Source organism: Adiantum capillus-veneris, chromosome 24, assembly GCF_014529385.1.
Source record: "Adiantum capillus-veneris isolate H3 chromosome 24, ASM1452938v2, whole genome shotgun sequence".
Taxonomy (NCBI): Eukaryota; Viridiplantae; Streptophyta; class Polypodiopsida; order Polypodiales; family Pteridaceae; genus Adiantum; species Adiantum capillus-veneris.
This window is the reverse complement of record NC_140954.1, coordinates 18,647,870-18,719,958: the sequence shown is the minus strand read 5'-3', so window position 1 is coordinate 18,719,958 and position 72,089 is coordinate 18,647,870. Positions and strand designations below refer to the sequence as shown.

The 72,089-nt window shown below is 43.0% G+C and overlaps 1 protein-coding gene and 1 pseudogene across 1 annotated transcript; both read left to right on the top strand.

Moving 5' to 3' along the window:
* The first annotated feature begins 26,212 nt into the window (after nt 1-26,212).
* Nucleotides 26,213-29,304, top strand: LOC147426032 (uncharacterized). Its single transcript, XM_086498743.1, has 3 exons — nt 26,213-26,462; nt 26,531-26,638; nt 29,198-29,304. The coding sequence occupies exons 1-3, from the start codon at nt 26,213-26,215 to the stop codon at nt 29,302-29,304; spliced, it is 465 nt and encodes a 154-aa protein (XP_086354869.1).
* A 32,839-nt stretch (nt 29,305-62,143) lies between these two features.
* On the top strand, nt 62,144-64,486 carry LOC147426031 (nuclear poly(A) polymerase 4 pseudogene; annotated as a pseudogene).
* The last annotated feature ends 7,603 nt before the right edge of the window (nt 64,487-72,089 follow it).

Here is a 72,089-nt window from a genome sequence, read left to right as displayed (position 1 = left end):
ACACTACACGCATGAGTACACACACATAGTCACATACACATTAACAATGCACACACACGGTACACACGGAAGCAGAAAAGAAGCAACAAAGACGGATGAGGACGCATTGAAAAGCACACCAAGATCACGCGATGACAACCACAATTTGAAGAAAGGCGTCGAAGGCATGCCCCAACCGGCACCGAAGTTGACGAGCGTGCTAGATCATGGCACCAGTAAAGCCTGCAATCCACCGACATCTCGTCCATGACGCATCTCTGTAGTAAACATCCGTAGGGTAATCCATTTTTCTTTTTCAATCCAAAACCTTGTAAGAAAAATCAATTCTATATTCCACCTCTCTGTAGGTGATGGTCACAAAGGCTCACCTAGGAGAGTATCATTTATTGTTCCTCCCAAAACAAAGCGCCATTCAACCATCCGGGACCCGTATGCCTGCTTTGTCTCTCCAGCTTAGGGCCCTAATCTATTCAGTTTATGTTAAACTAACGCAACCTGCAAAAATCGAAGAGCACTAAGAGGTCACTATCGAGGAGTCAGCACTTGAGAAGGAATCCATGCACACACACTGACTCCAAGGGTCGCTACACACAAGAGTAGGACCTTCATACACGTGAATTTTCCCTAGAGGATGCACTATAGGCTCTCTCTCTCTCTCGCTCTATCTCTATCACCACGGCCTCCATCTCGCCAAAAAAAAGGTTTCTCTAAATACCACCTTGAATCAAGTTTTCCCTCACGTCCCGAGGGGGTTTCATCATCTACGTCTACGTCTTCGTCCTTCTCTCTCTCTCTCTCTCTCTCTCTCTCTCTCTCTCTCTCTCTCTCTCTCTCTCTCTCTCTCTCTCTCTCTCTCTCTCTCTCTCTCTCTATCTATATGTGTGTGTGTGTGTGTGTGTGTGTGTGTGTGTGGTGTGCTGTAATTAGTGTTATTTGCATTGCTGGTGTCCACATCCTAGCCACTAAAAGCTAGGTGGTGCCCCCAATTCACTCTCCGTGAGGAGTTTGGCATGCACGGTCCTAGTGTAGAGCCCGCTGGGGTCCATTTTGTGCTTGCGCTTGTCATTTGGTGCCCCCATGTAGGAGGGCTTCTCGAAACACTTCAGCTTACAATGCTAAAAGTAATGCACATTGTCGACCATGGACGAGTGACTGAGGGAATTCTCCAATTAAAGAACGGAAGAGGAAGAAATTGAAGAAGCACGAATAGCTTTCATCAAAGTGCTCCTGCCGGAATACACCGTCGTCAACATCCAAGAAGTAATTTTTCCATCTAGCAGCTCTCATTCTAGTCGTAAATCAAGAGCCACCAGAGGGAGGGCAGCAGGCTGCTCTCATTATCGTCACCTACTGCACTCTATCAATGAGTGACATCGATGGAAGTAAAGGAGATGCATAAATCCTCTACATCGATGTCCACCATGGAGAAATCATCCATATTAAGGAAGGAAAGAGGTTAGTGATGCCTCTCTTTCCCAAGGAATCTGAAAATAAAAGTGTAGCCTCAACTCCTAAGTGGCCCAAAGGGGCTCCTCGTGCCAAGGGAAAAGGAGGGCTAGGCCAATCCTAAATCACGTGACCCCCAAGGAAGGAGAAACAACTGGCCATGCAAGTGCTTCGAGTTCGGAAAGCAGAATAGTGCCTAGTTTTCCAAAAAGAAGGTCATTTGAAGCAAAGTGGCAAAAGGTCGCCTATCGATTCATGGAGTGCATGCGAGTGCTGCCGTTCACTTTGAGAACCCCAAAGCAGAGATGATAAGGAGGTTTCCATGCCCTAGAGTGGAGTGGTTTGGCTATTGTCCTTGCTATTTGGGATCACAGGTAGAGAGACTTCCTCCTCTCCCCGTACAACCCATCCTAAATTAAAGAAATTGTCTACTACCATGGGTGAAACCCAATGGGTCAGAGATGAGCTACAATTAAATGGTGTGGAATTCATGCAACAAGCTGATTATAGTAACTAGTTGCAATTGTTGCTAGCTAAAAGGTTAGGAGTGGTCAAACAAGTCGCCATCACTCCATACGTGATGTGCAATGAAGAGAAGCGGGAACCTATGAAGGGCGATGACCTCTTGTGGATGTCCTGACTTGTCAACACCATAATGGTAAGGGTATAAGTGAGTACTCTACACTCTGTGCATCGTGGATAATGGACCAATTGCTTTTTTGTTTAGGTTTCTACAACACATGCACTTACATATATATGTAGATAGGAAGATCTTTTATCAGCAAAAGATTGTGTATCAGTTTGGTGTTGCGGTGGTAGGAGAGATCTTTAGCTCTCCAAACCCCGTTATCCTTCTCATGTTGGACTACCATCACTCCTTTAATGTTTCAATTATCATCATGTTTTGATCTATCCACCCAACCTTATAAGAAAAAAACTAAGTCATTTGTAGATAAGGAAAAAAGAAAAAAGAATTTGAAATTTGTGTTTTGCAATGGCAAACGTTTCCTTCTCGACCTTCACGGGTAAGGTGGGGGAAGATGCTTTGGATTTCCTATATAATCTTGAAATAGAATGTGTCATCTTTGGAAGGGATGATGATGCTTCCCGTCTACGTATTTTTTCATTGTTAATGAAAGTGGAAGCAAGATCATGGTACAACGCCTTGGTGCAAGCCACCAAGGAGAGGTGGGACCTGCTAAGAGCAGCATTTCTAAAACACTTTGGAGAAGGCACCACATCGGAGAAATTGTGGCAATTGCTGATGGAGTGGAGGAAAGGAAGTATGACTAAATATGCAGCATACAAATCAAAGTTTGTGGATCTATGCGGACGATGGGTTGCATCGCTGAGGGAGTGCGAAGGGGCACCCGATTTCCTTAAAAAAAGACCGGTTTTTGGCAGGTCTATGGCCAATTTTTAAAGAGAAGGTGAAGGGAAGGTTTCCTGCTACATATGAGGTAGCAATTGAAGTAGCCCGCCTTAAGATAATAAAGTGCGTCTACATTCAGAACTACCGAGGAAGAGGAACCGGTTAGGGCCCGACCACACATAGTTGCACTTGTAGCAACCGTCCAGAGGAATCAGCCATAAGAATCGGATGAAGATCAACAAGACCTGCTCAACCAAATCATTAACCAGTTAGAGAATCTTTGAATACATCTGGTGCAGCAAGTGCATGCACCTGCCAAAAATCCAGAGCAAGGAAGAAGGCAGCGAAGACAAAATCAGTACGACCATTGTTACAACTATGAAGAGGACGGCCATGGCATTGATGGGGGCTTTTCACAAGCCAAGCTCCCATACCCCTCTTCTCTCGTCCTCACCCCATGAAAACCCCCTCTTAGGGAGGGAGTGATAAAAGACATTGGAAAAAGTAAGAAAAAATAAAGTATGATTATGTAAATATATGAGAAAGGTAAAATAGGCCACCTCATGCCTGCGGGGCAGCCCATCCCCACCTTGCCTCCTTTTTCTTCACTGTTTCCCCGCCACGTGTCCCTTTTCCTCTCCTCCACTCAAAAGGTCAACCCCCTCTCTCTTCCCCTTGTCCTTTCTCCTTTCTCTCTCCCCTCAAGCTACCCCACCTCTCACCAATAATGCATTCTAACTCACCAATAATGCACCCTAACTCACATGAAACTTACCCTATCTTCCAAAATAGTATACCCCACCCCCCCCTTGCTCTCTCCTATCATATCCCATGACCCAAATACCCCCCCCTCTCTCTAAAGGGCGCCATGTCTCTTGTCTTGTAGCTAAATAACCTCCCCCACACTCACACACACTCAGTTTCACTAAAAAAAGGTGCCCACAGACCCATCCCCACCCGGTGGTTACCTGATTTTTCTTGTGTTCACACACATCTGCACACAGATTCACCTCTGAACACACTCCTCTCTCTCCCCTCTTGTAATTACTTTATTCTCCATGTCACCTCTCACTTTTTTTCATCAACCCATCTCTCTATCTTAGTCTCTCTCTCATGAGACTGCTGTTCTGGCACATATACACACAGCCAGACAAGTGGGGCCCACAGTCACATGGCCTATGTAGATAATGATTTCTTCATTTCTAAATTCTAGAATTTCTGCCCCCCCTCCTCCCCTATATAAAGAGGGGTCACCATCACACAAAAACACACAACATCACCAAAGAACACACTATGCACTGTGTGTGCCTAGTGCAGACACACACACACCCACACCATCACCATCACCATCACCGCAATCACCATGCTTGTTTTGAGCATGACCTCTACACCCTTGGCTATGGAAGATGAAGGGCAACTAAATGAAGGATGATGGCCATAATCCTCGTGCGAGTCTTCGCCATCAACTCCCACCTATCCACCATGTGCTCTACCACTCTCTCCCTTCTCATTCCCCTACCCTATGCTCCCCATTTCATCGCCTAATTCTCTAAATAAAGCTTAAGGTTTTGTGAGTATGTTTTCTTGCAATGTTTTGCCCATGTGAGGTGTGCGGAATCGCCACCTAGTCTTGTGTTTTGGAGTGAGCTTGTGTATGTGTGAAGGGTGTGCGGATTCGCCATCCTTTTGTGGTGCCTAAGTACTAAGCCGCTATACCTCCTCCCTCTCTCTCTCTCTCTCTCTCTCTCTCTCTCTCACTTGATCTCATTCCCTTTCCTCTTCATCATTACTTCCAAGCATCCATCTCTCTTGGATGAAAAATTTGTTATGGTGGTGTGTTGTTTGCGTCCTAGCCGCTGAAGCTAGGTGGTGCCCCCTGTTTGCTTTACCATGACAGGCTCGAGGCGCGCCATTTGGTCCCCGGTGTTTTAGAGGCCGTCGGGGTTCGGAGTTTGCTTTGCTCCTGTCATTTGGTGCCCCCACTGAGGATCTTTTCATGAAACCCTTCAGTTTACAAGACTAAAACCCTTAAACTATTGTGAATGGATGAATGGCTAGCAGGATTTGCTAATTGGACGACAGAAGAAGAAGAGCTCCAAGCACAACTAGACAAACTCCGCATCTCCATCGAAGCTCGAGTGCCAGGCGTAACGGTAATCGATTTGCAGTGGGAGAGTCAACCAACACGCCAAACCCAGTGGATATACATAGGCCAAGTGCCAAGAAGAAGAAGGAGAAGGTCGAAACCATGTCCGCAACCTACAACCAACCCACAACAACAAAATGGAAGGAGCTCTACACAATAGAGAATCAACACTATTCTACTTTGAGAATCGGGTAACTCAAGTCACCGAGGTAATTATCACAGTCAGTTTTCAAGTCGCACCTGATGCTGCAGCACAGATAACGGAAGCATTGGCTCACACTCTCACTAGAGAAACTAGGGATCTACTGAGTTTGTTTCAGGAAAGAACACCACCCTCTCCCACAAGCTTGGACAGTGACTAAGCACCTCTAAGCTTCACATGAATCAGTACAACCTACCTCAAGACAGATCACACATACCAACACGTGTACGCTCAATCAAGGTAATACTGGATTTGAAGGTTCACTACTAGCATGTCATTGACACCATGCCAAGTGGGGAGCGGTTTTTGGAGGTTCTGGCATCAGATCAACCATTTGTCTTACCTTTGGTACAAGGCAATGTACCGTTTGAAGTTTTAATCTATGTCCTAGTATAAGAGGGTATACACGCCTCCTTGTAAAGAAGAAAAAAACTTTTGCAAGTTAAGCAGTGTGTCTTTCTAGCTCTCTCTCAGTAATCATGGCAAGTGTAGCATTTCCAACATTTAAAGGAAAGAAGGGGGAGGATTTGGTAACAGACTTCCTAGATGACTTTGAAGTAGCATGTGTAGTGAGCAACAAAGATACGGATGAGTCCCGGGTTAGAATCTTTAAGCATCTCATAAAGCTAGAAGCTAGATCATGGTACAATGCACTTCCACAAGCAACCAAGGATGACTGGGAACCCTTAAAAACCTCTTTTAAGAGGCGCTTTGGGGGAGGTACCACTTCAGAAAATTTGTGGGACAAGCTGAGAGACTTGAAGCAGGAGGGTCTTTTAGAATATGCCACCTATGAGTCCAAATTTGTGGATTTGTGGGAACGGTGGGTTGAGTCACTGGCTAGGGGAGAAGCTGCACCCGATTTTCTAAAAAAAGACCGGTTCACGCATGGCTTATGGCCGCTTCTCAAGGAGAAGGTGAAAGGTAGATTCCCGGCTACGTACGAGTTAGCAATTGAGATTGCTCGCCTTAAAGACAAGAAGCTGCGAATGAAAGCCAAAGAAACCGAGTCAACAAAATCAGGAACATCGCATCGACCAGCAACTACGACAACCACCATTCCACCACCACCACCGGCTCTTGGGGTAAGAGATGACCAACAAGATATGTTGGCCCATATTACTGACCAACTGCAGAATTTGTCTGTCCACTTAATACAACAAGGGAGGAGTCAAGAAAGAGATCAAGACCCTGGAAGATCACGACGACAAAACAGGGAGTATCATTGCTACAACTGCGGAGAAGACGGTCACGGTATGTACTACTGTCCCAAACCACGACAAAACTATAATAGAGGAGGTAGGAGGAACCAATTGTCACCCCCTAGAGAAAGAACACCCCCACCCCGAGCACCACCCCTACCAACACAAATTCTACGTCCACCCCAGACACCACTACAAGCATCCATCCCACCTCTTCCACCAGCCCCACCACCTGATCTTCCTGTAAACATAGAGAAAGGAAAAGCCATAGTAGTGGATCCACCCCTATCAAAGGAGAGGGACAAGGGTAAGGAGAAGGTAACCTTTTTAGAACCACTTGAAGCCATGACTGTGAAAGAGCTAGGAGGGAGAAAGCTACACAATCAGATGATGAGAGAAGCATGAGAGGAGAAACTAGCAAGAGGCCATCCAGGCCACGACGGAAATTGGGCATCACCGACTTCCAGCTAGGGGAAAGTTCTAAGCCCTATTATCTAACATTGGATGTGGCAGAGCAAGGACCGAAGATTACATGGCCACAGCTGCTACATCTTGCACCAAAAGTAAGGCGACAATGGTCTAAAATGGTAAGTACAAGACGCTCCAAAACAAAGGTAGCCGGAGCAATTTCGGGATGCAACATGGATGACATCCTTCCAGTTGTCGACGCAAACATAAAAGGAAAGAGGGTTGGAAACACCTACATTGATGGAGGTGCACAAATCTGTGTAATGAGCGAAGCTATGATGCTTCGATTAGGGCTCGAGGTTGACAGGCCTTCTCCATGCAAGGCAAAGATGGCAAACAACGCAAAAGTAAAGTGTGTGGGTGTGGTAAGTGCCGTGAAAATCAAAGCTTTCAACACTGAGGTAGAGGTAGATGTTTTTGTAATGCCTACTAAGGGGGAGGGCTATCCACTAATTTTGGGAAGGCCATGGTTGATGGCCATGAAGGCAAAACAGGACTGGGGTACTGGCCTTCTACGCATGACCGGTAAGAAAGGGGAGACAATCTACTACGACATGAGTATTGGCAAGCAGAAGCAAATGAATCTGGAAACATCAGCAAATGAAACCACTAGCGAATCTTCCATAGCTCCCATACCCCTCTTCTCTCGTCCCCACCCCATGAAAACCCCCTCTTAGGGAGGGAGTGATAAAAGACATTGGAAAAAGTAAGAAAAAATAAAGTATGATTATGTAAATATATGAGAAAGGTAAAATAGGCCACCTCATGCCTGCGGGGCAGCCCATCCCCACCTTGCCTCCTTTTTCTTCACTGTTGCCCCGCCGTGTGTCCCTTTTCTTCTCCTCCACTCAAAAGGTCAACCCCCTCTCTCTTCCCCTTGTCCTTTCTCCTTTCTCTCTCCCCTCAAGCTACCCCACCTCTCACCAATAATGCATTCTAACTCACCAATAATGCACCCTAACTCACATGCAACTTACCCTATCTTCCAAAATAGTATACCCCACCCCCCCTTTCTCTCTCCTATCATATCCCATGACCCAAATACCCCCCCCCCCTCTCTCTAAAGGGCGCCATGTCTCTTGTCTTGTAGCTAAATAACCTCCCCAAGGCAAAGGTAGAAGAGTGTGTTAGAGAGAAGGACGAAGAAAAAGGAAAAGTAGAAGAAGTGGATTCCATGGGAGTGAAGTGTGCTAGGCACGAAGAGGCCTCTCAAAGGGAGGAAAAGATGAAAGGAAAAGGAGAGTCTAGCAAGCATGCGTCTAAGCCTCGACGGAAGATCAACATCGTGGATTTTTTGCTGGGTGCATATGCTAAACCATATGACCTAGTTCAAGATGTTTTTATGCATGGTTTGAAAATAACCTGTCCCCAGTTACTTCTTCTTGCACCAAGGACGAGGAGACAATGGAAGAAGATGGTAAGTAATAGAAAGTCAAGACCAAGGATAGCTGGGGCTATCTCTTGCAGGAATCTAGACGACATTCTACCCATCATGGATGCCCACATCAAGAGGAAACATATCTCAAACATCTACATAGATGGCGGTGCACAAATATGCATCATGAGTGAAAAAATGATGCACCATATAGGCCTAGAGGTAAGTAGGCTGGTACCCTGTCGAGCTAAAATGGCAAATAACATCAAAGTGAAATGTGTAGGCATTGTGAATGCAATCAAAGTGAAGGCATTCAACACAGAAGTGGAGGTAGACATTTTTATCATGCCACACAAAGGGGAGGGCCACCCTATCATTCTCGGAATTCCATGGCTCATGGCTATGGAGGCAAAGCAGGATTGGAGTACCGGAATGATCCAGATAGAGGATGCTAAGGGAAAGCACATATTCTATGACATGAAGACTGGGAAGCAACACAACATGATCGGAAAGCAACACAACATGAGCTTGGAGGCATCAGAAGATGAATTCACTAGTGACTCTTCGACCACCTTGAGAGAAGAGATGACAACAATTGAGGAGAGTGACAGTAGCATCGAAGTGATGGGAGTCATCCTCGGAGATCTAAAAGGATTGATAGAATCTGAAGCACCACCAGAGAACCAAGAGGGACCATCAGGTACGCAACCCTTGGTGGATACAAGTAAGTTACATTGGATGCTTTCTAGTAAGTTAGCTAGTGAAGAGAGAGAAGAATACATCTCTATGCTAGGTAACTTCACCACACTTTTCATTGATGGTTATGACAAGATCACAAGCATCACAATGGTGCAGCAGTGCATAAGACTCAAGAAAGGAAGTAAGCATGTAGTGCAAAAGCTCAGAAGTCTTGGAATAATTCAGCAAGAGGCATTGCTCAAAGATGTAAGGAATTTGCTACATGCAGGTTTCATCTACCCCGTCAAAGACTCAGAGTGGGTCTCTCTAGTGGTGGTCACGCCAAATAAGAATGGTAAGTGGAGGGTTTATGTAGACTACAAACCTCTCAATGCAGCAACAAAAAGGGATCATTTTCTCCTCCCATTCCAAGATGAAATTCTCAATGAGGTAGCAGGCCAAGAGGCTACACAGTATGTGATGGCTACTCATGCTACTTCCAGATTAGCATTGCAGAAGAAGAACAAAAAAAGACAATCTTCATAGCACCATAGGGATGTTTTTCTTATAGAGTGATGCCTTTTGGCCTCACCAATGCTCTGGACACATTCCAACACTATGGTACTTTTGTCTACCAGCCATACTTTGGTAAGTCATTACAGGTTTTCATAGATAATGTTTGCATCTATAATTCTCTCTCCCTCCATTTGAGCAAGGTCTATGATGGCCTAGCGAGGCTGCAAACCTTAGGTAGCTAGCTTCATGTAGATAAGTGTCACATTGCTCAAAGCAAGGTCAATCTTCTCCGCCATGTAATTTCAGCAAAAGGAATTAAGGTTGACCCAAGCAAGTTTCAAGCTTTAGTGTCTTTGTCATCACCCACCACAACTAATCAATTGGTCTCTTTCCTTCAGAAGGTAAGGTATTTGAGCAAGTTCATTCACTTGCTCTCTCAAGTGGTTCTCCCTTTACAACAAGTCACCCAAAGAGATGTCTTCCTATGGAATGAGGAAAATGCGCAACAGTTTAGCAAAGTGAAAAAAATCCTAGCTTCACTTCCCACCATTGCACCCCCTAGATGAGATGAGCCATTTTATGTTAACCCTAGTGTAGGGAGTGATACACTTGGAGCCGTACTAATGCAGAAGGACCCCCAAACCTCTTTCATGTGTCCTATCTACTTCTCTAGTCGTGTCATGACCCCATAAGAAAAAGGATTCACCACAATAATCACATGGTTCTCTCATTGATGTTTGCCACTACAAAGTTCCGCTCGTATCTATTGCCTAGACCCTTTGTGATTCATACAATGGAACAAGTCTTTTCGTATAGTGATGCAACACATGGATGTCTCGTCTAGAATCTCTAAGTGGCTTGTTAGATTACAAGAGTTCGATTACACTATGCCAGTGGAAAAATACACCAGAGCTAGTCTACCAGCTATTCTTACTCATTGTCACTATGAGAAGAAGCTAAAGGTCAACACAGGAGGCAAAGGAGTGACACCAGTGGTGGAAGTTCTTAAAAGCTAGAAGGAGCTCACTCTCCTTTCTTTGATGCAGCTAACAAAAGAACAGTGAACCAGGCTACAATTGGGATAGTCATTTTCAATGAGCAAAAGGAAAAGGTCTCCTCTATTGGGCAGTTACTACACTCCCACTCCAAAAACAAAGCAGAGTACACGTCCCTAATTCTTGGATTAGGACAATGTGTTTTGAAAGGGGTTCAGCTCCTAAATGTGTTTGGCGATACCATGCTCTTGATTAAGCAGATAAATGGCACTTGGGTTTGTAAAAATCAAGTTTCACTTGGCCGATTATGCCAAGTTAAGGATCTTTTAAGAAAGTTTGAAGCGGAGTAGTTATTTCATGTCTCTAGGGAAGAAAATCAAGCAGCAGATGCTCTAGCCAAGGAAAGAATACAAGATGTTCCCATAGGAGCAATCAAATTGAAGTTGTCCCTCTTTCAGGGTAGCGATGTTATGCCTGATATCATTAGCTTCTTAGATACAGGAGAATGTCATGAAGTGTATACCAAGGGCCAGAAACAATGACTTGTCCGAAAGGCAACTAGATATCGCCTTATAAACAATAACTTATACTGCAAGGGCAAAGACTAGATTCTCAAGGGAGTGTCAATCTCTAGTGGAATCACGGAGGGGATCTTAAGTTGTCATGATGGTGTTTGTGGTGACCACTTTGCTCTAGATATTACTAGTAGGAAGATTCTACAGGCAAGATTCTCTTGACCTAGTCTGAATACGGATGTGCATCATTGGTGTAAAACATGCAAAGCTTGTCAAGTATTCAGTGATCGAACACTAACCTATGAGCCACAGACTCCTATCATCTCATATGGCCCGTTTGAGAAGTGGGAAATATATACAATTGGTCCTTTACCAAAGGCCCAATCAGGTAAACTATACATTCTAGTTGGTGTAGACTACATGACCCGATGGGCGAAAGCAGCAACCACCACAAAGCATAACAGCCCAAGAGGTAACAAAGTTCATATTTGAGCACATATTTTGCTGCTTTGGCACATCTCTGGAAATAATATCTGGTAGAGGGCCAAGTCTTAGAGGTGACTTGGTGGGAGAACTGATGAAAAAGTTAGGCATCACACACAGAACTCCATACTATCCAAAGTGCAATGGTCTAGTGGAAAAGGTAAATGGCATGATCTATTAGATCATCACAAAGTAGGTGAATAACCACACAAGTAATTGGGATAAGCATCTCATAGCCGCTCTTTGGGCCTACCGCATGACATTCCAAACAACACTAGGTTTCACTCCTTTCCATCTGGTATATGGAAAGGAGGCCATTCTACCCATTGAGGTATAGATAGCCAGCTAAAGAGTCATGGCTAGTCAGCTATACAGCACTTGATTGCCCATCTCTACAACCACCCCTTGCATCTAGAAAGGCTTCTAGACAGGGAAGATGCGATCAACTACTATGCAATGCAAGAAGAACGACGCCGACTCACATTCAATCAAGGGCTTAAGGAAAATGGTCTGAAGAAAGGCATGTTAGTATTGAGATACGATAATAGATTTGACACTAGGAAAGATACGAAGTTTCATCCCAAATGGGAAGGGCCATTCATTGTCAAAAGGCAATACGCCAATGGTAGCCACAAATTGATGGAAGCAGACAATCGAATTCACAAGACCATAGTCAATGGATGGAGGCTCAAAAGGTACTTCTTAAGGTTGATTGGAGTTCATGCTAGATATTCCAGAGGAGGACGAACCCTCCAACTCCACTGCTAGAGAATCAGAAGCAGAGCTAGAGGCATGAATGCATCTAGCCAGAAGTGGAGGGCTAAAGACGGTCGGCTTTTGGAGCCATGGCCGTGGGAACCAACCCCACTCATGGAGGAGCATAATACAAGAAACATATATTGAAAAAAACGTTTTTTTTCTGAATGCTGCCACCCCTCCCTCCTTGACTTGTGTGCCCATAGAGGGGCGCCCCACCTTGGCACTACACCCTCTCTCTCTCCTCCATTATCATGTCCCTCTCTCTCTCTCTCTCTCTCTCTCTCTCTCTCTCTCTCTCTCTCTCTCTCTCTCTCTCTCTCTCTCTCTCTCTCTCTCTCCCTCTCGTTCATTTGTAGGTGGCCACCATCTCTCTCTCTCTCTCTCTCTCTCTCTCTCTCTCTCTCTCTCTCTCTCTCTCTCTCTCTCTCTCTCTCTCTCTCTCTCTCTCTCTCTCTCTCTCCAACACACGTCACACACAAACTCTCACCATCTCTCTCACACACACTCCATCACACCTCTCTCTCTCTCTCTCTCTCTCTCTCTCTCTCTCTCTCTCTCTCTCTCTCTCTCTCTCTCTCTCTCTCTCTCTCTCTCTCTCTCTCTCTCTCTCTCTCTCTCTCTCTCTCTCTCTCTCTCTCTCTCTCTCAGGGTCTAGATTAGTCCTCAAAAACAACATAGGTTCAATATTATCCCAACTACAAATTTGAAATTCACGTACTGCTGCTCATACTGAGTGCCGTGATTGCATGCTTGGGCTTATTGCTATGGTGATTCACCTGCTGAGTGTTTGTGGAAGCTCTCAGTCATTCAAGACTCTCTTGCCACTGTTCTTCGTGCATGTCGTAAATTAGCCCTTACCATAGCTTGCATTGCATGCAGTGTCACCCTTGGCTCCGGTCTACCGTGTCTTTGCTCTCCCCATCCGGCTGAATCTGGTGGTCATCCGATGCTAGGTCCCACTATTTTCGTGATTTGTTTTCCCATCACCTCGCCATGGCCATCTCCCATCTCATTTGTGCAATTACTTGAAGCTAGCAATTTTTTGTGTGGCCATCTCCCATTTGGTGTACACAAATACTTGAAGGTAGCAAAGGGGGTGCTCTGTATGGACGAGGACAATGTCATAAGGGTGCTGGATTGGGGTGACAACTGCCTCCTACTATCTCTTGAGATGCTACTTCCACAGAGAGAGAGAGAGAGAGAGAGATAGATAGATAGATTTTATTATCATCCTCGGAGGTCAAAATGACCTATGAGACCAAAGTTATATGTGATGTAGTATGTGTACGATTGATGAGTGACTCTCGATGCTCCAAAATTGTGGTGATGAGAGTCGCAATGGAGAGCGCACACTTTGGCTGGAGAGGAAAGTGTGCAGGTCTAAGTTATGGCTAAAAATGTGAGAGACGCAAGTTTGGACGTATCATATGAGCAAAAGCTAAGCATTCTAGTAGTGGATGGTACTCAAACTCTCAAACTTGCAGTGAGCATAATGTGCACAGTCGATTTGACTCTTCTCGATTGCCCCAACGCCCTATCTCGCATCGAAGGAAATGGGAGCTAAGCCGAATGGCTGCGATAGTGCGTATCGTCGACAAGGGGATAGGCTCAAGCATGTAAGTGTGAGTACGGTTTCCTCTTTCAGCGAAGAACATGGTTTTGTAGTTGGGAGCAATATGGGTGGTGTAATGTGTGAAGCGTTACCCAACAGATTTCTCCCAAGCCGTAATACATTGGAGTTGTAGAAAAGCTTCATTCACTTGGGAGTCGATTGAAGCATCATGTAGCAAGTGTAATACATCCCATCTCCCAAACCACTTCTTTATGTCTTGCATCCATCCCGTGCTCAAGATCTTGCTTTTATGCATCTTTTGAACCTTTTTTGCTTGCTTCCCATGCAATTGTAGGACGTCGATGTGAGGGGCTTTGATGCATCTTTATCATGTACTCCACAACCCTTTCCATGCCCATAATCTCAACTTGAAGACATCCCGACTCAAGAAGTAGGAGCACATATGGTGTTTGTGTCTTCACTTGGAGAAAGTGTGTAAGAAAATGCTTTTGGACATTCTCAAACTCTTTCCAAGTAGACTTTGAGATGCTCCCGCCCCACATTTCAACTCCATAAAGAAGAACCGGTGTCACCAATGCATCAAAAAGATACTTCTTGAGAACCCAACACTCGATGTTTCCCGCATTATACATGTTCTCAAATGCACAATATGCTCTCTTTCTCGCTTCCAAACAACTCATAGCACATTCATGCCACTTGTGATGATGGAACCTCAAGGCCAAGGTACTTAAAGCTCTCAACAACTTCAAGTGTCTCCTTGTTGTACACAATGCATGCTTCTCCTTATGGTTGGTTTTCACAAGCATACCCTTTGTTTTGGATTCATTGATAATCAGCCCACTACGCAAGCAAAAGTTCTCAAGGACAACCATAATCTTTTGTGCATCTTCTAAAGTGTGTGCTAGAAGCACTACATCATCTGCACACAACAAAAGCATGATTACCGCATTGCAAATAGTGACCTCTTCAATGCCTTCTTCTTGCATAAAGTCAAGTACCATTTTTTCCAATTGATCGATGCATAGACCAAAGAGAGTTGGTGACAACGAACATCCTTGTTTAACCCCAATAGTGCTTACAAAAATTTCTGAAAATTCTCTTCACATGCACAATTGACAAATCACCTTCTCATAGATTTGAGAAACCGCAAGCATAAACTCACTTGGCACTTCGAGTTCTTCCATCCTTCTCCACAAATTGTTACATGGAATCATATCAAAGTCTTTCTTAAAGTCCACAAAACAACAATACAATCGCTTTCCTTTCAACCGACTTTCCTCCATGAGAACAGGAAGAGTGACAAGATGATCAACGGTGCTATGGCATCAACAAAAACCCTCTTGTTCCTTTGCACGCTTGTCATTATCTTCAACCCAATCACTCAATTTCATCTCCATTATGCACCCAAACAACTTTTCCATAAGTGACCCAATCATTATAGTCCGGCAGTTGTTTACATTCTTTACATCCCCTCCTCTATGCAAAGGCTTAACCCAATTAGTACTCCAATCATAAGGTATACCATGTTGAAGTGAAAGGTTGAACATATCACACATCCACTCATGGGTAAAATCGCCCATCCATTTGATCATCTCTGGCTTGATACCTTGAAGATCTCCCGCTTTGGGAGTGGCCAGCTTTTCAAGCCCACCGCATACATCCTCAACAGTTAAAAAAGAGGGCATGCATGGGAGTGAGAATATCCCTCAAATAGGTCCAACTATTATCAAGGATAATCTTTCACTTGGTCTCATCCGGCATGGTGCATACAATTGGCCGTTCTCCCGAGCGAGGAGCTCCTTGCTTCCCCACTCTATCTACTTCATAGACCATAACTCTGGACATGCCAAAGTGGGTTTTGAAGAAATATTCGATAACAATGGCAAGAGAAGGATGTGTCTCTAGCTTCTCTTTGAGAATTCCACGAATAACAATGTTCTTGGAACGTCGCTCCCGTTCCTTCAACTCCTCCACATCCACATACTCAACATTCTTTGTATGAACCACATCTTGCATGAGTGAGGAATTGGAAACCACATTGCTACCGTATACATCAGCCCAAGACTTGTTTGTGCATACATTTTTCATGTCGCATACATCCCGGCTCATGGTGTCAAATTTCTCCTCCTTCAATACATGGTCATGCTCTACTTTGCTCATCCGCTCCTTCAAAGCATTCAAGTCCACAAGAGAGCATTTACATTTCTTGACTTTTTCTTCAAGTTGCATCATACGTGTTTTCTGTGTCTCATGTGTCCTCTTGAGATTCTCGTTCTCAACCATAAGTACCCATAGTGTGCCATTCTCCATTGCAAGTGCTCGTAAGTCTTCGCCTTGTTTGTTTACGGTCTCTTGCAATGATACCAAGTATGCCATGATCATGGTTTTTGATGTCGTTGGTTGGTTGGTGGTTGTGTTGTTATCTCCACACTTAGGAGATTTTGGATCATTTTTCACAATGGTTGTGGACCTTGTTGAAGAAGAAGAACCCTTGCGAGTGCCGGAAGACATTGTATGTAAAATAAGAGATGAGAGTCAATTTTCCTGAACCAATTCACTTCAAAAATTCTATTACAGAAATGCCTTTCATCATTCTAAAATTTTTTGTCTTTATATTGATGTGTAGAGGGCTTCATGCTCTTTGATTGAGGCTATAGATCACCCAAATCGGAGATCGTATGAAGAAGTTATGATCAAAAGAGTGAATTGTTGTCTACTAGGTCAAAAAGCGGCTGCATTTTTTGTTGGGGAGAGAGAGAGAGAGAGAGAGAGAGAGAGAGAGAGAGAGAGAGAGAGAGAGAGAGAGAGAGAGAGAGAGTACAAACATAGGAATCAGAGAGAGAGAGAGAAGAAGAAAGAGAAGTTTTTGTGTTGTAGGAGGAGGAGGAGAAGGAAAAACAAAAAACATGACTCAAATGCATTGTAGGGGATGGCTCCTTAGAGAGAGTGTGTGTAACGGAATTGGACTATGAACATTGAGAATAGTGGACTTTAGAGAAGTGTAATGAGCATTTTTATGAGGATACTTTGATAAAATAGAGAGAGAACTTGATTAAAGATAGCAACATAACCATGATACTTAATTAAGTTGGCATGAGCAATACTTTGCAAGAGAGAGAATTAGAGAACTTGACAACAATTAAGGACCAGATTTATGTGGAGCCAATCCCCCCTCCAAAAGGCTTTTGTATTATAGCTTCTCTTATAAAGAGAGACTTGGTACAATACAAGCTTTGTGTTCCTTGAGACCTTGATGGTGCAATGAAGATAGAGAGCTTCATGCACCACAATTATGCCCAGAACTTAAGCTAATGAAAAGATTAACTTGTCCTCGGACTTAGTCTGAAGAACTCAAACCCCTTCGAAGCTGGAGAGATCTAGCAGGGAATGAGGGTAGGGAAGAGGAAGAAGAAGTAGCATACAAGAAAGAAATAATCTCCTCACTTGTATTAGTCTTGTAGCTTAGCATAGCATAGTAGCATAGTAATGGACATGAAGAAAATGGCAAGCTTGCACTTTAGAGCATGAATCTTGGTTGGATTTTCTCTCCATAGCCCAGAGTTGTTGGTGTAGGCCCTCAAATTCTCAATCTTGGAGAAGGAGATGGAGTTCTTGCTCAGCACACAATGAGAATGAGTGTGTGTGTGTGTGTGTGTGTGTGTGTGTGTGTGTGTGTGTGTGTGTGTGTGTGTGTGTGTGTGTGTGTGTGTGTGTGTGTGTGTGTGTGAGAGAGAGAGAGAGAGAGAGAGAGAGAAGCTATCCCCCTCCTTGCTTGGATTGAACCCTCTTCCTAGCTCAAGCTTGAAGCTGATTGGACCTTCTCTAGACTATCCAATCACATGCATTAGACATATCAACCACCATGGTAGCATTTGGACAAGTGTCCTCCGTTCCCCTTTGAGAGAGAGGGCTTGAAAAATGCTTAAACAATTAATTAAATAAACTAAATTCTCATTGGACCCTAAATCATTGCACCCTTTATAGGTCAACCAATAGGCTTTATGCAATACATCAGGGCAGTGTGTGTAGGTGCTTGACATGTGTCCTTGTTGCCTCTTAGGTCTTGGGCTTGCCTTGAGTGAGTGTGTGTTTGTTCTCTCTCATGCCCCTACTTGTAGGGCTCGCCCCCCCTTGTGTAGGAATGTTGTTGACTTTGGAACACCTCACCCCTTAAGCACCTTAGTCATAAATCATGACAAACACCTCCAGCACCTTAATCAACTCAAGCACGAAAAGCACTTCAAGCACCTTAGTTAGATCAAGCACCTCAAGCACTTCAAGCACATGCTTAGCTTGTCTAAGGTCTAACAGACTCTAAGGTTTTGGGTCTAAGGACTTTTAACACTAACCTTTGGAGGTCTTTAATGAAGCTAACCCTAAGGTCTTTTAAGTTCCATTAGTTGGCATCGCTCTTTGCTAGACCATCTCCCATTTGGACCTGTTGCCTTTGATCCCGTGCTGAGATAAATCTAAAGGTACATGTCTATATTCTAACTCTAGTGAACCATATTTGAATTGGACCATAACATAAACCTATAGAGAAATCCTCTAAGCTCATATGACCATTTTGACCGGGTCTAGGGGGTCAATCTCAGTTTCTGCAAAGTGTCAAAGAAATGTTATTACTTCACACGGGGCTTTCATGTGAAGTATATAAACAATTTACTTAGTTGGGGTCTTGGGAAAACATCAAAAGATTCCAATGGAATTAGAAAATGGCTTGAAGGTGCACAAAGCATCATTTTTTACATATGGCCACAACTTGACTCCAAACCAATCCAAATTGAGCAGGGTGGATCTATACGACCTATGAAACAAACCTATGCACTCAAAAGTGACTGTAAAGTGTGGGTTTTGTCCTAAAGTCTAAGTGAAGAAGGAGGGAAGAGGGGGAATCATCCCGCATGTAATGGAGTCAATCTGTAGAGCTACTTAAAGCTCATTTTATGAATGAATAAACACAACTCTATTTTGCATTACATCTCCCTTGTTTATGGTGAGCTTGTGATGGCTTAGCAAATACTCAAGACCATGTTTATGAGTCCACGTTAATTGATCTTGGAACCTAATTCGCTTGAGTGATAATCTAGCCAACACACACTCACTTGTGTGCAGAATGTTTACCTTTCATCCACCTTAGCTAGCATGATCCCATTCCCATCAAAAGGTATCAGAGCACTAGGACATGCTAGCTAGGTTTCTTGTTATGCTTTTGTGTGATTAGATTTCCTGGATCTCTATAATTAGGATTTTGCATAATTAAACTCATTCTTAATTGTCACTAGCATTGTACTTGAGCACGTCTACAGGGCCACTACCCTAGCTAATGATTAGAGGTAATTATTTTGAGATATAGTTTGCATTTTGATTTTTTCTTTTCATATTTACACCTTCCCATCAAGTGCCCACATCTGCTCGCACGGACATAATTGGAATGCTTGATATATGTGTGTGCATAGTACTCTTTGAGAGCTTTGCAACAAGCTTGTGCATGCTTAAATTGCCCCAAGATTCATCAAATAATAGTTTGGTTAAATTTGGCAATGTCTTGTGAGCCATTTTTGTTCATTCTCTGTGCATTTTGTGTCTGCAGTAGCATAATCAACAAGCCAAACTTTTGTGCGTGTGTGTGTGTGTGTGTGTGTGTGTGTGTGTGTGTGTGTGTGTGTGTGTGTGTGTGTGTGTGTACCTCCATGGCATTTAATGCCCACTGAGTCTTTTGTAGAAAACAACCCCAAAGGTCTTCAAGAGTCGACCCCACCGTGGTGGGAACCATGGCTTCTAGGGGATAATTCAAACTCCCTTTTTTTAAGGCATTCACAGAAGGCGGATGCCCCTACCCGGCCTGCCCGTTGTGCCTTTATTTTTGCCCATGCTGACCCCGACTTCCCGGATGCTGCAGGGCCTACCCGAGTTGACCCCGCTTGATCGAATGCTTCCCGGCCTACCCGTCTTGAACCCGCTACCCAGAAGCTACTCCTCCTGCCTGAAGTGCCCGACATCTTCTTTCCCAAGGGCCTTTTCCCATAGCCTGGTCTAAAGGTAAGCATCCAAACCTTTTTTAAGAGGTGGCTCACAGAGCTGTAGCAAAGCTACTCAAGAAACACTTTGTGGCTAAGGCCCCTGTCCCATGAGCAGACCCTAAGGCTCCAAATCCTCCCAAGCAATATAAGGGGCTTGTCCCGTAGCCTGCAACAAACTCAAAGAAATCCTTTTAAGGATTCAATCAGTCAAAGGCTTTCAAGCTTCTCCTTCAAGCTTCAAAAAGGACTTTTCCAAGTACTCAAGGCAAGAAGCTCTCCAAAGCTTCATCAAGCCACTCAAAGATCCTTTTTTTAAATTTCATTGAGCATTCAAAAAGGGATCATCAACCTATCCAAAGCTTTGGACTCCACGTCGGCTTGGCTAAACAGGAAAGCAAAGCAGAGGAGCATTACTTCTTTGTGAAGAGGAACTTCACAAAGGAAGAAATATCTCTCCCTCTCTCTCTCTCTCTCTCTCTCTCTCTCTCTCTCTCTCTCTCTCACCTTGCAATGAAATGAATCCAACCAAGCACAATAGCTTCAAATAAATTTCAAATGTTGTGCTCGTGTAAAGAGGCAGACATTGGCTAGGAGAGTCTCCTAAGCTAGGACCCCTCTATTAGCACAATGGGGGAAAGGTAATTTAAAAGTACAACGGGGATGGGTTTCACACTTGGCAAACAAAGTTAAGGGGATACCTCATGAAAAAATGTTTATAGTCTATTATCAGAACTGCCTTAGAGCAACAAGTCAGCACCGATGGAGTGCACACTAGGGCATCTACACTCCTAGCAAGTGCACAAAATTTGGCCAAAGACAAACAAGCGTTAGGAATTATCATCACCTCCTTGCATGCCAACTATGACATTTCATAGACGAATGTAAGCATGCCATGTCCTAGAAAGCAATGTTGGCGCCAAGTCCAAAAGAAGTAAAGATAGTCTCAAAAGACTTTACAAGATCACTATGATTGAAAGGGAGGACACTGCTAGCCTAGTAAATAGGCTTAAAAGAATTGTCATACAGCTCACTTACATCAAGGCCAAAGGACCAGAAGAGAACAAAGTGGCCGTACTTTTAAGTCCACTTCCACCCTCTTATGACCACTTAATCACCATTCTTGAAGAAAAAGAACCGGCTCCACCTTTCCAAGATGTCATCAACTCAATTCAAGCAGATGAGAGAAATCAAAAAGACTCATTAACATCATCAGGAGGGGATTTTGTCACGACATCCTCAAGGGGAAGATATTCTCCATCGACATCATCAACTAGGAGAAAGTGTTATGAATGTGGAAAAATGGGAGACTTAGCGAAAGATTGCTACACAAACAAAGCTTGCAACAAATGCGGGAAGGAGGGACACCCCTTTCTGATGCTACTCAAATGGAGGCAGTAGCAGTGGAGAAAGAAGTAGTAGTAACAGCAACAATAGAAGCTACAAAGAGAAGAGACCTATCAAAGGATCATCTCACATGGTAGAGGACAAAGAAGAAGACAAAGGCAAGAATAACCTTGTCTTTTATGAAGACATACTTTGAAGATGTAGCCTCTCTACTTGTAGGGGAGGACTTTTATTTTCTTGTGTGGATTTACCATCCTATGTGTATTTTGTCATCCTGTGTGGATACCAACTTATCATCCTTAGTGGATATTGCATCTTCAGTATTTCGTCCTAGTCCAAATCCCAAGGGGAGGATTGTAAAGTGTGGGTTTTATCCTAAAGTCTGAGTGAAGGAGGGAAAAGGGGGAATTATCCCACAAGTAATGGAGTCAAGTTGTAGAGCTACTTAGCTCATTTCATGAATGAATAAACACAACTCTTTTTTGCATTACATCTCCCTTGTTTATGGTGAGCTTTTGATGGCTTAGCAAATACTCAAGACCGTGTTTATGAGTCCAAGTTAATTGATCTTTGAACCTTCTTCGCTTGAGTGATGATCTAGCGAACACACAATCACTTGTGTGCACAATGTTTATCTTTCATCCACCCTAGCTAGCATGATCCCATTCCCATCAGTGATCAAGTTGTTGACAAGTATCCGGGCCAACATTCTACGTACTAGGCCTAGTGGATATGCTTGTAACTTGAAAATTCAATTTTGGTAAAAACTTACAAGCCTGGCTAATAATCACGATTATTATCTTTATGCCCAAAAAACTATCATTTTTTCAAAAACTTCATCTTGCTTCACAAGTTGTATTGACCCCATTTATCAAGTAAAATTTACAAAAGCCATTTTCATTGGACATTATGACAAAAGCCATTAAAGTGAACATCATAAAGGAGATTGTGATAGAAGCTCTCTAGTTAACAAGGGGGGAGTCTATGAGGTCCAAAGAAAAGAAACGCACCGAGGTGTTCACCAAGAACACAATAGCCGCCACATTTTCATATATAATTCACAATCGACAGAAAATCCTACCCGATTGTACCACCACCGTTTTCATTTATAACAAAGAGGCCACCAAGAAACATAATGCCCAACCATGCATTAGCATCAACCTTCACCACCGCAATGAAATTGGAAGCAACCCATGCAGAAGATTGACCCTGCATTATATGTGTTGAACACCTTAAAGAGCACCAAGAAGAGTAGTAGAGCCACATACTTAGAGGCTCTAGAAGTTCTCACTTAAATTGCTTATCATGCGGTCTTGATGGCACATAATCTATCACCTGCATCAAATCAGAATGCTTGGCTTATAATTGGGGTAAAGAATGAGGAGGTAAAAGGTGAAGAAGCCAAAGCAGCCAAGTCCCCGTGTACTTGCTCTAAGAGGAAGTTGTTGGAACTTTTTGAAGACGAGGAAGAAGGCAAAGCGGATGATGAGGAATCTGAGGATGAAGATTTAGAAGAAATAATTAGTGATAAAGCCCCAACAAAAACAACTAAAGGTACACAATGACCTCTAAAGACAAAAGAAGAAAATAAAGGGATCGCTAAAGGAAAGCAAAAAGTGGGTGAGCGTAGCAGCAAGCATGCAAAGGTGCCACCCTAGCTAGAGAGGTACAAGGAAGTATTTGAGAGGGGAAAGAGGTCTTTGAGGAGTTCAAGTAACCCGTCCCCAAAAAACTTAGAACAATGAACCCTCAAAAAGATCTACCACTAGTAGGGTTGGTATGGTTTATATATGTATGTATATATATATATATATATATATATATATATATATATATATATATATATATATAGAGAGAGAGAGAGAGAGAGAGAGAGAGAGAGAGAGAGAGAGAAGGGTATCCAAAGAAAGAAGAATCACAAATTGATTCAATGACATTGGAAAACACACCTACTACCAAGGAGTCGGTAGTCCAGCATACCAGATTATCACCAATCCTTGAACAACCTCATAAGAGAAATCTTCATGAAGAAACGTCTCTAGATCAAGTAGCTATAGTCAAGAAAACTAAAAAAGATCAAGACATGGAAGACTAAGTGAAGAACCAAGCACCTAGAGATAGCAAAGAGAACCAAGACGAGCAAAAAGATGAAGATATGGATAGACACGAGGAAGCCACACATCTCAAATGGGCCCCATGAAGGACATTGAAGATTGCACAAGTTTTGTTCAGCTCATCATCGACAAGATGAAGAATGATTCGTACAGGCGACAACAACGTATCCATGATATGGAAAGTACACACCATCACTTGAATACACAACCCAAGGTGGATCTTTTTTTAAGAAGAGTAAAATGGCTTGCATGAACAATCCTAGGAGGAGTTCAAAAACTTGCAAGAGGTTAACCATAGACAACTAGAAGAATAGAAGGATATTACTATGATCATGGAGCAACTATCAACCGCAAGCAAAAAACAGGAGAAGAAGATTTAAACACTTCTATGTTGGACACAAGTGCCCATGCATCCATGTATACTAACCTCAAATCAAATCATGCATGAGAATGCTAGGAACAAGAGAGTGTTTAAAAGAGAAAAATAAAGATATTAAGCATCAATTACTAAGAGACAAGCAGTGAGAAAATTAGAGCATTGCATTACTAATAGGGTCTTATGAGCCTAGAGAGCTTAGGCACACCACATCTTGGATTGCCAAACAGTATTGAGCTAACTCATGGAGCAAGAGAGTCTACACACAATGAGTTGTTCACCATGATGTCCTACACCTAGGGTTTCACTTGTGCATTGTCTAGGCACCCAAGATTATCAAGACTCCATTCTAACTATAAATATACTATTGATGCATACTATTTGATATATCATTACAAGCTTAGGCACACCACATCCATGATTGCCAAACAATATTGAGCTAACTCTCGTAGCAAGAGAGTCTGCAAACAATGAGTTGTTCACCATGATGTTCTACACCTAGGGTTTTACTTGTGCATTGTCTAAGCACCCAAGATTATCAAGACTCCATTCTATTTATATATATGCTATTGAGACATACTATCTGATAAATCATTACACGTCCATGTTCATGCCGACTTGATAGACTTCAACTCTTATGCTCATCTCCACTAGCATGAATGAGACATCCTTTTTAACGGGTATTCCCATTCACCCACAAATTTCGCTTTTCTATAGTTTTGGTTGAAAAATGTGATGTTTTGCTTGCCCCATTACTACATGGATCATGAATGTCTCACCATGTATGATCTTTATTTAGGCTAGGTTCCAGTACCATACTCATAATGCCTTTCTCCTCTATGGACCAATAACAAAGCATGTGTAACTTGAAGGGGTTCAGAATTCACATCCTTTGGTCTTAACCATGCTTCGTTGGAATGTGCACTCACACCTAGGAGGTCTCATTGATGCTCCAGTCTACACACCCCACCCATGGCATGTGATCACCTGCCGCAACAAATCACACGGATCTACAGATTGCAGCAATGTGCTTTTCCACTACTGTGTGTGATGGCCATAGTGGACAATGCAAGCATTCTCATTGTTTTTGGGTGGAAAAGGGCATATATGTTTCATGTGCAGCCTCCCTCTCTCTCTCTCTCTCTCTCTCTCTCTCTCTCTCTCTCTCAATCTGCCTCATGTGTCCTCTCTCTTTCCCTCTTCCTCACTAAACCCTACTTACTCCCCCCCCTAGCCCCCCCCCCCCCCCCCCCCCCCCCCTCTCTCTCTCTCTCTCCCCCACATTGCGAAGTGGTTTTCTATCAAATTGAACCAAAAGAAAATAGTTACTCTGATTTGGGTGCATGTTCACGCTATCGCATGCTAAAATCATTTACGCTACAATATTCACATTTTCTCTCTCTCTCTCTCTCTCTCTCTCTCTCTCTCTCTCTCTCTCTCTCTCTCTCTCTCTCTCCCCCTCATGTGTCCTCTCTCTTTCCCTCTCTCCCACTAAACTGTGCTTGCTCTCTCTCTCCCTCTCTCTCTTTTTCTCTCTCTCCTGCTCCTATTACCCTCTCTATTACCCACTCCTCCACTAACCCCTTACTCTCTCTCTCTCTCTCTCTCTCTCTCTCTCTCTCTCTCTCTCTCTCTCTCTCTCTCTCTCTCTCTCTCTCTCTCTCTCTCTCTCTCTCTCTCTCTCTCTCTCTCTCTCTCTCTCGTGTACATATATAAAACCAAAATAGATTAAGAAAAAGATAGATAGTGGAGACTAATAAATGACCCAAATAACTTTATTTATTTGATGACGTTGAGTTACAATATAATAGCTAAACATTGCTGTGTACACAATTATCTTGGTCCCTCATCACAAAAACATATCTAAATCCAAATAGATTAAAACAAAGATATAGAGTGGAGACTAATAAATGACCCAAATATCTTTATTTATTTGATGACGATGAGTTACAATATAGAAACTAAACATTACTATGCACACAATTATCTTGGTTCCCTCATCAAATTTTAGGATGTGCCATGACCGCATCTCCTCCAAGACCATGTGTCGCCTCCATCGTGTGCTCAACTTCCCCACCATGCGCTGCAGAAACTACAATCAAATTTTGGTTAGGGGCAATGCTCTTAGCAAAGACTACATTAATACTGAAAGTTTACTAAGAAATCATAGAAGACAGTATTTGAAACCAATCACCTATTAAATAAATCCTATGACGCACATTGTGTACCCTGTTTGAAAGTCGTGTTCTTGATATAATCCGATGATAACCCAGGATATGCATGAAGAACTTCTAGATATGGGAGTAACTTCATGAGGAGCTCATTGTCGTCGCTCACTCCATCGTAACTCCTTATTGTGACAAGCGTATGTGGTGGGTTTTCGATTGCCTTCTTAGGTTTGTCATCTACTAGAACGGTGTCCAGAGGGTCCGTGATGTATGAGGCTAGCAATTCAGATCTAAGTTCTTCACAAACACCAAATTGAGTTTTGGATGCTTATCTTCGCAGTTCCTCTCTTCACAGTGTCCTTGATGCAGGCAAAACCCTAAAAATGTCTCACCATACCTAGCCTCTTTGTATTTACTCTTAATTAAATCAATAATGGGGATGAAATTTTGCTCTTGCATGGAGCTCCAAACCCCTACATCGAATAGCTCAAACATCACCCTGAGCAATAGCAATATCCCAGGTCGCAATGACACACCCATTTGCCCTACATTAAGAATATTCGTAGCATGGGAAGGAGCACTTTCCCACCGCCACCGTTTCAACAGGACACCGTCAACATCGAACACTATGAGTTTCCTTTTGGCATGCCAAGAAGGAAGTGTTGTTGTGCCTTCACAACGATCAATTACAAAACGGATCTTACTTAGCATCATATTAGGAGGCATACATAATTCCCATTTCACACTACTCGAGGAAGAAAGACACTTACTCGAGGCATCATATTAGGAGGCATACATAATTCCCATTTCACACTACTCGAGGAAGAAAGACACTTACCATTTCATAGATGTTGCAATTCTTCCATTGACTCTTCTCTATCTAGTAATAGCCGTTTTTCCGCTCTCCGTAATTGCCATAGTGAGTTAACCCAGCCTACCAAAATCATCCAAATACTGTGGCTATCCCTACTATTTCACTGTATATAGGTGTGTCTGAGTTAGGGGACTTTTCCCATATCTTCTTAAAAACCCTTAATTAGCTAGTCACTGGGCTAGTTAAGCCAAAAAAAATATAAGTATATTATGGCCCATTTGTGTGTAAATATTTCATTGTATATAGGGCCTAAATAAAAGGATTTTTCAAAATTATTTTGGTATTTATTTAAATATTTCTACCTATGGTGTGTTATTTATGCTATGTACATTGACTCACCATTACCATATTTTTTCTTACCATTTTGCATACTCTTTATTCCATATAAAAATAATTTCATGCAAGCTTCTCTTATTTTTGGTGTAACTCCATCCCAACAAAAATCCAAAAAAACTAGTTTTATTTATGTGTATATTTTTTCACTATTGTGATTTTTCCTTCCTACATCTATTCTCTTTTACTCTCATAAATTAGAACACCAAAAATATTCATCCTTTTATGGTAGACTTATAATGAGAGAGATTTATTTTGAATTTTGACCCCTTCATATTTTTTCCACCTATATTATTTATATTTGACATGTACATATTTTTTTAGACCCCTCAATATTTGATTTTATTAGTTGTACTATTCACTTATATCATGATCTCAACAATATCTTCAATTATAGACCTACCAAATAAGGTCAAGGGTATGTGGCATGCATGCATGCACCATGGGGAGCTCACTCTTGGAGGTATTCAAAAGAATCATCCAAAGAAGGACCTTGTGTAGTGGAAAAAATAGTCAGTTTTGCTGAATTTTTAAAGATCACATGCTCTCCGAATTTGAAATGGTGATACAAACAAAAGTTGTAGCTCGTGAGCTGAACTTTCACCTCAAATTTTTTCATATTTTTTTGAGCTACGAGCTGTGAGCTATGATTTTATTGGTGGACCCCAGTTTGCCCATGCTATGCAGCCACACTCCCTCTTCCACTTTATCATTTTCCTCTTTCACACACACTCCTCCCTCTCCTTCCCACTTCCAAACATGCAACTCCCATGTCCTAATTCACCCTCTTGACCATTGCCACATCTCTCACACCTCCATAACCTTCATCCTCCATTTCTACACCCTATGTGTCCCCCTTTCTCTCTGTATATATGTCCATATTACCATACTCTCTTCAGCTTTGTAAAGAACTTCAAAAAATCAGCAAAAATCCAAGGATTAACCTCTGCATATGAAGGTTTTTATCATGAATTTTTCAAGGTTTGAAATAACATAGCTTCATCGACACGCGCTGCTTCGCCATGCTGACTGCTTCCTCTTCCGGTGCTGTAAAGAGGTGAATGTCAACTTCTCTAAAGCTTCAACCTCTCTTTACAAGCTCATCCCTTCTCTAACTTTTCTCATCATAAATCTCACCATTTGGTGAATGATTTTGTAAATATTTTTTAGTGATAATTACTAACCACTAACCTTATTGTAAAATGCACCCTCTACTAGAGCAGGCACTCCCAAATTATTCACTCAATCCTCTCTCCTGTCATCCTCAATAATTCTCTTCCCTTGAGCCCACATCCATGTGACTCAAAGGACAAGAGAGACCCACCCTCATTAAAAAAAAAAGCATAATCCTTTATTCCTTCAAATAAACTTGATTATGCCTAATCTTAATCGGGGCTTCTAAAACCTATAAATAGAGCCCTTCTCTCCCTTGTAAATCATCACATGATCACACTACACCACACCATTCTCAACACATAACACACCACTCTTCAAGCCTAGTTGTGTAGAGTGTGCGCATTGTGAGTGCTCTATTCCATCACTACTCATAGGTGCATGGAGAAGCTTGAAGTTAGTTATGCCATCTAGAGGAGTGGAGTGATACCATACTCTGCATCACACTTGTAGCCTACTCTTGTCCATAAATAAGATTCATAGTTTTGGGTGCAATTGTATGCTGCAACTACGACTCTTCTCTCCAAATTGACTTGATAAGTTGGCTCATCAGGTGGTTGAAGGTATATTGTCCTTGAAGTTTGTTGTGCCATTTCATGCTTGGTGGTTTGAGGGCTTGTTGAATTGTTTGCCAAAACTTTCAATTGTAAGAGGGTGCTCGGTGAGAGGGCTCCCGTGACCCTAAGACAATTTGTGTATTGGCAACAAGGTCAAGTTTTGTGTTGTCTCTCTATTTCTCATCAAGCTTTGTGTGCATCTAGTCTTTAAGGCTAAGAATGAGTTGCTCAAGTTGATTTGTGCGCTTTACCTCTCTCTGGCATGGTGAATGTTTGTGTTTGGTGTGTGTGGCTATCTTGCATTCCCCTCTCTTTGTGCGTTTGAGTACAAGGAGATATCACGTGCGTCCTAGTTCGCATCTACAACTAGGTGGTGCCCCTTTTCTTGTTTGGTTTCTGGCTGTGGGTTGTTGTTGTCTCTGATTGTGCTTGCCCCATCCCCAATTGAGCAACAAGGGAGCCTCGAAGGGTGTTTAGAGGCCGCTTTTCTTGTTGCCCGCCCCAGACCGCCTCACTAGCAATAGTACATGTCGACCCATTCGCAACCCCGGGCGTGCAAGAAGACCGCAACCAGTATACATTTGTAATACTACATTACCCTCCTCTTTATAGAAAGAGAGTAGCTTCTCGTTTAAAGTTGGACTTCTCTCCATGCCCCCTGCAGAGATATCATCATTCTAAATGCATGTCTGGAAATTTAGATAAGCAAATAGGATGGAGGTGAACTTGTTGAAAACTCACGGCATACCTCGCCAAGGAGAGCCATCTATTTTGGGTTGCCAATGACGATTGTCATTGTAGTAATCACAGATAATGTCCGAATCAGGCTTTTGATTCAATCTATAGGCACCAATTTTGTGGAATACAACGATTTCCAAGCATCGCATCTATGGGACTTAAGACTCATAATGAGGAAACACCACCATGAAGGCTGAATGGAGTAGCACACAATACGATAGTTGTATGGTCAAGATAGTACCCATTTCAATTTGCTAAGCTCACTAATGCCCAAACATGTTCTCGATGACATAACAACACCAGATTTCCCTTCTCATCAAGATACTCCCTAGCAATACCAAATACCTTCTAGATTTGATTGAGTTCAAAATGGTTCCATTTGGGGATACTGGGTAATGTTATCCCAATGACCCTTGTGTTGGTTGGTAGATGACAAAATATTGCATTGCAACCTGCATTTGTTGTCCCACCTCGCACCCGAAAGCTTCACCTAGCTACTATAGCAATATTTGTGAGTAGGGCACCTACATCTCCCTTGCTCGTCTCGTTAGCTGCTCCCATATGATCAATAGCTAAAACCGACGGATCTGATTTTAAGGAAATGAATACCCAATTAGTAAGGTGAGACAGTAATACCAGGAGTACCTTAGGTTGTTAGCATACCAGAGCTATGTGCCATTGAATACTGCACTTCATCGTGAGGTGGAGTGTTGCATTTTCTATACTTAAAGATATCTTCTCTTTGTTGCTATACACCTGCTCACCTCCAACAAGAAGAGCAGGCTCTCTACGGTGACCAATCTTTGCTACAGTAGACAATATTGTTGAACCTTTGGTTATTGTGCCATTCGCATCATCTGTATCCAATCACTACAATAAATACCTTGCTTACTGCACAACATATACCACAATCAATCGTTGTATACTTACGAGGTAGATCGATAATTTTTGGCATTTCCTTAGAGCATATGGCATCCTACAATCCTTCACTTTCAGTGGACGCCTGGCGGTATATATGAGCAGGCCCTTTATTAATTCCAATCTATGTGCACTGTCATTGTGCCTACTCATGTGCCTCGTCATGCGTAGGAAGAACATGAGGCTTTGAGGTGGTATGAGATGCTGGTGGCACTTGTTCAGTCTCTGGGACATGACTATGAGCTTCTGATGGCAACGGTTCTTGTTTTTTTTTGGGGCGGTATTGAGGAGTATTTGGATGGTTCTGACTCTTGATGTGTTGTGGAACTATTAGGAGCTTGAATGTTCCCCTGTATACCCACAGATTCCATGGGTACATGGGTTGTAAGATGAGGTGACTCAATTAATGTGCCTTGGTTCTCTAGGCTTCTTGGTGGCTTCCATGCGGACAAGGGTCTCGGTGTTAATAGGTTCTCTCCCATTGTTTGTGTGTCTCCCTCTTGACCTGCTTTAGGACTTGATGTACTAACATTGTTTGGAGGCATCAGAGTATCTATGTCCATTACTTGACCTTTATCCTTCTTCTCGTTGCTCCCTTATGGAGAGCATATAAATTACACGAGTACTATTAGTACAACCTTTCCATTCAAGCAACAATCAGGGTATGCAAAAACTTGCCTGGGTAGATTGTGGGGCTCTTGTAGGTTTAGCAGTTGGAGAAGGTGGCACATCACTTTCGTCTTCATCATCCTCAAACTCCGAAGGACATTCACTATCAATGCGCCTTGGTTCACAATCCTCCTCCTCCTCCTCTTCGTTATGTGTCTCCTCAGTCACAACGTCTTTTCCTTTTAGGGAACGTAGGTTCTTACCCTGGCAAAATTGATTTCACGAGTTGCAGTTAAATCCTCACATGACTTGAAAATAGTTTAAGTATGTCTTTGTATGTTTTACTTCTTCTTGCTATCTTTTAACTCTACCGATCTCTGCCTCCTTGAACTGCTCCCGCTCGTTGGGGCGGAATGTGTCCTTTGCAAAGTCTATGAAAAGAGGACACTCAACATACAGTTTTTTTTGCCACAATGCTGCACATTTTTCTTTCGTATACATGCATGCATTGTGCTTCACATTGAGCCACTCTTTTGTAACTGGAACTCTATCTGTCCAACCCATGTTCCGCACCCATCTGGTATATGTTTGCCAAAATATACTTATTGTCAACCACCCAAATTTTTTTAGGGTTTAGGAATCAATTAGGACAAGACTACATACCTATAAACTGCGTGTTTGGCAGCCATGTTAGTACCCTCCTTCTGTTTTTGCTTGTTAGCTTTGAGTCCACCTTTCAATCTCTCGCACTCCACTTCATACAATGTGCTACTGTACCTCAATTGCCACTCCCGTATAGTTGTCACAAGGGTGTCATTTTTAGGGAGAGGGCACGATTTCTTCAACAAAGCATACTGTCTTGTAGCCTTGTTCACATGTCGATTCCACCATGTCTCTTGACGTAACCAAGTGCGAAACAGGGAGTGGTCGTCTACATTATCACACAACTATGTTATATAATACTATACTCTTTTTTTGTGAAACATTTATTGAAAAATGACCTTACTTAGTGTGGATTTTAGGCTTGGATATAACGTGGTTGGGTCATCGCTAACCAAGGCCCTTAGCACGTTGCTACGATGATCGACCGGTAGGTCAGCGCATGCAAGACTATATATTCAATCATTTGTCAACCACTTTGGTCTCCTGCTCCAGTCTATGTGCAATCTAGAAACAAATGTTAAAAATTTTTAAGTAGCACGTGAATGTAAACTTAACTCCCTTTGAAAGAAATCCGTATTAGTCTTACCTCCACCACTCTTCTCCTAAGTTTGGATCCGCAATTGTGGATGTCCGTTGCGTATTTTTTCGGCCTTTCTTGTCAGCCTTATAGAATGCGTTGCGGTAATGGGTAGTGAACTCCTCCGTTGAGAGCTCATTTTGCTTATTACTCACAGATTGCAAAGCCTTTGTATACCTTGCCTGAATCGTGACATTAGTTCATTCTTTGTTTCATCCACTGCATTGTCATGGTGAGAATAACCTAAAGGACAATGAAACTTACCGGATATGGAAGTTGGGATAGCACGATAAGAGGAACCTTGTACCAACGTCTCCGCAATCCCCCACACTTATTCATTTCAGCATCTAATTCTCGTTGCAACCAGCCTGGAACATCTTCCTCCAAACCCTTAAGCAATGTATCAATGTTGGATGTGCCCATTGCTCTTACCATACATAGCATATATATGAAGGAAGTTTTTACATAGCCTTTGTCATTAATCCTGTGCCAACAAAACTTACACCATTAAAAGACTAGGAAGCGATAATCATGCTATAGCTAAGCTTATCAAATTGACTAGGAACCAATAATCGTGCTATAGCTAAGCTTATCGATTCAACCAAGATGCGTTAATTATGTTATAGCTAAGATTACCGATTCAAGCGTGCCACCATAGTGAGAACTTCTCCCTCATTCTGTTTAGTGACCTTAACCATACAGGCTTCCACACATATTGAGTCAAAAACAATAGTGTAAAAAGTAATTTACCTGTATCAATTTGTGCATTCCATGCCCAAAGGCGGTGATTCCCATTCCATGTGTACAACATTTTTCCTTTCACGTCCCCCCACCCGGATTTATGCAATTGTTTCTCAAAATCCACATGAAGTTGCATCCAGATTGGATCCCAGGTTTCTTGAATAGCATGACTAACTTCTATTAGATCTAGATCTGGAGTCCTTATTCAAATCATGAACCTGGCACAATGTGGAACATATCCATTTCTAGAGAACTTCAACGCTAGATTGTTCACCGGATCTTGCATTGACCATACCGCTAGATGTGGTAACAAGCAGCACACTGGCACTGATGGAAGTGGTGCCTTGTGAGTATCCTGTATAACCGTACTTGAAAAGTTTTCAATCTTGGAGTTTGTGTCAGGAATGTTAGATGAGCATACCATGTTAGAAATTACCAACATGAAGGCGGTGCAAAGTGTCATCGAGCAAATCCCATTTCAGCAAGGATTTCTTGGTAATAGTAAAAAGACCGTGATCTTCATTTCCGGCATCCTCTCTTTCGTCATCTTCTTCAGTTGAATAGTTTGGAATAGGGACCTGGTCCTTTGATGTTACTAGTACCTCGGATTGTGTAGTGCCCTCTACACTGGCTTTCACTGGCTTCTCCACCCCGTTCGCTTTGGTGACTTCTTTCTTTGTGCTAGCCGCATCCTTTTTCAAAGAAATTCTACCCTTTTTCTTTGGGGGCTCCCAGCTAGGGTCCGCTTCTTTCTATGATCACGTGACTTTCTTGCTTTCAACAACTTCACTTGCTTGATCTGCACTTCTTTTCTTGACACCCGTCGACTACTTGGCCATAGGCAAATAATTATTAGCTTAGGTTACTGGCAAACAATGATTAATTTCATGAGTAAATAGTGCACTAAACTCTAGTGGCTTACCTATACAACAAGAGTCTTTGGAAGAGGCTTTGAAATGCTTGGTTTGGGTGGTGCACCCGATGCTATGGTAGTGGCTTGTGGAGCGACAAGTACTGAACCTTTGCCTCCAGAGGATACAGTTCGTTGTCCTTTTTCCTGGACACAAAATGTTAGATTTTTCTTGCAAAAGACAACCTGTAAGACTGAATAAAATTAAGATGTCTCATTACCAATTCTCTTGTCGACCACGCCACAACTGTACCCACTGCTGCACCTAAGGTGCACACATCATCGTCAATGGGTGGAACATGTGGCAACATGAGAGCGAGAGATGATGCCGATTGGACGGCGACTCCCAATGTGCCTCTAGACAACTCTCTTCCATGTAGCTTTTCGTGGGGTAGAGACTGTATCACAATTCCTTTCCCAATTTCCTTGCCCTTGCTTAAGAGTACCACGTGCTCATTCTTGCTAAAAGACAAATTTTTCATAGCCATCTGTTTCTTGCAAGAAATCCCTTAGGTTGTGATGTTGTTCTTGATACATAAGTGTCATTTTCTCAGATTAAAGCCTTGCAAAGAGAGAGATATATAGAGAGAGAGAGAGGGAGAGAGAGAGAGAGAGACCATGGATAGCTACTCATAAAATGTCATCAATGCACATATGCTATGAAGCAATGGAGATATATGAAATAAATCATTTATTGATAGAGAGAAAAAGGGAGATATTAACTGTGCCAACACTACTATACTAGATTCCATGTGAATAATAAATGCCAAAAAACTAGAATGCTTCAACATTTGTTCAAACGGCTGACCTGTACAACCGAATGCGGTTGAATGTCCTCTAGATGAGCTTTTCTCCAATCTTGCAACACCTTCAACACATTAACTTGGGGTTTGTTTAGTCTTACATCAACATAAAGAAAGAGAGAGAGAGAGAGAGAGAGAGAGAGAGAGAGAGAGAGAGAGAGAGAGAGAGAGAGAGAGAGAGAGAGAGAGGGAGAGATAGGAAGGGCCACGGAGAGGATAGGGATGGAGAGAGGGAGAGAGAGAGAGAGGGATAGGGAGGATGGCCGACGGAGAGGACAATGTCTTTGATATAGGACTAGGAGGGGAGGGGAGGGATATGAAGAGGAAGAAAGAAGGGAGGAGAGAGAGTAGATAGGAAAATTGGTGGGAGGGATACAGGAGGAGGGAAAAGGAGAGAGGTAGAGGGGATGAGGATAGAGAGAGGATAGCTAAGAGGGGAGGAGAGGGTGAGAAGGAAGGGGGTGGAGAGGCAGGAGGAGGAAAGAAGGGAGGACCATACCTCTCTGTAGCAACAACATCAAATGGTCCTCTCAATTTTTACTCCTCTTTTTATAATGTAGAGAGGGGAGAGATCAAGTTGGGATTTAGCTTCTCTATAGAGATGGAAATAAAACCTTTTTAGAGGGTTGGAGAATGTAAATGGAAGCGCAGCCCCGTGTGAGACCCTAACTCTCTCTCTCTCTCTCTCTCTCTCTCTCTCTCTCTCTCTCTCTCTCTCTCTCTCTCTCTCTCTCTCTCTCTCTCTCTCTCTCTCTCTCTCTCTCTCTCTATGTGTGTGTGTGTGTGTGTGTGTGTGAGTGAGAGAGAGAGAGAGAGAGCTTACTTGGGAATTTCTTGGAATAGAACCCGTCGTCTTCTCTTAAACAGGCCTCGCTAAACCCCGGCTACTCTTACACACTGCTCACCCTCGACCCCGATGCCTACAATCCTTCAATCAATAGCCATGGCCCCTCTTTTCTTGGCATGGCTGCGACTTGATTAGTGAAAGCCGCAGAGCATGGGCCGTAGAGCTCACGAAGGTGCGGTAGAGTAGGTGTCAAAGAAGATGGTGGTGCACAGCATTTGCCGCAGATCAAGTGTCAAAGAAGATGGTGGTGTACTAGCTGGCTCACGAAGATGATGGCGAAGAAGGCATGCGAGACGCACAGCGTGCGCAGGTGACGGCACAGGAGGCGTGATAGAAGCACAAAAAAAAGGAGCAATAGCGATATCGCTATTGCTCCCTTTATTTTGGTCTTAAAAAAGGCAGCAATAGCGATATCGCTATTGCTCCTTTTTTGGTGCATGAAGCCCTTTGTATCTCCTTCCCCCCAATAAAATTCCATCAAAATAAGAGTAAGTTGGACCCAAAAGAGGGCTAAAAGTCGGCATCTTGGCATCCATAATGCAAAGCCATATCTCACTTTCCTCGGCTAGAAGCTTTCCAAGAGGTTTTTGAGCTTATGCATGGCACCAAATTAGGCATAGATAACGACCAAAACATCGCCAAGACTAGAAACTTGTAGAAAACATCCTATTTCATTATCATGTCTACAAAGAAACACAACCTCCTACAATTGTGGTGGTACCAAAACCCAAGTTAGTCGAAGGAATCTAATCCACTGACCTGTGGTGTGTGTGTGTGTGTGTGTGTGTGTGTGAGAGTGTTAACCCTCATGGCTCACGGACACCCTATCACCTACGACGGACGTTGTAACCTACGGCAGACATTGTATTATTTATTTGGTAGAGTCAGGTATCGAGCTTGTCGGTCCAATAGGAAAAGGGTAAGAGTGATTGCCGATGAGAGGCACCCTCTAACTGGAACATTGAAGGGATTAGGTGGCTAAGCATGGGCGCCCAAGTGTGAATGGGGCGAGCTCATATAAAAGTCAACTAAACCTAAAATTCATTCATTCTCTCATTTGTGCAATAGAAGAGTGCTCTTGCTCCATCTCCATCTCCATCTCCATCTTCTTCTTCTTCACCTCCTTGTGTGTGTGTGATGTGTGTGTGTGTGAGAGAGAGAGAGAGAGAGTGTGTGTGTGGGCAATCGAGCATTACAAAGGCATGACGGCGGCGACGAAGCGGTTGAGCGCGGCGAAGTGGCAGCTCCTACTTCTTCGCGGCGAGGAATCCTCCACAAAGCAAGCGTAGAGCGGTGAGTGACACACCATCGCCTTCTTTGAGCTTACTAGTTTAGGCTTGTTGTGTGCTGGGAGCCATTTGTGGCTCGCACACGGTGTATCGGCAAGTTCCTTGCATTGACACGTGCGACATACGCGCACATTTTTGGCACCGCTGCGCGCCGGGGAATGCCCTACATGAAGCTCGAGTAGCACTCTGTGCTTCTCCGTGGTGCAATTTCTATTGTAGGATAGGTAAGGAAGGAGTGTATGTGTGTTGAGAAGAGGGATTTGGTGTTATACTGTGTGTTTTTTTTGTTAATGGAGTTTTCAAAGGTTCTGTAAACATTCTCTGTGTATTAAGGTAGTTAGTTTTCTTTGTTAATAGAGATTTCAAAGGTTCTGTAAACATTCTCTGTGTATTAAGGTAGTTAGTTTTCTGTGTACAGTAAGTAGGAAGTAGATTAGTGAGAGTTAATAGAGTATGTTAGTGTGTAAGAGTAGGTATATTAGTTAGAAGTAGGTAGATAGAGTGTGTGTGTGCTCTCGCGCAAGCCGCAGCAGCCTTATCCTTTTAAAAAAATTAAAAATTTTAAAAAAAATAAAATTTTAAAGGTAGGACCGAGATTAGGAATATCTCCTAGATCCAAACCCAGACCCAAGCCCAAGCTCACGCTCAGGCCTAGGCCTCAGTCGCCTTTTTGTTTTTTTTTAAAATAAATTTTAGCTTCACACGTAGCTAAAAATTGATTTTTTGAAGACCAACGGAACGTCGGATGCCCGAAAATTGTGTTGTAACGCACACAGCGACCCTTTAAGTGATACGCTCGTTTCGAGCTATCACACACTTCAATCAAAAAAATCAAACATTAAAAAAATATTAAAAACGTAAAACACGCGAGTGAGAACGGACGCTTAAAAAAGGTAAGCGGTTAACCTTCGAGGTTATTCGCCGACACTTGTAGGGCACCCAAAGCACATGTATCTACACTCTGGTCGTGTGCTAGAGTCCGAACAACTATCTAGTGCTTCGATTTACGAGGGAACTCACTATCCTTCCAAGCTAGGGTCTACGCCCTCGGCGGGGACCCAAGGTAGTGCAACCCAAGACCCAAATATAGCGGCTAGCGACTCTTCCTCTGACTACGATCTTATGGAAGAGCATCTTACACAAAGCCCCGGGGGAACAAATGAAACCGTACCTAGCTGGGCCCAACAACTTGGAACTAGTGTTTTTAGCCGTTTGATGGAAACTTTTAGTAGAGCTACGCGCTCTGAACCTACGGCTAGTGAAGTAAATGAAGGGGGTGGGGAAGTAGAATCACCATTCACATCTCTTGTAGACCCCACACTCCCTCAGAGTGTCCACGTGGACATTCTACCTACCTCATTTAATGAGGGCCCTACCGAGCTACCACCTTCCAAAGTCGCCTCTAAGGTAGCGGTGACTAAAAGTCAAAACACGGGAAGCAACATTGCATCCACCTCACGACAACCCTCTAGTACACCAAGTTTGGACGGGGTATTTCTCAATGACAATTGGGAATATGACCTACACACGGAGACTTTGACCGACCTATACATGGGCTACACATACCATGTGGGTTGGTTAGAAGTTGTACAATCCACATCTAGTGCCACTAGTCTGGAGGAACAACAACACATGATCTGCAATGTCATCCATAGGATTATCCAATCCGAGAGGCAAAATCGAGGAATAAACATACCTTCGACGGGTCCTATGTGATTTTTAGACACGGGCAAAGGGAAACAACCCACTCTATCACAAATGGAGACTCCCCCAGTGAGTCCCATCGATCCCCCATATGTTGTTTCGCTAGGGGTCTCAATGCAATCTGAACCCACAAGTGATAGCTTTACTTTTCCAAGTCTAGCTCATCTTTCCCTTTATGACACCACGGCTACCATGCCTACCCCAATGATGGGCATGCCGAGAAACACACCACAGACCTCGTTTGTTAGTAAAGCACCGCTACATGGTAGCGCAATGCCTGCAATAGTACCTACAAGTGCGAACCAATCGTATGCACCTATGGGTCCACGTACTCATGTAGTCCCTACCACTCCCATTGTTTCAACTACCTATTCTCCACAACCACAATACAAAACTTCTTATTTCCATGGGACTATACCGGCTAGCATTAGCATGTCACATCCGACGTTTGCTATGCCTAGGGCCACTCATATGAACTATGGACCACCACATGGCACAACATCGTACCCAACGTGGAACCCAAGGGCTTCCTATGCGCCGAGCCCAATGCCAATACCTACTCCACATGTAGTCTCTGGAGCGCCTTCACCCACGGTGCCTGCTCACTTAGGTGACTTGGAAACATTTGCTCAAGCTATTGGTCGATCTATTGCTGAGAATATGCGTAACACGCCTGATAGAGAGCCTAGAAGTAAGGCAATACAAATAGCCAAGCTCACACAAAAATTTAGTGGAGATGGGGATGCGAGAAAGCATATCGAAGTGTTTGAACAAATATGCGATTCTCTAGGAGAACACAATGACCTACATAAGAGCAATGCTTTAAGCCTAACCTTAAGTGGAAAGGCTGGGAATTGGTATAGAACCCTAAGGGTGGAAGAAAAAACGATTTACTCTACTCTTAGGAGACTGTTCTTAAAAGAATACATACGAGAGGGAGTGCTTTGGGGTGTAGACTCTCAGCTCTAGAAAGCCCAACGAGAGGAAGGAGAGTCGGTGAGAGACTTTATAAGTCGCTTGAAGCATTTAAATTCTCGTTGTAATCCAAATGAGCGCTTCAACAATAACCAATTGCTTGATAGATTCATTAGAGGATTACGACATGAGGATATCTACAATGGCCTAGTCATTAAAGGTATCACCACTTGGGAAGCAGTCACCACCAATGCGATCCAATTGGAGGATAATTTAATGATTCAAGGAGAAAGAGTGTCTGTTGAGTCTAAATCTATTAGCTCACAAGCATTGGGGCATCAGCCAATGACCCTAAAGCCTATTGCTAAGGAGCCAAAGATATCTGAGATGACTTTAGCAAATCTCACCAAGGCTATTCAAGAGAGTCTTAGAGACAATCGTGCTCCGCAAAACAATCATATGTATCCAAGAAGGGAACAGCAATGGTGCTCAGTATGCTATGGACCGCATAGTACAAGTGAATGCCCTACTTTTAGAGTGAAATTCAATGGGAACTGCAATGCATGTGGGAGGTATGGTCATCAAGCTAAGGATTGCATAGTATTTAAGCGTGCGATGGCCAATAGACCAACCTTAGCATGGACAGACACACCTCGAGTGCCTGCATTGATGTCGGCCCCACCTCTTGAACAAACAGCACAACATATGGTCCCTAGGGCACAAAATGTTGTTCAAACAACACCCTTACCACCTCCAATGCTAGGACCGCAACCACCACATCCGAGAATCACTTCTGTGAATCAAGTGGGTTGTGAGTCATCTATTTCTTGTTTGGAAGGCTATGAGGAAGATATAGATCCTAATATCGCCTATGGGATGGATGTGCTTGAAGAAAGTCCACAATACTACATGGAGGACTATTGGGGACAAGTCAAACCTGTATATCAAGTAGCTGCTCTTGCAGCAAGAGGCCAAAATATCAATTACACCGCTAAGAGACCACCTCTTCAATGCTATGAGTGTGGAGGTCCACATCGTGTAGCCGAGTGTCCTATTAGGCTACAAAAGAACTCCACACTAATGCAAACCAATCAAGCGAGCACGTCTACAATGCCGATACTCATGTGTAATCGATGTGGCATAGATCATGTGATTTCCCAATGTCCAAATAATCCAAATGCACCGAAGATCACGCCATTGAACTTGATTGAAGTTACAGAGGAGCCATCACCAAGTACACCCGTGGTACCAGTAAACGTACTCACACGATCGATGCTCCAAAAACAAAATTATATTCTTGAGGAAAGAGACACAGCATCAATTGCCCAATCTCAGAAAAAGAAGAAAACACGAAGAAAGAGATCGCAAAAAGCAGCGAAGTCAGACCCCAGTTCAAAGACCAACATAGGGACTGGTGACGACCCCGTATATATGAACGACGCTGAAGAAGATTCTGATTCAGGTGAAACCATGGAGACCAAAATGACCACTAACATAGAAAGCAACAAGGAAGATCTTCATGAGCCACAATGGCCAGGATCCAAAAAGAAGATAGGAACTTACCCAAACCCTACAGAGGAGATTGAGTGAGTCAAGCAATTAAGGAGTTTGGTAGAAGATACCCAAAGGGATCTAGAACCAGCACCTAGGAAGATCCAGATTACAGACACCGTGTTCCCTACGCAACAACAACCTCACCAAGTCCATAGACCCTTGGACATACCTAGTGTCATCCAAGAAGAAAGTGACTTAAAGTCATGGGAAAGTGGGCGTACTCACTTCTTGATGGAAAGAATGTTTACAGAGGGACTACCTGATCCTATCGAAGAAATGGAGATCCCATCTTCCCCATGTCAAGAGACTCAAGGCCAAAAGGTGCCGTTAAACATTGCCAAATTGATGGATTTCATGTCTTCAGAAGTTAGAACCACCATGATGTCCAAACTATATAAAGACCCCGAGCTAGTCTCAGCTCTTCGAGCCTTCCTCAATGGAGAACTGAAGTTTGGGCTACCACAATTTGCACAGATGGATGGAGCTGGGGAGATGCCAATAGAGGAGGAACACTTAGATCCACAACCCAACCTAGATGAGAACCTTGTTATAGAAATACCTATTAACAAGTTGGGACAATACTTTGAAGGTGATGAATCCAATGCGACCATACCAATCAGTACTAAGGGATTAAGGGAGTTTACTTGTGTGATGAGCCTGGGGAGGTGTATCAGTGTTATATGACCCCCCAAAGTTACAAAACTAAAATGTTGAAAACGAACAAACAAAAAATCAAAGTGCCACAATGTAAAATCTTAAGCTGGAAGAGAAATCTCAGCTTGATTGGGTACTTCACTCACATGTATCGCCTATGGTACTAGAGCCCTAGAGGTTCCCAGTGTGGGCGCTTTTCCTTGAAAAGAAAAAAGCCCAAGGCATACAAAATAAGCACACACATCAAAATTGAATCACTGTGAAAAGACTTTGGGGGGTCAAAGAAAAGGTAATCAGTCACGCGATGATTTCATGAGAAATTCCTTTTATCGTAGCTTAACTACAAGGTCTTCTAGGTATAGCCTCTAGTCAGCCCTCGAACATGAAATACTTGGCTCTCGTGATTAAACAACTTAATTGACCAGAGAAAATTAAGAAGCTTACCCATGGTATTAATAGTCGATCTCTATTGCCTTTCGACCGTTAAATTAGCGACCCCAGACTTGTTTAATTTTTTACCTTTACATCTGTTTATGCATTTGATTACATTGCAATTTAATGTTTATTGCTGACAAATTGTTTAAAATTCTGTTACCAATCAATTTGTCTGCCTTAAATTGCATATGCTTTTGAATTGCTTATGAGAATGCAATTACTGTGCCAATGTTGTTTGATTTTGCAGTCACTGAACAAGGCTAAGGACATTCATCTCAAATGCTCTTCCACCTCGACAAACGAGCTTCAACTCAATAGCTTCCGAGGACGGAATCTACATCAAGAAGGGGGGCATGTTAACCCTCATGGCTCACGGACACCCTATCACCTACGACGGACGTTGTAACCTATGGCAGACATTGTATTATTTATTTGGTAGAGTCAGGTACCGGGCTTGTCGGTCCAATAGGAAAAGGGTAAGAGTGATCGCCGATGAGAGGTGCACTCTAACTGGAACATTGAAGGGATTAGTTGGCTAAGCATGGCCGCCCAAGTGTGAATGGGGCGAGCTCATATAAAAGTCAACTAAACCTAAAATTCATTCATTCTCTCATTTGTGCAATAGAAGAGTGCTCTTGCTCCATCTCCATCTTCTTCTTCTTCACCTCCTTGTGTGTGTGTATGTGTGTGTATGTGTGAGAGAGAGAGAGAGTGTGTGTGTGGGCGATCGAGCATTACGAAGGCACGATGGCGGCGGCAAAGCGGTTGAGCGCGGCGAAGTGGTGGCTCCTTCTTCTTCGCGGCGAGGAATCCTCCACGAAGCAAGCGTAGAGCGGTGAGTGACACACTATCGCCTTCTTTGAGCTTACTAGTTTAGGCTTGTTGTGTGCTTGGAGCCATTTGTGGCTCGCACACGGTGTATCGGCAAGTTCCTTGCATTGACACGTGCGACATACGCGCACAGAGAGAGAGAGAGAGAGAGAGAGAGAGAGAGAGAGAGAGAGAGAGAGAGAGAGAGAGAGAGAGAGATTCACTATTATGTATATATATATAAATGTATGTATATATATATATATATATATATATGTGTGTGTGTGTGTGTGTGTGTATAAATATATAAGTATACATTTATGCATCTATATTTATTTATTTGTATAAATATATATATATATATATGTGTTAAATATATATACATTTATATTTATATTTATATGTATATATATATGTATTTTAATAATTAAATAAATATATATATCTCTCTTTTTATATATATGTGTGTGAGAGAGATTTACAAAAAAAAAAGTGTGTGTGTGTGTGTGTGTGTGTGTGTGTGTGTGTGTGTGTGTGTGTGTGTGAGAGAGAGAGAGAGAGAGAGAGAGAGAGAAAGAACAAATTTTTAAGTGGTAGGAAACTATAGAAAGCGACCTTAAAGATCTAGAGAGTGTTTCTTTTAATATAAAAATTTGAGGAGGCAATAGTGGCATCGCTAGTGTTTTTTGGAACCATTTCAACCTCCACACTCCCTACTCTCACCATTTCACTTGTATCAAGGAGTTATATAAAGAGATGGATCACCATTGTTTTCCATCTATTAGTGATCTCTCCTCCTCTACCTCTCTACTTACCATCACTCACCATTCTATATCCCTGTGTCCACTTTACCTACCCACTCTATCCACTCTACCTTTACCCCTCAGTTCTCTCTCAACTCTACTCCAACCTCTCCCTCCCTTGACTATCTATACAAACCTCTATCCATTCTACCTCGGTTCTCTCCTCCAACCTCTCTCTCTCTTGACTATCTATAAAATCCTCGATCGACTCTACCCCATTTCTCTATCATCTTTCCCTCCAGCTGTCCCTCCCTTCACTACATCCACATTTGTTTGTCCACTCTACATACATCATGTGCTCATGGCACATTCACTACTATCGCTCACTCTCTCCTCTATCTTCCCTTCTCATCCTCTCCTCCTGTCCCTCACTTTGCCAACACATTCCTCCCACCTTCATCACACTTATTTCCTCTCTCTCTCTCTCTCTCTCTCTCTCTCTCTCTCTCTCTCTCTCTCTCTCTCTCTCTCTCTCTCTCTCTCTCTCTCTCTCTCTCTCTCTCTCTCTCTCTCTCTCAATGGAAAGCTCACATTTCATCGTTCACATGGGTGGTGCGGGTTGGCAAACCACACCACCTATCATCGGAAGGATCTTTGTTGGTTCTATTTAGAGCTAACATAAATGCACCAGCTGGTTATAATTTGTTTGCCCTAGCAAAATATGTTGAAGGTGAACCATTAACATTTCCTTTGCAAAATGCAGGTAAAGTTCATAGCTCTCCTCTTTATGTTTTGGATGCTAAAGTTTCCACGGAGTATGTAGCATTCTTGGATTCCCCTGTGAAACCTACTACACCACTACAGTCTGTCGACATATTGTTGCTTTCTTTTGAGCTAGCTCTACATCCCACTATGAGATCTCCAAAGCTAAAGACCTTGATCGCATCATTGGAATGGGAGTTGGTGGAAGAAATTCCATCAAGCTACAATGGAAACATGGTGTTTGAATTTCCACCACAACCAAATATCGAGAGGTCAGCTATGGATGGAATGGAGCAATCAGTGGATGGTCATGTGTGGACAAAACCAACTACCACAAACATCACATTTCCAGCAACTATAAGGAAAAGCTATTGTGGAGGTGATTTCGAATGTGTATTTGTAGAGTGCTCGCAAGTGTTATCTATAGCAATACCCAACCGGTCATCTTGGATAGGTATTCCTTATTCTTTTTTTTTATGTACAAGGGAAGAGTGACAAAATCACAATTCTAGGCTTGGAATTACATGTAAACTAATTGAGATACCAATGCTAAATGGTGACTTGCAAAAGTATTGAACCTTGAAGTGGTTTTATTGTCAACATGTGCCTGCTATTCGATAAACCTGCGACTGCCAAGTTTACTACATAATGCCAACCGACAAACTCTATTCTCGAGCCATGGTGCACCAAGGCTTCCATGACCATGATGTCAAACTAGGGTCATCCAAAAGTAGCATTGCAAGGGTGAAGTCTTTGGTGGCTGAGGCCGTTGATTCGCTTGGCATCCAAGCTAGGCTGAGAAATATCCAAATGGAGGTGGTTAAGGTTATTTCCGAATCTGTCCTTCAGCCTTCTTCAGGTGAATGCACGTCGCTTGGACAAGTAGAGTTGTCAGTTCTACTCCAAGAAATATTTCCTCTTGTTAAAAGCCAAAGGTATAGGAAATGCATTTTAATATTAAAGTCTTATATATTTCTAAACTTTCATCATGTTCTCCGCAGAATTAAGAATTGGGTGCATAAATTTTGTGGGGAGTCAAGTGCTCGTGGAGAGTAGTCATTGATAATTGACTTAAAGAGACGCTTGACATTTTGTTTATCCACGGCATGCTTTTTCCTGGTCAATCTAATAGAGAGGAGGATAGATGTTTTGTATTCAAGATGTCGACAAACGGTCCTGGCTCAGGCATAGATCTTGTCAATAGATTGCGAAGAAGTGGAAATGGAGATCTAAAAATAGCGTGGGTTTGCTTTGATCACGTTCAACAGGTAGAAGGATGGACAACCATGGCAACACATGTTTACGATCCGAGGCAAGTTTTCATTTTATGTTCAATACTAAACACATATTGACACATACTTCAATGTTAATGTGGCTTTGTGTTGATGTTCAGTGTCCAAGAATTAATGACAATTGCCATATGTGAGATGAAAGAAGAGGACAGTATAGCCTAGATGATATTTTGGCAACAAATGATCAACGTGCTAGAGCGCAATGGGGTGCCCCCACCAGATTTTGCTGGCTTTATGGCAGACGAAGCCCAAGAAATCTGGAATGCGGTGCGCACAATTTTCAATGGAGTTCCGGATATGGTGATGAAAGGTAGGGAGAGATCTTGCCTTTTCAATTGGGAACAAAGTCTAGGGATCCACACCACAAAATATGTACTCAATGCATTTCAAGACGAGCACAAGCGATTGTGTCGAATGTGGCGGTGCACGCCAAGCAGTGAAGATACAGAGGCCCAATATCGGTTCATTCGAGCTTGGTGGGCAACAAGAAAGGTGGAAAATGGGAATCTAGGCCCAATGGAGTGTTGGTTGAGTTGGTGACATGTGAGGTACCCTCACTGGAGGAAAGAAATTGTTGGTGTAAGTTTTCAAATTTATTCTAGAATAGGTTATAGGATGTCCATCTAATTAAACCCTTCATGATATCAATGAAATATATTTATTTCTTGTTTGTAGGCTCTAGATGACTATTGCATCGAGGTCATCCCTCGAAAAAATCTCCGAGAGTCACGTCACGCTTCATGGCTAGCAGGTGAAGGACACAAGCCTAAAATTTCTTTGTACAATGCAACAGTTTTGGATATTGGGAACACTCTTCTTCAACAATCCAAAAGAATGTCATATACAGAGGGTAAGTATATAGGAAGCGGACCAAGCATAAGCAAGATAAGAGACAGTGTAAGACAGGGGTGACTAGAGCCTGAGAGTCCACCACCCAACCACCCTTTATATAGGCATGCCCTTGGCCCTTTGCCCTAGTTGGAATCCCCGTTCCACACTGCCTAGCCCGGCCCTGCCTTGTCTAGTCCGGCCTTGCCGGTGTCCTGACATTACTCCCCCCTTAAGAAGAGTTTTCGTCCTCAAAAACAAAAGTGGGAAACTTCTTCTTAAGAACACTAATGTTTTCCCAAGTGGCACCTTCTTCAGATTGGTCTTTCCACTTGATTAAGGCTTGTTGTCGTACGTGATGACGTGTATGCAACTCATGATAATCAAGAACATGTTTAGGTTCTTGCGGTAAGGTAGGAGGTTCAATGTAATCAACCAACACGTGTTGGTCAATGACATTGTCGTCCCCATGTAACCGCTTTCGTAGACGGCTTACATGAAACACCGGATGAATGCGAGAATGTGAAGGTAGTAATAGTTTGTAGGCATAATCTCCTACTCGCTTGAGTATTTTGAGAGGCCCACAATATCGTGGAGATAATTTAGGTGTCAGTCGAGTTTTCAGACTTTCTGAATGTTTTGGCACACGTAAAAATACTTCCTCCCGTTCTTCGAAGGTAACTTGTCGACATTTCTCATCAGCATATTTCTTATACCGATCATGTGCTTGTCGAACATTCTGACAAGCAAGTTTCAGCATATCGACGTGGTCTTGGAGAAAATCCTTAACCTGTTGGAGTTTTTTGGTTGCCAACCCCACCGTAACTGGTGACCTAGGTTGAAGCCCGTACATGAGCATGAAAGGACTAAAACCTATTGTGACATGCTTAGCACTATTGTAGGCAAACTCAAGAATAGGTAAGTATTCTTCCTAGTCTGACTGTTTTTTGCTGACGTATGCTCTTAGCATATCCTCTAGCACCTGGTTAACCCGTTTTGTTTGACCATCCGTTTTTGGGTGATCAGTTGTACCGAGGTTTAGTTGTGTACCTCGTATAGTGGTTGGTAAACCTACAATAAAATCCATAGAGATACTTTCCCATTTTCCATTGGGAATCTCCAAAGGATGTAAGAGTCCTCTTGCTTTCGGGCGCTCTACTTTGTTAACTTGACATTTTTGGCAGTGCAAGACATATATAAGCTTGAACAAAGCCATGTATACCTGGCCAATAAAATTGTCGTCGTATGAGAGCATAAGTTTTTCTAATCCCCGGGTGCCCTGCACTTCAACTATCATGACATTCATAAAGAATTTGGCACCTGTTGTGATTAAAGCCCAAGTGGCCTCTTATACGGATATGGCCGCCCGCCCGCCAAACTCGCTTATCACTAACTCTTTGTATATACTCACTTATACTTGTGTGAATAATAAGATTTAGGAGATAACCCTTCAAAGAATTCTCTGCGTACTGTGTAAGCTCTCTGTCTATGTATCTATGTGTGTGTGTGATTCGATCTAAGCTCCGCTCCATGACTTCAATTGGTGTCAAAGCCGGGTTCAGTGCGTTTTTGCATAGTCGCGCGCGCGCACTTTTCAGGCAGATTCTGCATCCGGAGCTTGGAAATTCACACTCGACGTTCCGGGAGTATATCCATTAGGGTTCCTAGGGTATTACCCCCCTTTCGAAGCTGTTTATGCCCTCAAAATTTCGTTCTGAGCACTACATTAAAAGATAGGTTTCAACAGCAAAGAAACCCGTCTTGCGTAGATTGGCAAGCAGGAGGTGGTCGGCATCAATATCGGCATTCCACATACATCACTCATTAGTCTTCAAAGCATCATCTATAGACCAGGTACACATATATATCATCAGATATATATATTACAGTCTGCATTGCTACTTCTTGTGCTTGCCAGGTTCCAGGGGAGGTGTGGCCATACGACGGCTTGACACCACTGACATGTATTGCAGATTGATGTACTGTGATTGTGGGTCTTCTAGTTGTGAGTCACGCTAGCAGACAGACCACTGCAGCGGTCATAGGACAGTGCTTGGCCTATTGTAGGATGTATGCTAGTTCTGGGCAGTTTGTTGAGCCATCTGAGAGGGTCATGTGTGAGGTTTTTTGAAGCCAATCACTGGGGGCTGGGTTACCCAGTGTGAGGCCGATTAGGTTGCTGGAGTTCCCCTCTACACGCATCCTCTTCAGCGACTTTTATCCCATAGGATGTATGAATTTGTGTAGACACTCGATTGCATCTTATGCGTCAGGCCGTTGAGGCATTGTTCAGAGTTCAGTCTTGAGACAGTTATGTCAGTTTCTGTGATCGCCCAGACAGGAGACAGTGTATGCTTACAGCATAGCATATTACAGAGATTTTTAGATTTGTCACTGGTTAGCTATTTATGGTTGTTTTTGAACTATCTTTTGGTTTCCAGAGTTCAGTTTACAGGAGAGACTGTGTCAAAAATTTTCAAAATACTGACAGTTCTTGAGGGGGGGTGTTCAGCTTGTTGTTTACAGCTTGTTTATTGTGTACAAAGGCCAGTTTACAGGGGAAACTCTGCCGGATTTTTCCCAGGAGTAAACAGTTTGGCATACATGGCATCTTCTCAAAGTGAGACTCTTTACAACATAAAGAAGCTGGATGGCACAAACTTTCCACTCTGAAAGAAGCAGATTTGGTAGGTTTTGGTGCAGAAAAAACAAGTGAAGCCACTGAAGCTCAAAGGGGAGAGACCAGAAGGTATGGCTAAAGATGAGTGGGAAGAGCTTGATGAGTTAGCTTGTTCCACAATCATACTGACACTGGCAGAAAATGTTTACTTCAACGTAGCAGAAGAGACTATAGTGTATGGCGTATGGAAAAAGCTATGCGGTATGTACAAGAAACAAAGTGTTGCTTCTCAGATTTATTGGCTCAAGAAATTGGTGGATTTGAAGATGCAGGAAGGGACAGCCATGTCAAATCATCTCAATAAATTTCACACACTTTTTAGCCAGTTAACAGCACAGGATATAGTCTTTTCAGATTCAGTGAAGGCTATGTTTCTCTTAATCACTTTGCCAGACAGTTGGGATACTTTTCGCACAGCGGTAAGTAATTATGTCGTGCCAAAAGGACTTAGAAGTGCCAATGTAGAAGGTAGCTTGCTCACAGAGGAAGTGAACAAGAAGAACATTGACAAAGGCAAAGGCAATAGTGCTTTGGTCGTTCGAGGGAGACAACAGTCTAAAGAGAATAATGGTAAGAAGGTACAAAACTGAAGTAAGTCTCGTGACTCGAACGAAGTCAAAGGATGACATAGAATGCTACCATTGTGGCAAGAAGGGTCACATGAAGAGAGACTGTACGAAGTGGAAACAAGAAAAAGGCAAAACAAAGAGTTCTGAGCAAGATGAAAAGAAGATTTCAATGAAGATTGAAGAGGTGAATGTCACAGGATTTGGTTCAAACACTGATTCTGGTATAGCAGCTGGTGACATCTTCCTCGCAAGCAATTGTGATTCTGTTTCCTTGACTGCAGAGGATGGACATGCTATGAATGATTAGATTATCGACTCAGGGGCATCTTTACATGTTTCTCTGTACAAAGAGTGGTTTACATCATATGTGGCTCCTAAAGATTATATCAGACTTGGAAATGAGCAGGTTTGTGACGTACTTGGAGTGGGAGATGTGCAGTTGAAGTTTCAGAATGGATCTTCTTTATGGCTCAAGAATGCCATACATGTTTCAGCAATCCGAAAGAGCTTGATCAGTACAGGGAAGTTGGATGATGCTGGTTATGTGACAGTCTTTGGGAGCAGCGCTTGGAAGATCTCCAAAGGTTCAATCACTATAGCACATGGCAGCAAGTCAGGAACTCTGTACACTTTACATGTTTCAAGGGTTAAAACCATGTAATTAATGTGATTGAGCAGCCAAGTGTGTCATTGTGGCATCGTCGGCTGGGACATATGTCAAAAAGAGGAATAGAAATACTTTCTCGTTATGGTTATTTGCTTGGCTTTTCATTTCAAGATTTTGAGTTTTGTGAGCATTGTGTTTATGGTAAGCAAACACAAGAACCGCCCAGACACCAATGTCTAGTTTGTCGCTAGGGGGAGCAGCGTACTTTTGTACCTTTATAGACGACTATTCTCGTAGAGTATGGGTTTACTTCTTGAAGCACAAGGATGAGGTGCTCAAGGTCTTTAAGACATTCTTGCAGCTTGTGGAGAATCAGAGTGGTCAGAAGCTGAAGTGCTTGAGAACTGACAATGGTGAAGAGTACATTTTGAAAGATTTTCAAGACTTTTGTGAAGAAAAAGGGATAAGCGGGAACTTACTGCACCATACAATCCTTCACAAAATGGAGTTGCAGAATGTATGTATAGGACCATACAAGAGAAGGTCAGAAGCATGTTGTCAAATGCTAAGTTGCCTGATGGATTTTGGGCGGAAGCAGTGGCCACAACAATCAATTTGATCAATAGGTCTCCTAGTAGGGTTCTGGATAAGAGTGAAGTGGTCGAGATGCTATGGATAGGCAATCCACCTTTGTATAAGCATCTCAGATTCTTTGGTTGTGAAGCTTATAGCCATATTCCTAAGGAGTTCAGGAATAAGTTAGAACCAAAGAGCAAGAAGTGTATATTTCTTGGCTACGGAGAATCAGGCGAGATGGGTTACCAGCTTTGGGATCCTGAGTCCAGAAAAGCTATTCGTAGCAATGATGTGCATTTCAATGAAGCCAAGTTTCATGCTAAGCCAGAGAAGACAGAGGAGATCAGAAGAGTTGTCTTCAGGGAAGATGGACCTAGTGCTAGCACATCAAGACAGCATGGTCAGGCTCACGAACAGTCTATAGTGGCTAGAGAGGCAGAATCAGTTGTGGTGAGACATTCTGAGCGTGTCTCCAAACCACATGATCGTTATGTGCCACCTCTAAATTATGTCATGCTCATGGATTGTGGAGAACCATCTTGTTACAAGGAGGCATTACAAGTGGTTGACTCGAAAAAATGGCAGTTGGCCATGCAATCAGAGATGAAGGCTTTGCATAAGAATCAAACGTGGGATTTGGTTCAATTTCCATAGGGCAAGAAAGCTCTACCTTGTAAGTGGGTTTACAGGTATAAGCTTACTCCTCATGATGGACAACCAAAATACAAAGCACGGTTGGTTGCTAAGGGTTTTAACAGGAGCACGGAATAGATTTTGATGAAGTCTTTTCACCAGTTGTCAAGGTGACAACATTGAGAAGTGTACTTGCTTTGGTTGCCACACATGATCTGCATTTACATCGGATGGATGTGAAAACGGCATTTCTTCATGGAGATTTTCATGAGGAGGTTTATATGAAGCAGCCAGAAGGGTATGTTGAGAAAGGCAAAGAGAAATTGGTATGTCGTTTGAGAGAGAGTCTTTATGGCTTGAAACATGCACCAAGAGAATGGTACAAGTAGTTTCACCAATTTATGTTTTCTCAAGGATACAAGAGAAGTGAGACAGATCATTGCCTGTATACTCGACAAGTTAAGGATGGTAGCTTGATAATCCTCATCTTGTACGTGGATGACATGTTACTTGCTGGTAGACAAATGGCAGAAATTTCAGTTCTTAAGTCATGGGTGAGGCAAGTCATGTACTGGGTATGCGTATCCAGCAAGATAGGTAAAAGAAGATACTCTCCTTATCTCAGAAAGAGTATATTGACAAGGTGTTGCAACGTTTCCATATGGACAGGGGAAAGGCATTGATGACACCATTGCCGTCATATGTGAAACTAAGCAACCAAGATTACCCATAGTCTGAGGTGGAAAAGGTTGAAATGGATACAGTGTCGTATGCATCTACATGTGGGAGTTTGATGTATGCAATGATTGCTACACATCCGGATATTGCATTTGCAGTGGGAGTGGTTAGCAAATATATGTCAAATCCTAGCAAGAAACATTGGGAGGTAGTGAAAGATATCATGAGATACTTAAAACATACAAAGAGTATGCGCATACGCTATGGTAGTCAGGATTTGACTGTCAGAGTATATACTGACTCAGATTATGCAGGAGATTTGGATAAGAGGAGATCTACATCAGGCTATGTCTTTACATTGGCTAGAGGTGCCATATCCGATTACAAGATTGTATTACGCAGTCTACTACAGAAGCTGAGTATGTTGCAGCAAATGAGGCATGCAAAGAAGTTGTTTGGCTTGGTAGATCCGTAGCAGACTTGGGAATCAAAGTAGATATGCCAGAGTTATATTGTGATAGTCAAAGTGCTATACAATTGGCAAAGAATCCAGTATTCCATTCGAAGACTAAGCATATTGATGTGAAATATCACTTCATTAGGGAAGTACTTGAAGACAAGCAGATACAACTGATGAAGATCCACACCAATGACAATCCTATTGATCTACTCACAAAGGGACTTCCGGGAGAGGGCTTTGTGCATTGTCGTGAGTTATTCAACATTGGATAGATGAGAGCCATGTAAATCTTTGTACATTTATGTTCATAGATTTACAGTTACTTAAAGTGCCACATTGGACTTTAAGTGGGAGTTTGTTGGGATTAAAGCCCAAGTGGCCTTTTATACGGATATGGCCGGCCGCCCTCCTAACTCGCTTATCACTAACTCTTTGTATATACTCACTTATACTTGTGTGAATAATAAGATTTGGGAGATAACCCTTCAAAATAAGTCTCTGCATACTGTGTAAGCTCTCTGTTTGTGCATTTGTGTGTGTGTGTGAATCGATCTAAGCTCCACTCCGAGACTTCAGCGCCGAATGTTCGTGTCCGTCGGTACACAAACTCTCCCCTTGTGGAGTAGGTACCCATTGTCGATGGTAAAATGCTTCCATCGCTGTAGTTCATCACTTGATAAAGGAGAACTAGGTGTGGAGATTAACTGTACACTACCGTCATTGGAGTGAGAAGGATCCCTCTTTTGAACATGGATCCACACTTTGGAATATGCTTCATCATGCTCATATTTGCCCTTGAGAGAATCTAAAAATTCACTACAAAGTTTTGTGAACAAGAGCGAATTGATCTCTGGCATTCTACTTAGAGCGTCTGCCACTACATTGTATCAGCCTTTGAGATACCTTAGCTTGGCATCATATTCCTGAAGGATCTCGGCCCGCTCGACTTTTCGACCCTTTAAATTTTTTTTGTTGTGTAAACCATTTGATGCTTTCATGGTCAAACACAATCTCGAACTGAGCCCCATACAGATAATGCTACCATGTCTTTAAGGCACACACTATTGCATAGAGTTTGCATTCATAAGCAGAATAGTTCTACTGAGCTGCATCAAGCTTCTTACTTTCAAATGCGATCGGCCGTCTGTCTTGTAACATGACTGCTCCAATAGCACGATCACTGGCATCCGTTTCCAAAAACAATGGTTTCAAAGGATCTACAATAGCCAGTATAGGAGCTGTAGCTAATGCATCCTTGAGCGTATCGAAATTGTGTTGTTGAGCGGATCCCCACTGAAAAGCCTTTACTTTGCCTTTAAGTTGATCCGTCATAGGAACAACAATTTGAGCATAGTTTTTAACGAACCTTCGACAAAAACCTGCAAATCCTAAAAATATATGTAATTCTTCCAGATTTTTAGGAGGAGACCATTTTCTAATGGTATCCACTTTGGATTGATCCATGTATAGGCCGTGAGCTGAAATAACATTCCCTAAATAATGAATTTCATCTTTTAGAAAATCACATTTAGATTCCTTGGCATATAACTTGTTTGTACATAACAACTCAAACACCTGCCTCAGATGTTGTAAGTGCTCTTCTTCAGAAGCACTATAGACTAGGATGTCATCGAGGAAAACAATGACAAATTTGCCCAACTATGGCTTCAAGACACTATCCATAAGTGTCATGAATGTTGCGGGCGCATTGCTTAACCCAAAGGGCATCACCAAAAACTCGTAGTGTCCAAACCGTGTTCGGAATGCAGTCTTAGGTATATCGGCCAGTCGAATACGGACTTGGTGATATCTGACCGCAAGTCGATTATCTTAAAAATGCGAGCATGAGTTAGCTTATCAAATAAATCATCTACTCTTGGCAATGGGTATTTTTTCTTAACTGTTACCGTATTTAAGCCCCGTTAGTCTACGCACATGCGCATATTGCCATCCTTTTCCTTCACTAAAAGGATAGGCAAAGCCCATGGTGAAGAACTAGGTTGTATAAACCCTTTGCTAAGGTAGTCAGCAAGCTGACGTTCCACATCAGCAGCCTGTGAGTAACTCAGACGGTAAGGTGGTTTACTAACAGGTTTACAGCCTGCAGCCACGTCAATGCTATGTTGTACTGATCGTGTCGGCGGTAATCTTGACGGCAAATTATTAGGAAATACATCTTGAAATTCCTTTAATAATTTTTGTAATTGACTAGCAACGTTTGCTTGTTTAGAATTAGAAATTGGTGGAATAGAGGAGAGAGAAGCATGCGGCGTTGAGGAATGTTCAATAGACTCAATGTTAGAAAGAAAATGAGATAGTGACTAACACAAGAAAACTTGATCTATTTCATTATCAGAAACGAGCTGCATAAGCTCAGTGATACAAATCAGTGGTGATGAAGGTATATCTTTTTCTCCTAACAACAACACATGTGCGCCATGGGATTCAAACATCAAGCTGTTGTGCTCATAGCTAAGTGATGGTCCTAGGCTATGCAACCACTCCCTACCAAGAACCACATCAGCCCTTTCCATGCTCATAACCTGAAAATCCAAACAAGTAGAGTACCCTTTGTACTTCCAATGGAACAGCTTGGCATTGAGTATCCCATATTTCAGTATCATGTCCATTCATCATTGCTACCTTGTAGTGGTGGGTACTTGGAGTTTGAGGCAGTTTGAGCTTTTTCACCAACCCATAATTGATGAAATTGTGAGTAGCACCGTCATCTACCAAGATGCACACCTTGTGCCCTTGCAGATATCCGTGCATACATACTAACTCATGTGGTCCAAAGGTGTGTTGCCACATGGAAGCTATGAGACAGCATTCATGCACCACCTCCGTGTGTGTTACTTCCACTGTGGAGAATTTTGAGGAAGACTCAAGAGACAGTAGTTGCACCGTGTGCACTGCTTTCTCCTTCCCCTTAGCAACAGATTTCCCCTTGGGACAATCCTTTTTGCCATGACCTCTTCCTAAACATTGAAAACATAACTTCTCTTTCTTGGCTTTATCAAAATCCTCAGGAGAGAGAGGACCCCTGGACCCCTTGGGTTTTTTTGATGCATCTGAATTAGCAACCATAAATTTTCTTTCATTGTGCCCATACTGAGTGCATGTATTACCATGTATACTAGCAGGCACGTTACTATTATGTATTTTCTTCTCATCAGGGTCATCATGAATCTGTGCTTTCACTATGGCTTCCTGAAGTGTTTTACGGTCTTGGGTCTTGACATACTTCTTAAGCTCAGGTGTCAGACCTCGTATGAACCCTCGTACTTGTTGAAAGGTATCCAAGCCTTCCAACTTGAGGATAATGTCCCGATAGTGAGAGATATATTCAAGGAGTGATGGGTATTGGCGCATGGAACATGTGTCGCAACACGTCCAATTCCGATCGGCCTCGTTTGTAAGCAAAAATTCCTTGCTAAACATTGCTTCAAAGGTTTCCCAACTCTGTGGTATGATGTTCTTCTCCTTGAGAGACATCCACCATTTGTAGGCTTTGCCTCCCAGAGTTAAGCTTGTCTGTAGAGCTCTGACTGCATCCGGAGTACGTCGTAAGGCATGAATTCCATCCCATTTGTTGAGAAAGATGTTCACTACATCCTTATTGTGGTCTCGGTCTTCACCCTTAAAGACTGGTGGTTTAAAGTTCTTTGGCAAGTCATCCACCTCTTTGGCAGTGAGAGTATGCAATGTATCATTTGTTGGGCCTTGCCCTTGTGTGCCAACGTGCTCATGCATGTGGATGTCAGCAGGACTCTTAGACTGCTGATGCATTAATTTAATTACTAATGTTTAGAGTTTAGTAACATTTTCATTTAAAGCTTTAAAATTTTCATCCATGACTGTCATGCGTGTCTGAAGTGCATGAAATTCTTGAATACCGAGCAACTCATAAATATCTTCTCCTGCCATAGCATCGCGGGTACTCTCCTTGAAAGGATCCGGCCGCGAGCCATCATTGGTAGGATCAGGAGTACTTTGCTCAAAATCGAATGTCATATTGATATCCAAATCCATGGCTACACAGTGCGGTAAAAGAAGTACTCACAAAATATACCTAATATTGGGAGCACTCGCAAAGTATAGTAGCCTTGCTAATTCCGTGAAAATCGAGAGTAGTCTGCCGTATATGGAACTCCGCAAGCTCTTGATAGTTGAATCAATTATGCTTGAAGATGCCGACAAAAATTTGTACTGCTTGAAACGTAATTGTTCACTTTGAAACGTCGTAGGCGACTTAATCTTCCCGAAGGAAGAAGGTGCAATAGATCCTTTGTTTGAAAACTTCAACTTCGTCAAATTTCTGCAATTTTTGAACTTTTGACAGTTTTGCCGAGAATTTTGTGGACCCTTGCTGATGCTTGTGTCGAAGCTCGGCCGACAACCGTCGAACACCTTGTGTATGGGGTGTGTGCCCGGGTGGGCACGCACCCTAGCTTGAAAATTTTGAGGAATTCCCCAAGGCCAAAGGCTTGTGGGCGCCTTGAGTGTGGAAAAACAAGTCTACTGTCGACTATGGCGACCAAGGCAGTGCCGCAAGGGCGAGGGAGAGAGAGAGAGGCCCATCGGTTGCGTGTTGGGTGTCACTGTAGTGACGAGAATGCCTCCCCTTCGCAGCGTGCATCCGCCGAGCTAGGCCATACACCATATGGGGGACGTCGAGAATCTCTCCCTCCCTAGCCAAGCGGCTTTGCACACGCTATGGGACTTCGTCTTCCTTCTTAGCAGGCGGCTCTTCACGCCCTCAAAGAGAGGAGCATGCAAAACGCTCCACGCCCTCTTGCCCAAAATAGACCATGCTCTGATACCAATGTAAGACAGGGGTGACTAGAGCCTGAGAGTCCACCACCCAACCACCCTTTATATAGGCATGCCCTTGGCCCTTTACCCTAGTTGGACTCCCCGTTCCACACCGCCTAGCCCTACCCTGCCTTGTCTAGTCCGGCCTTGCCGGTGTCCTGACGGACAGGGCAGGTTCACGACAATTTCACACACCTACTCCATCACAGACTAGCCGTGTTGTGAATGATGCAATTGGAGGAACTGGTCTTCCAAGGTGCTAGAGTTTTTTGGAGACCGGGTTACAATGACAAGGCGACCGAAGACATTCGGCAATGCTATAGGCGAGGAGGAAAATAGTTCACACAGGCCAAAGTATGTCACTGAAAATGTTGCTCGACAAAGAAAGGCTCGAAAAGTTGTCATTTGTAGATGCATCACAGGTAACCCAAGATCACTCTATGGCCGAGGAGAATGACAGGGTGAAAATTAGGGCCATCGAGGTTGACATAAATGACACCATGTGGGAAATCCGTAGGTGCAAACCGGGGTCTAAGTTCACTTGCCAAGGAAAAATCAAAGGTGGAAAGTGCAAGAAAAAGGTGAATTTATGCGCAGAGGGAACAACGGCACCAAATCTTTGGGGAAAACGCAACTGGGAGGGGCGTAACAATGAGACATGGGTATGGTTTTGTAGTGACGATGTCAAACATGTGTGGGATGTATGTCCACATATTGTGATGCGGCATCCAAGACCTCCACTTGAGTGGCCATTGGCACAGGGCACGAACTTAACAGCGCTAGAAGTAAAGTCTTTGTAGCTAGCCGGGTTTCATATCACAACAGAAACTATGGAAGTGCAAGGGCAAAGACGTGCGGGCAGGTATAGGACAGGTGTTTCTGAAGAGGCATCGAAAAGGATCGACAGTGCTCTAGGACTAGAAATGGTCATCGAACAAGTGGAAATGGTAACGATCGGTAAGCATGAAGTCTTCATTGCAGAAACACCAAACTCAAAGTTACGTGGTGAGAAATATTGAGTCACAATAGATAGGAATCCTAGTTGTACTTGCAGAGACTTCCAAAGGAGGTTAGGGGAAGGAATGACCTATGTGGCTTGCAAACACTTGTATTATATATACTTGAGAGTGTTTGGAATGGACATAAACCACAACATGTTCATTCATCAGTCTAGTCTGGCTGATAAAGAGCTCAAAACTGTACTGAGTGCAAAAAAATTGTTGTAATAATCTAGCATTTGTTGGGCTATCACATTTACCTTGAGTTGTGCAAATGATGATATTGTTTTGAATTTTCAACAAAGTGAATTCTATCATTGTTGTCTTTTAATATGCAATTAGGGAATGTGTGATGAGAGAGAGAGAGAGAGAGAGAGAGAGAGAGAGAGAGAGAGAGAGAGAGAGAGATGGAGAGAAAGAGAGAGTGTGTGTGGGGGGAGGGGGGAGAGAGAGAGAGACGAGAGCGAGAGAGAGAGAGAGAGAGAGAGAGAGAGAGAGAGAGAGAGAAAGAGAGTGTGGGTGTGGGGGGAGGGGGTAGAAATAGACAAGTGAGAGAGAAAGAGAGAAAAAATCAGCAAAATAAAGTGAGAGGGACAGGATGAGAAAGAGAGAGAGAGAGAGAGAGAGAGAGAGAGAGAGAGTACTGTTGGGGGGAGGGGGGAGAGAGAGACAAGTGAGAGACAAAGAGAGAGGGGAGAGAGAGAGAGAGAGAGAGAGAGGGAGAGAGGAGGTCCTTGAGTAGCCCACTGGAAGGAAGAGTGGGAGGAGAACCGGCGTCAATGGGCGGTGGTCGTAGGAGGAGGATGGTGGTAGTGAGCTAACACCACCAACCACCGATGGTGGGCTTGGGTGTTGGTGGTCATGGGTGGTAAGGGGCGGCAATGGCAGGTAGAGGTGGTGGGGGAAGAAAAAAGCTCGCTCCATAACCACCCCCACTATTCCAAGGATAACATTTTCTATCTAGATGCTAAACTTTTTGTTTTTATGCTGATATGTTTAGTTGAGGTGGAGGGTGATATACTTTTTCTTTTAACAAGATAGGAACAAATTGATAGTGTGCCAGATCTTATATAAGAGCATAAAGGTGCTGGCCCCCAATGTTTCAAAAGCTGATTATACTCCCAGTTTATAGTGCCCTTTGTAGTGAAATGTAGACAAGAATTTTTGGCCCAAAACATCCTGAGTGCCATGATTGGACGCTTGGGCTCGGTGCTGTGGTGATTCACCTGCTGATTGTTTGGCATCTCTCTTGCCACTCGAGACTCTCTTGCCACTATTCTTCGCGCAAGTCGTTGATCAACCGTTACCATAGCTTGCATTGCATGGATTGTCGCCCAGGGCTCCCGTATATTGTGTCTTTGCTCTCCCCATCCTGTTTTGAAGCTGGTAGTCATCCGATGCTAGGCCCCACTATTTCCTTGCTTTGTTGTCGCGCCGCCTCCATCCCCTCATCAGCCACTTGCCCATGGCCATCTCCCATCTGGTCTGCGCAATTACTTGAAGCTATCGAGTTTTCGTGTGGCCATGTCCTATTTGGTCTACATAATTACTTGAAGCCAGAGAAGGGGGCACTCTGTATGGCCAAGGACAATGCCAGAAGGGTACTGGATTGGGGCGACACCTACCTCCTCCTACCTCTTGAGATGCTACTCCCACAGAGAGAGAGAGACACACACACACACACACACACACACAGAGGAAAAAAGAGAAGTTTTTGCATTGCAGGAGGAGGAGGAGGAGGAAAACAAAAAAACAACTCAACTACATTGTAGGGGAAGGCGCCTTAGAGAGAGAGAGAGAGAGAGAGAGAGAGAGAGAGAGAGAGAGAGAGAGAGATTGGATTATCTTCCACGGAGGTCAGATATGACCTATGGGACCAGAAACAAAGCATTACAAAGGATTCCTTCTGAGTTAGGGGGTTGTTGGATACATATCAGTTAAGGACTGAGGGTCCAACGAGGGGTGGAAAAGGAGGAGATAAAGTGAAATGAACAAAACCTAAGGAGGGGTAGGTGAAGAGGGCTCCGGCTTGGGAGTTCGGAACTTCTGGATAATGGCTTTACCTCCTCGACAGACTGCCCATTTTCCTGCTATGCACGCTTCACTCATCTTTTGGAGTTCTGCCTTCTTTTGCTTGAGTTGGGTGTGTGTGAGATCTTCAGCAAACCAAATTCTTGTGTCCTTGAGAAGCCTTGATTGCTCAAGGAACTTGACTCGATCCGCCTTGGTCTTGAAGGTGAGGATTGCATGGTTGGTGCGATGCTCGTGTGTAAGAGTGGTGATTGTTGCTTGGTCCCATTGTACCATATGGATTGTTGTTTGGATGCGGGCGAAAGACATGTGAAACTTTCCTTCTCCTTTCCAATCGCTTGGAAGCCCGCCAATGCGAACATTGAGAGCGATATCATCTTGTTATCGTTGTTCGCGTAGCATAGATACTACACGATCTTCAACTTTGCAGGAGATGACATCCTGCACTTGAGTCTTGACCTTCTGCATGAGGGTGGTTTCCACTTCCGCTTTTGTTTCATTAAGCTTGATTTCTATCTGTTCCATCTCTTCCTTCTTGGAGTTCTCTACTATGGTGAGCCGAGACTTGATGAAAACGAGCCGTTGCTTCAGCTCCTCGTTTTCCTTGCGAAGTCTTTCGAGTTCATTTTGAAGACGGGCGATGCCATCTATCTTCGTGGGCGTGGCTACGACCGCGGAAAATGTGAGCTTTCCTCGAGATGAGGCTCGAGTGGCCATGGGTAGGCACTGAGACCAAAACTAAGGTTGGAATTGAATCGAGTTTGGGTTTCTGTAAGCTGTCGAACAACCCTGACCTTTGCTGTCGAACATGAAAAACCCTTCGACCAGCCTCTGTAAGCTGTCGAGCAAAAGTCCCCCCCAAATAATTTGGGTCTCTGTAAGCTTTCAAAAAAGAGCTCCAACTCTGTCAGCGGCTCTGTCAGGCAGGAGAGGTTGCAAGGCAAGGCAACGGAGGGAGGTGTCTATCGCTCGTTGGCAAGCATGGGTCGACAACTGCTGCATGAGCGACAACAAAGAGCATCCGGTGCTTGAAGCTCGGGCCTTGGGCAGGGCTGATGCAGTAACGCCCCCCCACAGGGCCGCCCTCGCCCAAGGGGAGACACGTAGAGATATGGCTTAGAGAGAGAGAGAGAGAGAGAGAGAGAGAGAGAGAGAGAGAGAGAGAGAGAGAGAGAGAGAGAAGGGTGCATCCCCATCAGAAGCCTCTTGGAGAGAGAAAGAGAGCGCTCTGGGATATGGGATATGCAACTGACACAAAACGGCAAAAGCAAGTGATGGGGGATCAGAAGGTGTGGCAAAGCAGCACAGGAAGGTCGAGTAACAACAGGTAAGGGTGTGAGAACGAATTAACATGTGGGTTGCTGCATGTCAATGAGATCTCAGTATATCTGCCCTCCGGCAAGTCAAGGGAACTCGTGCTGACACTCAAAACCTCTTGCCGTGAGTGGAGGTGCAACTCAAAATCTCCCCCGGTGCCTTAGAGAGAGAGAGAGAGAGAGAGAGAAGGGGCTGACGTGGCGGCTGGAGGTGGAGGGATAATGGATTCCGCACGCATTCGCAACCACGTGGAGAACCTTTTTAAAGCTTGCATTGCCGTGTAGATAACTGAAAGAGGAAGGCGATGATCAAGCGATCAATGACCTGCGCAGAGTGACCTAAGTTGTCCAGCGGGCTTGCCCAGAGCGAGGGAAGTTGCCTCCTGCCCGCTGCCTCGGCTGAGCGAGCGAAGTTCTCTAGTGAGATGTTCCACCAGCAGCAGCACGATCTCATCTCGTCTTCCGGGCCCACGGAGGCCGAGCTGGCCAGCGATGGCGAATTAACGAAATTCTTAGCAAACGCGGCCGGATCAGTTGAAGAAAGCCCAGATGAGTCCATGCTTCGTGCGGAGGTCCTTGGTCATCTTGACCAGGTTGTCAAAGAATGGGTGAAGCACGTTACCACAAGCAGAGGCTTCAGCCCCCTGTTTGTTGCGCAGGCAAATGCCAAGATCTTCACTTTTGGTTCGTATCGGCTTGGTGTGCACTATCCCGGCGCAGACATCGATGCCCTCTGTGTTGGCCCTCGACATGCTACTCGAGAGGAAGATTTCTTCATCCTGCTTCATGACATGCTCAGGGAAATGCCCCAAGTTACAGAGCTTCATCCCGTCCCAGAAGCCCATGTTCCTCTTCTCAAATTCAAGTTCCAAGGCATTTCAGTAGATCTGTTGTATGCAAGGCTTGCGCTTTGGGTCATTCCAGAGGACCTGGACCTATCTCATGACTCCATTCTATGCAATGTTGATGAACAAAGCGTGCGAAGTCTGAATGGATGTCGGGTTACTGACCGCATACTGCGCCTTGTTCCGAACATTCTGGCATTTCGCACCACTCTCCGGTGTATCAAGCTTTGGGCCAGAAGACGAGGAGTATATTCAAATGTCATGGGCTTTCTTGGCGGAGTGAATTGGGCTTTGTTGGTGGCTCGCATTTGCCAGTTGTACCCAAATGCTGTACCCAGCATGCTGCTTTCCAGGTTCTTCCGAGTTTATACGCAATGGAGATGGCCATGCCCTGTCATGCTATGTGAGATCGAACAAGGGACGCCGTCGCTGGGCCTCCCTGTCTGGGATCCTCAAAAGAACCCACGGGACAGGACACATTTGATGCCCATCATAACCCCTGCATATCCATGCATGAACTCTAGCTACAATGTCTCTGCCAGTACTCTGCAGGTCATAAGGGACCAATTTGAGAATGCCAACCAGATCTGCAAGGCTGTGGAGATGAGGCAGGCAAAATGGAGTGCGCTTTTTGACACTTTCCCGTTTTTTGAGGCTTACAATAACTACCTGCAGATTGATACAATGGCCATAGACGAGGATGACCTGCGTACATGGAAGGGTTGGGTGGAATCGCGTCTCAGACAGTTGACACTGAGGATCGAGCGCGATACAAAGCTTCTCTTGCAGTGCCATCCCTATCCCTGCGAATTTGTAGATAAGTCCAAACAAGTACAACGTCACACAGCCTTTTTCATGGGATTGCAGCGTGGCCGTGCAGGTGTTCCCGTTCAAGTCGAAGGCCAGCAGCAGTTCAATATACAGGGGGCTGTTGCAGAGTTTAGGCATGCAGTCAATAGTTATTGCCACAGAAAGCCTGGCATGGAAGTTCGTGTTTCCCACATACGAAGGAAGCAGATCCCGCCATTTGTTTTCCCTGGTGGTGTGCGCCCGTCAAGGCCGCAAAAGCCTTTAGTTTCGGGTCTCCCAGAACTGGAATCATTGAGCAACTCTCCACCATCTTCGCATGCGCAGGAAGGCCAAGCTGGGGGTGAATGTGATGAGTCGAGAAACTCTTTACCAAAGCGACAGAAGGCCCGTCTGATTGACTGTACTGGGCTCAGGCCAACTCATTCATCAAGCATCTTTCCTTCAAGGAGGCAAGAAGATGCATGCACAGATTATGTGAACGATTTTCTGTGTCATGACATTAAGTGGTCAGCAGGCAAAGCTTCAGACAAGCTGTCAGATCCATCAAAGAAACGGAAATGGGCTGCCGATGCCGACAGAACAAAGTCGGGCAGATGTGAAGAGGGAAATGTACGAGGCGATTCTTTTGTGCCGAGAACTGGAACAGAAAACGAGCAGTATTTCACTGCTCTGAGAAGTGGGTTTGCTAATGTTTGTGTGATGAGTGGTTCTAACAGCAAACGAGTTTGTGTGAGCATACCAATTCTGCCTCCATCAAGGCATGATCAAACTGAGAGTGGCTCAGTCGATGAGTTAGAGTGAGGTAAAGGATGGTGCTACTCCCCGTCATAGTCCAGGAGGCTACCTCTTGAGTTGCCTGTATTTGCAAGTAGACTGATCTGGGAATAGGTCTTTTTGTTTACACATTCTCTGTAAACTTTTTTTTGATTAACTAATGCAATAATCAAAATTTTCACAGTTTTAGTCTCCTTGAGGACGTAACTAACATTTGTGTTACTCTCTTTTGAACCGATTTGTCCACCAAGTGACATGCCACTCTCTTTTGAACTCATTTGCATTGAGCGTCGCAACTAGTCTTGCTTGGTTCGCCTTGTGTGGTGTAGTTAATGTGTGAAGTATACTGCCTATTTACTGGCTCATTCCTAATAAAATTCGAGATTCATTGCAGCCCTCCGTTTAGTTTCGTTTCTCTTGCAGAATCTATACTCCCTATTTACTGGCTCATTTCTAATAAAATTCGAGATTCATCGCAGCCCTCCGTTTAGTATCGTTTCTCTTGTAGAATCCAGTGTTGCAGCCATTGGATGGGTGCCACATCAGCATGCATAATAAATTTCAAGTCTTGCAAATGATTGTCTCACACGGCAGAGCAGTGGGAATATGAACCAGCGTTCTCCATGTCAGCCCATCAGAATTTGAAACATGCAACCAATCATTGCCTACATAATCTGTTGTTTGCGCAACTGTGTTGCCTCCCTCCCCTGTGCAACCTATGCTTTGCCATCCACATGTAAACTCTTTAATGGCCCCCACCCCCTTGGATTTGACGGCCGGGAATGGTTGCCTTCTGACCATTCTCATAATCAGGGTGGCCAGCAGGCTCCCGGCCTCCACCGATCGCCCATGATTAACGAGAACGGTCAGTAGGTGACCATTCCCTACACCTTCACTGAGTCGTACACCATAGTGAGACCGTGGGTTGGCTTGAAGAGAGAGAGAGAGAGAGAGAGAGAGAGAGAGAGAGAGAGAGAGAGGCTTTTAGTTGCAACATTCTACCTTCTATCACACAACTTGGCCTTCCCCTAAGGTTCAGAGCCTTACTACCTATCACCAACCTTCTCGAGTATACTAAATCGATAATACAATTGAAATAAAAAAGTAGTAATTACTCATATTAGTTTGCCTTTGAGGAGTTACAAAAGAAAAAGGAAACACTAGTTAAACTTTTCATACTAAGGAAATACATAGGCATGGTATTCAAGAACAAGATAACAAACATGAATTTCTCTTTATTAATTTGGTAATCAAGTCCTTGACATGGCCACATGAAATTTTCTCTTGTAATTTCGTATGTTAGTCCTTGCCACCGCTATATTTTGCAATCAACATTTTTTGAGAGGTTACATTTTAGATAGAAAGTTCGTTAAGAACTTTATGTGTTTTTCTAAAGGCACGCAAGTTGGCATACATATTCGAACAAAGTATTGCCAAGCACAACATGTTTCTCCAATAGCCATTGACTAAAAATGTCGTCTTGAATTCTCTCAACCATGTGAAGGTCTTGCATAAGTAGCACACATGATAGCCTCAAGCCAAAACAAATGTGGCAAAGCTTAACTCTTGACCATACACCACGCCATCTTTGTAAGCAGCTTATTTTTCCTTTCAGCAACACCATTTTGTTGAGGTGTATACGTCATTGTACATTGGTGTTTTATCCCATAACTAGCCCTAAATGCATTAAACTCATGAGACATATACTTCCCCCCTTAATCTGAACAAAGGGTGATCATAGTACATTTAGAGACCTTTTCAGCCATAGCGAGAAATTGCTTGAAGCACATGGCCAAACCTTGAGCATTCGTCTCATAGGTTTCATAAACACTAAAGCCTCCACCTTCTCAAGATCGGCCTCTATACCATTTTGTAAGACCACATGACCTTACAAATGAGCTCCAAGTTGACCAACTTACACTTCTTTGGATTTAATTGACCACTTTCCTTGTGCAATCTTTGGAAACACAGTTTCACCTTTGATAGATGCTCAAACCTGGAACTGTAACGTTATTTATATATCATCCGTAAACATCGTGATAAAATTACTTAGATAAGGTCCAAACACCTTGTTAATCCAATCTTGGAAAGTCATCTAAGAATCAACCAAACTATAGGGAATCCTACGATAGGCAAAACATCCCCATGGAGAAATAAATGTAGTATTCACATTAGGAAGGGAATGGGGTATAATAGGGCCTCTTTATTTGACATGGGATTAAAAATGGGATTAAGGAATGAGCAAATGGGGGAGTTCCATGTGGACTAAAATGGTGGGTGTGATAGGTCCTTTAAGTGAGTGGTCAAACTTATAGGCGTAGAGGTGGAGCCATCTTTTCTTTATCAATAAAATGAGAAAATAAGAAAAGTTTGAACCTTTCTCCATAAAGCTGGGGTAAAAACCCACTCTTTCTCTCTCTAGAGGCTACTGTCTCTCCCTCCCTAAAAGGGGGTCTTGCAGAAAACGTGTTGTCATTCTCTCTCTCCTCTTTTCTCTTTCTAAGGCTGCCACATCTGCTGTCTCTCCCCTCTAGCTATGAGACCTACATCTCCTTCTTCAGGCCCACTTATCCCTTCAAATACCTCTTGCAACAGAGGTTTGAAACCTCCCTTCTCCATTGATCACTCAGCCTCATCTTCACACCTCTACAGAAAGTTGTAGATCTATTGCATTGGATACTTCTACGGTATCTTCATCAAAACCTTCCTTCTCCATTGAGCACTTAGCCTCACCTTCACACCTCTATAGAAAGCTGTAGATCTGCAACACGACTGCTTCTGGAGTATCTTCATTGACAGCTTCTTTGGTCCTGCTTCCCCATCTTAATCACTCAACCTCACCTTCAATCCTCTACATGAAGCTATAAATCTGAAGCACTAGTTGGTTCTTGAGTATCTTCATCAACACCTTCCTCGGTCCTTGTTCTTCATCTAGATCCAAAATGATATCCCCTCACTCATCCACAATATTTTGGATATTTGGCATAGGAGCATTGTTGGATAATATTATTAGGCTTATTCAGCATTTGTGTTGGTAAGAACAATGATCTTAATTCATTCCTATTTCCAATATTCTCGTAACTTTGCTCACCATATTGTATTTTTGTTTCCATCTTGCTTGTAGAGATTTGTAGCGGTGCCATTGTCTGTCTTTCTATACATTTTAGCATTTCTTGTTATGTCGCACTAATAAAAACCGTGTATATGAACTAACCTTCATTCTTGTCACAACATGTTTGCATTGCTTTCATGGATTCTTTAGGTGCTCATCAACATGGGACTTTAATTGACTCAATAAGTTGCAGCAACGTGCAAGACGATAGCGGTTTTTCGTTTGCTATCATGATTACAAATGATTTATGTGGTGAAAATGTAGCCAAGTTCAAGCGGTTTACACAGGTGGTAAGCAAACATATGGCTTCTCAGATACATCATTAATAAGGGAAGATCATGGGTTCTAAGGAAACTCAAGATGGCAAGCGTCTACTAACAAAGGTACAACATGTGTATACAGCTTCTCTATTGGTGCTTTACATGCTAGGTTTCTTGCAAATTGTACGTATTCTGCTTCTATTTAAATGTTTTGGAATGTATTGTTTATTCTTTTACCTCTTAGGTTGCTTCGATATATGCACAATTTGATGTGTTTTTCTTTCATATATTTTTCCATCTAACTTTACAGAGTGGGAGCCAATGGAATCTTTTACAAGCGGCTTTGAAGCTATCCACGTGGACCTTGGCAAGTTTTTATATGAAGAGTGTTTACCCCTTGAGAGCTTTCCTCACAAGAGAGATTCTTCTATGGCCATGTTTATGCCACATTGAATTCTCTATTATTGGTGAAAATTGGTATGCAGATACCATATTGCAAAGCAAGGCTTGTCAATGAAACTTCCATATAGAAGATGGAAGCAAACAATGGGAGTATGGGAGGCGCTCGACTCCAATATTTTTTTTCAAGAGATTGTGGGCCTTCAAATATTCCCACACACTCATATTGTGCCCGGTATATGTGTCAATGACGACTGGTATCATAGCCATCTTTGCAAATACCTCAATTCTTGAATAGTATTCCTTTTTTGTGAATAGAAAAATTGTAAGGTTTAGAAAAGAGAAGGGTTTACTTGTACAAAAATATTATTCCCACCATGTATCATTGTACAAGCTCAACCACATGGCCTTATCTTAATGAGAATTTTGTTTTACATCCCAACTCTATACATAACTATTGATTGTAAAGTTTAATTTAAGTTCTTTTAGTCTTTAATTCAATTTGGGTGTGATTATTTTGGTATTTCATGATTTTTTTTTGAGTTTTGAGCGTTTCAATGTTAAAAGTGATCAAGTTTTAGAAAATGGCATCCAAGAGTTGTATTATTGTGCAAGTGCGCAAGTTTAGTTCTCTATTTATCTTCTTTACAAAAATTAATTTAAAATTCAATTTTAAGTAAGTAAGTGAATTTAAAGTAGTACTACATGGAGACGCACAATGTGAATATGAAATTGTTTTAATGGACTTACACCATATGATTATCAATTGATTTTCTAAAGCATATGTACAAATCTGACAAGAATTTTTGATATTTCCTATTAAGATTTGTCAAAGGGCTTACTAAGAGGGACTACAAGCTAGATGATTAGGATGGCCTCATCGACTTGGGCATGGGGTGTATAGGTATCCAATTGCTTTATTGGGACATGGTCTTATCTTTTCTAGTGCTTGAGAACACGGAGAGCGATAAGAAAAAAGGAAAAGGAAAGCAAGAATCCCCTATAATCTTTGTTGAGGAGAGAGATAGGGAGGTTGAAGATATAAGTGAGCATGAAGAGGCCTCAATGAAACATGTACTCCTACAGGACTTTGACCCGATGGATAACATAGATCAAGTACTAGATGGAGATGAGGTGATAGAGAAGGTTCTAAACTTCCATCCACTCACTTTGCATGCAATGGTGATAAAGGGTTGTTAATTTCTTTTTGTCAACGACATTTCAAAGACAGTTGGACTTTGGTAGTATAAGAAAAATTCTAAATTATTTCATGCTCCAGGATTTTGTATGGAGCTTTGTAAATTATGGGATTCATGCTCTTTTAATATTTTTGTATATCATGCAAAGCCACTATGATGGCTCTCCATTTCCTATTCTCCTTATTCATTGGTGGTGGGGAACGAGGTGATTTTCGTTTCCATGCAAGGACATTGTTCTTGTTCTTTTTTCTTCACTCTCTTGGACTATCTGTTCCTTTGTGGTTTGAGTCGTACTCTTCTTCCTCTTTTAAAATTTGCTTGGCATGTTCACTAAGGGTCTTGTTTTGTGTACCCTCTTTGTAAGAACTCTACTTATCTAGGAAAAAGGGGACACTTGGAAAAAGATTCAGAAGAATGTGTTGCAAACTTAGAACCCATGATGTGCATTGAGGACTGTGTCTTGGACTAAAACATTTTTAAAATCCCTGTTGTGAGCTTCTTAATCTAGCACACATCTCAATCAAAGCTTGATGAGCATTTCTTCGAAAAAAAACCTTTCAATTTTCCACCCAAACTAGTATCTTGCATAGTGCTGCATACCTCCATGCAAGATGGGAATTTTTTTTAATATAATTTTATTTTTTTCTCTTAGCTATGTACAAGTGATGGCTTCTATGGGGGTGATGAAAAGAATGCATCATATAGCCCTCCCCTGACACCTACAGACTCTAGCCTATGTCCCAATATGAATGGTCATCTGCCAAGCATAGACTAGTGTCAGCACACCCCTCAATCTAGGGCTCCAATCTATAATTGTAGGGTTTAAGCCTCCATCCATTTATGAACATTTGTACTACCACAAAAGGCCCTTCCCATTTCAACAAAAACTTACCATCCTTCCTATGGCCAATTCGGTTTTCATATTGCAGCACAAGAGAACCCTCTTTGATGCCCTTCTTTATCACTTGGTTGTTGAACTTTCTTCATCACTTTTTTGCATGTGCAACATAGTGTTGAATTGCTGATTCTCTGTCTAGCTCTAACCACTCCAAGTCAATGATTTGTTGCTCCACCTTCTTCTTTTGATCATCCTCATGGTAGGCCTTTAAAACTCATAGACTTGCCAATTCCACCTATATGGGCAAAAGAGCCTCATGTCCATACACTAAGTGAAAAGGAGTAAACCCCAAAGATGTCTTGAAGGATGTCCCGTGAACCCATAGTGCTGCATCTAAGTGTTTTTCCCAAGCCTTTGGGTGCATATGCTCTTACTTAGTAATAGTTTTACAAATAAGGCCATTCACCTTCTCAAACTCCATTGCATTGAGGGTAATAAGGAGTAGAGTGCATTCGCTTAATCTTCAACTTCTCCATTAACTCTCCTACTAGGTATGCTTGGAAACCAGGTCCTCTATTAGATAAGATCTTCAAAGGTGCCGTACCAACCCTACAAAATAGGCACTAAAAAATGAAGTCCCCCACATCTTTAGTAGTAATCCTTCTAGTGGAGCGTGCCTTAGCCCATCTAGTCATGTAGTCTACCCCTATGATGATATACTCCTTTTTGGCATGGGTGCATGGTAGTGGACCTATTGCGTCAATGTCCCACTTCTAAAATGGTCCATAAGTAGTGATGGGATTTTGTTTCTCATATGCTAGTTTCCTAGGTCAAGCCTTTTGAGAGACCTCAACGTGTGGCACTAGTGTTGTACATGTCAATGTAGAATTTGGAAAAAAAACCCCAGCTTGCAGATTCCAAAATCTTCCTACTAGTGATTTCTTAATCAAAATGCCCACCACAAACTCCCTCAAGGCAACTGCTTAGAATTCCTTTTCTCTCTTTGGTAGAAGGCAATTTTATGAATAGTGCATCCTTCCCTTTGCAGTACAAATCTTCATTCACTATACAGTACTTGGTGGCCTTTCTGGCCAACCATCTCCGTTCATTGAGACATGTGTGCTGGAGCCTCACAATGCTCCAAGAAGTAGATAACATCTTGCAGCGCCTCCTTGACCACGATTGGTCCTACCATAGCATTCTACAAGTCCTCTGTAGCTATAGAGCATCTTCTTCCTTGTTCTTATCTCTTGATACAAAGTGAACTTGCACACTCTTGAAATTTCTCATCAAAGACTTGGCTTCCCTCATTTTGGTAGCTAGTTTATCATTCTAACAAGCCCATACCCCTACCATTTGTTTCACTATAACCATGGAATCACCAAAAAAATTTAACATGGTAATTCTATTAGAGAGGCACCACTGCAAAGAATGAGAGGATGGTACTCCGCCTCATTATTGGAATGAACATCCTCCAATTAAAAACCTTTGTAGAAGATCCTTTCTCCCAAAGGATTCATCACAATAATTCTTGCTGATGCTCTGTCTTTTACCCAAAGGATTCATCACACCAATTCTTGTTTATGCTCTATACGGACCATCAAAGTACAAACTATGAGCCTATGATAGAAGCTTAGGCTCAGACAGGGGTTGAACCTTGCTAGTCTACACCTTCTCTGGTTTCTCATAGCATTTCTAGGTTGGGACATCTACTAGGCATGCTCTAATAGTCCATTCCACTTGTAATGTGTAGTCAGATTCCTATAATTACACCACCCATTTTGCTATCCTTGGGGATATCTCCATGTGCTACAAAGCATATGGGAAAACATCTTCTGTGGTAAGCCCTGCAAAATACATAGGTATTAGTCAAAGTTTCTTTGGATCCTTTTGCATCAAGACTGCCCCCAATGCTTCACACCCAAGGCTAGGGTTGATGTAGAAGATATCCTCCCAACAAGATTGAAAGACAATTAGTAAAGAGCCCAAAATTTCATTGACTTCC

Coding starts and splice junctions, on each gene's coding strand:
- LOC147426032 (XM_086498743.1), top strand. CDS start 26,213: ATGGAGCTCCAAACCCCTACATCGAATAGCTCAAACATCACCCTGAGC. Junction 26,463..26,530: donor TACAAAACGGATCTTACTTA/GCATCATATTAG, acceptor CACTTACTCGAG/GCATCATATTAGGAGGCATA. Junction 26,639..29,197: donor CATTGACTCTTCTCTATCTA/GTAATAGCCGTT, acceptor TGCCCGCCCCAG/ACCGCCTCACTAGCAATAGT.